Below are 72089 nucleotides of genomic sequence, written 5' to 3' on the forward strand. Positions count from 1 at the left end.
CTGTCTACAAGAGACCCACTTCAGACCTAGAGACACATACAGACTGAAAGTGAGAGGATGGAAAAAAGATATTCCATGCAAATGGAAATCAAAAGAAAGCTGGAGTACCAATTCTCATATCAGACAAAACAGACTAAAAAAAAGAAGATTACAAGAGACAAAGACGAAAACTACATAATGGTCAAGGGATGGATCCAAGAAGAAGATATAACAATTGTAAATATTTATGCACCCAACATAGGAGCACCTCAATACATAAGGCAAATGCTAACAGCCATAAAAGGAGAAATCGACAGTAACACAATCATAGTAGGGGGCTTTAACACCCCATTTTCAACAATGGATAGATCATCCAAAGTGAAAATAAATAAGGAAACACAAGTTTTAAATGACACATTAAATAAGATGGATTTAATTGACAATTACAGGACATTCCATCCAAAAACAACAGAATACACTTTCTCCTCAAATGCTCATGGAACATTCTCCAGGATAGATCATATCTTGGGTCACAAATCAAGCCTTAGTGAATTTAGGAAAACTGAAATCATATGAAGTATCATTTCTGACCAGAACACTATGAGACTTGATATCAATTACAGGAAAAAAACTGTAAAAACTACAAACACATGGAGGCTAAACAAAATGCTACTAAATAACCAAGAGATCACTGAAGAAATCAAAGAGGAAATCAAAAAATACTTAGAAACAAATGACAATGAAAACATGACGACCCAAAACTTATGGGATGCAGCACAAGCAGTTCTAAGAGGGATGTTTATAGCAATACAATCCTACCTTAAGAAACAGGAAACATCTCAAATAAACAACCTAACCTACACCTAATCCAATTAAAGAAGAACAAAAACACCCCAAAGTTAGCAGAAGGAAAAATCATAAAAATCAGATCAGAAATAACTGAAAAAGAAGTGAAGGAAATCATACAAAGATCAATAAAACTAAAAGCTGATTCTTTGAGAAGATAAACAAATTGATAAACCATTAGCCAGACTAATCAAGAAAAAAAGGGAGAAGACTCCAATCAACAGAATTAGAAATGAAAAAGGAGACAGAACAACTGACACTGCAGAAATACAAACAGTCATGAGAGATTACTACAGGCAACCGTATGCCAATAAAATGGACAACCTGGAAGAAATGGACAAATTCTTAGAAAAGCACAACCTTCCGAGACTGAATCAGGAAGAAATAGAAAATATAAACAGACCAATCACAAGCACTGAAATTGAAACTGTGATTAAAAATCTTCCAACAAACAAAAGCCCAGGACCAGATGGTTTCACAGGCGAACTCTATCAAACATTTAGAGAAGAGTTAACACCTATCCTTCTCAAACTCATCCAAAATACAGCAGAGGAAGGAAAACTCCCAAATTCATTCTACGAGGTCACCATCACCCTGATACCAAAACCAGACAAATATGTGACAAGAAGAGAAAACTACAGGCCAATATCACTGATGAACATAGATGCAAAAATCCTCAACAAAATCCTAGCAAACAGAATCCCACAGCACATTAAAAGGATCATACACCACGATCAAGTGGGGTTTATCCCAGGAATGCAAGGATTCTTCAATATACGTAAATCTATCAATGTGATACACCATATTAACAAACTGAAGGATAAAAACCATAAGATTATCTCAATAGATACAGAAAAAGCTTGTGACAATATTCAACACCCATTTATGATAAAAACCCTCCAGAAAGTGGGCATAGAGGGAACTTACGTCAACCTAATAAAGGCCACATATGACATACCCACAGCCAACAACATTCTCAATGGTGAAAAACTGAAACCATTTCCACTAAGATCAGGTACAAGACTAAGTTGGCCACTCTCACAACTATTATTAAACATGGTTTCATAATTTTAGTTACAGCAATCAGAGAAGAAAAGAAATAAAAGGAATCCAAATCAGAAAACAAGAAGTAAAACTGTCACTGTTTGCAGATGACATGAAACTATACATAGAGAATCCTAAAGATGTTACCAGAAAACTACTAGAGCTAATCAATGAATTTGGTAAAGTAGCAGGATACAAAATTAATGCACAGAAATCTCTTGCATTCCTGTACACTTATGATGAAAAATCTGAAAGAGAAATTAAGGAAACACTCCCATTTACCACCGCAACAAAAACAAATAAAATACCGAGGAATAAACCTACCTAAGGAGACAAAAGACCTATATGCAGAAATCTATAAGACACTGATGAAAGTTATTAAATGTCATGTTAATATCAAACTGGTCCCTTCTTTTCTACCGTTCACTAACTTTGATTTTTTTTCCTGATCTCTTTTCCTCTTTTCACTCTTAGGCGTTGCCAGCTACACATAGGGACTTGTCATCTTGGAAGCCACGTGGCACCAGGTCAATAAGTCATTCTCTAAAATATTATGATTGACAATCATGACTGATACCTATGTAAAATCTATAATTAGTCTCATTCTTGCAAGATGACTCCTCACCATATATTTAGAATTATTGGAATATTAGTGTATTCGTAGGTATTTTATAAACTTTATATTTTCCATCCTTTTGTCAGTATCTGAGTAAGCAGGTTTAGATTTACTTCTCTGGCATGATTATGTTTGATTCATTATATTCAAAATGTGATTACTGAACGCATATTGTGCTAGATACTTTGGATACAAAGGTAAACTTTTTAAAACTGTAAAAAAATATAAAATTAAAAAAATTTTTAATAATTAAACATGAATTAAATATTGTCTTGCCCATGAGGTATTCTAATAATGGTTTTTAAAACTTTAAAAAATTCTATCCATATTATTAAGCCCACAGAGTTCTTGTCTGAAGAAAATCATTAATTCATTCACTAATTCTTTCAAGCACCCTACGTCCTTAGTGATATTCCATAATATATAAATATACCCAAAATAAGAATATGTTATTCTAGCTCTTAAATACCTTTTTTTTTTTTTTTTTTTTTTTTGCGGTACGCGGGCCTCTCACTGCTGTGGCCTCTCCCGTTGAGGAGCACAGGCTCCGGACGCGCAGGCTCAGTGGCCATGGCTCACGGGCCCAGCCGCTCCGCGGCATGTGGATCTTCCCGGACCGGGGCACGAACCTGCGTCCCCTGCATCGGCAGGCGGACTCCCAACCACTGCGCCACCAGGGAAGCCCTTAAATCCCTATTTTTAAATTTATAATTTTTGTCTACCTTATTTTATCCTTTTCAGGTAATTCTCATGGTGCTAACATTATAATTGAAATGAAACTTGACATGAATGACAAACAAAAAATGTTACCTCATATCCATAAACACTTAAGTTATTGCCATAACACTTCAAAGCATAAATGAATGTTTTTATTGAATAGACAATATTGATTTCAAGTATATATATTTACAGTGATTTCTCTGGGTCACCTAGAAAATAAATGGCAGGTTTTTAAATCACACAAGCCGTCAAAGAAATCTGCACATTCCCCAACAGTTTGGTTGCTTCACATGTAACAACATATGCTTATAACTTATTGCACATTTAAAAAAAATTTGTGAATAAATTTACTATTTTAAGTCTTTTAGAAAATCGATGCTTGTAAAAGTTTGGTAGGTAATATAAGTGCTGGCATCCTAGGCATTTTGGACATAATAAAAATTTTGGTCAAGGATTTAATTAGTGAGATGTGAATCAAATTTACTTTTGTAGAAGTAAGATTATCAGCTCTATGGTGTACACATTTCAACACTCATAGGAGTTGGCAAATTTCTCTGCAAAATGTTGCCAGTCATATTACCAGAAATATATTTTTCCTTTTCTTGTATCTATACTAAAAATCTTATTGAATATCAGTGTTTTTCTAATTGTGGAATATGGAATTATATCATGTTGCTTTAATTTTCAGTAGTTTTTACTAGTGAGGATGGACAACTTTCCCTATATTTATTAAGAATACTGATTTCTTCCCCTTGAATTGTCTTTAAAAATATTATAAAATATTTTCCCCTGGATTTGCTTTCCTGTTAGTATTTTTTTCTTTTCATTATCAATTTACAGGAGTTTTATATATATTCTCTCCACTAATTCCTTATTTGTTATATGGGTTGCAAATATATTTTCCTAGATTGTGGACTGCATATTTTCTTTATATATTCTGTATTTAAGTGGAATTTTTACTGAGATAATTGCAGCTTTACACGCACTTTTAAGAAATACCTAGAAGTTCTGTGTACACATTACTCAGTTTGTAATAATGGTAATATTATGCAAAACTATAGTATAATATCACAACCAAATACTGACATTGATACAATTCACAACTCTTACTCAATATTCTCCAGTTTTACTTGCTTATACACATGTGTGTGTGTTTATTTAGTTTTGCACAATTTTGCCATACGCGCTTGTTCTTTTATCCACAACCACCGTCAAAATACTGAAAAGTGCCATCACAACAATAATCTTTCCTGTTGCCTTTCTATAACTATATCCATCTACCTCTTGCCATTCTTCCCCCACCTCACCCCCTCCAATCTGCTTCGAACACTAACATGTGGAAAGCACTAATCTCTTCTCTGTTTCTAAAATTTTGTCATTTCCAAATGTTTAAATGGAATCCTACAACTGGTCACCTTTTAGATGTGGCTTTTTCATATAGCATAATTTCTTGAAGATTCATCCAAATCATTTTATGTACAGACAGTTTGCTCCCTTTTATTCTATTATTCCATTATACGTACGTATCAGTTTGTTTAACCGTACATCTGTTGGATGCTTTGAAAGTGTATTATCAAACCTGAGACTGAATGAATTTTGTACAGGAGAAAAACATACCACCAAAAATTCATTCTTTATCCAAAACAAGAATAAAATTTCCACCATGAATTATCTTCAAAAGCACAAAGAAGAGAATTAGAATTCCCAAGACTGATAAAAGAACCATAATTAAGACTATAGAAAATATTTTATAAATAAACAAGTTGTAAAATAACAAATCAAAGCTAACAATTTTTAAGTATTATAAGGAAATTTAAAAAGGCATATTAAAAATAATTTACAGATAAAGCTACAGTTTAGCACGGCATGAAAAGATAATTAGTGAACTACATAGTTATGAAAAAGCATAGAGGGATAAAAAATGAAAAATCAAAATGAGTGGTTAAAACGCATGGAAACTAGAATGAGAAGGCCTGACAAAATAGGAATTAGAAAAAATGGGGCAAGGTAATTTTAATGCAGGTAACAACTGTGGATATGCCAGAATTGATAAAATTCTTGCCTAGTTAAGAAACACAACAGCTCCTGAGTAGAATATATCTACAGCTAGACACATGATAGGAAAAGGCAAAATTCAAACAAATAAAAAGTCTTAAAGTTTCCGAAGAGAAAAAAAATGCTATATCCAAAACAGCAGAACATATTGGATTTTCAGAAATCATATTAAATGCTAGAACAAAAATTCAAACTAGATGAAATAATTATTTTAAGGAGTTGAATGAAGCTAAAACCCATTCTAGAATTTGAAACCTAAGTTATCATTGAAGAAAATGAGAAAAATATGACTAAAAGAAAATATTAGTAAAACACAGATCTGATTAAGGACCTGAATCTATAATATATAATGAGCTCTTGCAATACAATAATGATAACATCAATCCAAACAACACTCTTAAAAATGAAAAAAATATTTGAACAGACACCACACCAAAATAATTATATGAATGGCAAATAAGCATATGAATAAATGCTCACTGAGAAAATGCAAATTAACACCACACTTGGATCCAACTACACACCCACTAGAAAAGCTGAAACTAAAACATCTGAAAATAGTGTTGGCAAGAATGTGTTGGAACTGTAAAGTCACACACTGCAGGTGTGAATGCAAAATGATATGACTTTGGAAAACAGCAAACTAAGATTTACATGGTTATTATCTTTTTCTAAACAGATGAGGAAATACATATGTATTTCAGACTTACTACAAGTCATCCAGGTAGAAGAGCTACACAAAAGACCTCAAATATTTATTAACTCAAGGTATCAATAATATGTATTATTACCAACAGCAACTCCTATTTAAAGGAGAAAATAAAAAATTACAGCTAAAATAACACCCAAGTCCTTATGTCAAGTAAGTGGTACAGACATGATATGACCTTTCGGTTTTTTTTTTTTTTTCCCTGTGACTTGGCATACAGTTCTATATTTAATCAAATTTTCAACAGTTGCACAACTTTCTCAGCTTTCAAAGAACCCAAATACGTAAAATTCACTACACTACAGATTATACATAATTTATTCTCTATAAATATATAATACTAAAATTTCTTAAACTGTCCAATGCAAAATACTAGTTTCTTAGGCTGTCAATAGGTAGTGTATGAAAAAAGTGTACTGTGCTCAAATATATTTAGGAAAAGCCAAGGTAAACAGCATAAAAGATATTTCTTTATTGTAAAATTTCTAAACTTTTCCTCGTGCCAATTAATGCACACTATTAAAACAACATATAGTAAGCATCAAATCCTATTTGTATTTTACTACAAAGAATACTTTTTTTTTTTTTTTTTGGAGAACCACATTACAAGGACTAACTTAGAGCTAATTTAGAATATTTTCATAGAACATTAAATAGAGCTCCACCATGTTTGGTTCAATGAATAAAAATATGGAAAGCATCCAATGGTGGAGTATCCTCAATTACATTAGAGCTCTATAGGAGATTAGAAACAAGAAGCAAATCTCAGCCTATATGGGAAGTCTTTAAGCCATGTATCCTCTTTGGTAAATCTTAAATGAAGTTAAATATAAACAAATAAGGCCTTCACTGGTGGCGCCGTGGCTGAGAGTCCGCCTGCTGATGCAAGGGACACGGGTTCGTGCTCTGGTCTGGGAAGATCCCACACGCCGCGGAGCGGCTGGGCCCGTGAGCCATGGCCGCTGAGCCTGCACGTCCGGAGCCTGTGCTCCGCAACGGGAGAGGCCACAACAGTGAGAGCCCCGCGTACGGCAAAAAAAATAAATAAATAAAATATATATATAAACAAATAAGGCATTCAAGAAAAAATATAATTAACTTAGTCATTAAAAATGAGTAAATATGCAATACATGAAAAGAAATTTTAAATGGTTGGGAAAATCCCAACAGAATATCAGCCCTCAAAGAGTTTGGACTTCGTTCTTCTACAATGATGTAGCTTCAGCCAGTATAAAAGTGCCTGACGAGGCACTTTGTAAATGTATATGGGCTGGGCTGATGAATGAATAAGGAATGGGTTAATCACTGAAGATGAAATAAACTATCACTTTAAAATGCAGTAGGGAAGATTTTAGTATAGGTTCAGGCTATCTTCCTGTTTACAGTAGTTGTAGAAAACTGCAATGCGAGTGAGTGTTTAGAGTCACTGGGCATTTAGCCTAGTGGCTAATTTAGCCCTTAGTGCCTAATAAATATTTGAGGTAAGTTAAAAAGAAGCATTGAAAAACAGTTTTAAATTGCTGGCTTTGATTTTAAAATATAATGAAGAAGGCAACTGATACATTCTGTCATTATATCATTTACTCATTTCTCACTCATTTCAGCTGTCATGTATAAACATAAAGAGCAAAATGGAATATATTATACATAGATAAGAGAGGCAAATAGAATTACATGCTAGTGAGGAAATCCTCATTATTTTTGATAATGCGTGTGGAGAAAAGCAATCAGGAAAATGAAAATGGCTTTGAAATCTACAAACCTGATTGAATTATCTATATATTATTTTTCACCATGGGACCGCTGGCTCAGTCAATGCTATTTTTAAGTCTCAGAAAATTTCAGTGATGATGCTCAAGGTCCTGGGAAGATAAGACATTTGTGGTAGGATCAAATTAAGCTGCAAAGAGAGGGCAAGGTGTTAGCCTGGATATTTGGTGCTACAAGAAAAGACAGACCTCTGCCTGGGTATTAATTATATAGTGCTGCTAACAGAATCAGCTGCAAGATAAATAAAGCTCCAGATCATCAAAATCTATCTCCCTCCACTGTTCTCACACCTTGTCTGTTCCCTCCTACTCACACTGCCTGATGCTCTTCTTATAGTAGACATAAAAATATATTTGTTGAATAAGTATTTATTAAAATAATGTGTGGAGTAGTTTGTGTGTAAACTCACATTTTGCCAAGCAGACAGAGCTTGTATTTCCCGGAATTTCCCATACATACTCCTTGAGAATGATACTGAACGCTGTGGTATTTTCTTCTCTATAAAGCTTTTCTCATATGGTCTCATTTAAAGTTTCTTAAAACAAAGAGCACTACAATTTGATATAAGTGACTTTATAGGAAAAAGAAACTTTAATTATAGTTTATGAATTATTTTAGGAGATAAAGAAAAAAGGAAAGTTTTGAAAAAAGATCTGACTAGATCAAGCATTGAACAGGAATATAAACTGATACAACTTTGGGGGAAATAGTGATTTGAAAACACGTATTCCCTATGTTCACAATTGTAATTCTAAGTATCCTCAGAAAAACATTTCTGGAAACTAAGACATGTCAAAATGTTAAAAGGAACTTTAGTAAAACATTGTTTATAATAGTGAAAAACAGGACACACCCTAAATGTGCATAAATAGAGCAAGGAGTAATAAATAATGGAACATCTATTGACTGAAATACTCTATCGAAATTAAAGGAACTAAATCTATGTGTAATAATTTAGAAGACTCTCTGGGAAAATAAGAAATGGAAAACAAAGAAATATAATATAGTTCATGTCTCATAATATTATTTAAGTAAAGCTAAAAAAATTAAAACACACAAAGTAATACCAAACAAGATCTACTGTCACTCTTATACGAATATGAATGTTTAAAAATGGAGTAGAAGTCTACACCTCAAACCTATAAAAGTCATTATATCTGCAAATGGGGTAGAGAATCTGACTTCTTTATGCACATGGGCCAATTAAGCTTCTTAATATTGTACCTTTTAAAGGGAAATACACTCATATTCCACTGATGCAATATAAATGCATATGAAGGAAAAAGACAGGAAATAAATGTCAAAATATTAACTGTGGATAAATCTGGGAAATTGGAATATGAGTACTTCTTTTTATTTTTACTATTTTTGTATTTTTCAAAATCTGCAAAAGTAAAAGAGAAAAAAGGGATAGTTACTAATTACTTATAACCTCCCTCATTGCCATTCAAGGATTCAATGAGGATTTAACTTGTGAAAGACTGACTTCCATCTTAAGTTAAATAAAGGGGATTTCAAAAAGGAAGAATGGGAAGTTAGAGAACTAAAAGGCAGCAGAAAGAAAAGTAGACACCCTTAGAATCTATAAGAATGGGCGACCCTTTTGAGCAAATTAGTATGAATTAGAATGCTCTTGATAATATTAAACTAATATTATGCCAAATGTTCTTTGTACTGCAGATGCGGAGTGGGAAGGTAGAGTAAAATAAGTCAACAAGTTACACTTAAAATGAAAAAGATTACTATTATAGAAGATGGGGGCCCCTGATGTTTGCTGCACATGGAGGAATTCCCTAACTCAGTCTTGCATATGGAGCGAGGCAGGAACGTCAAGAAACACTTTAAACCAAAGGTGGTGCTGGAGCTGAGACTGGAAGAGAATTAGAAATTACCCAGGTCATCCTGAGGTGCAGCAGAAGGTACAAAGGGACTAGAGAAAAGAAGAACATTTTTAGACTGAGTTTCTTAAGAAGAGAAAATAGGTCTTGTCGATTTCTCATGCCACAGTTCCAAATCTAGCAGAACAGGAAAAAAGTTTTTTTATTAATGAATCAAAGAACTAGATGACCATCTATTATATATTGTTTTCAATTTGCAAATTGAGGATAGTACTGTTTGTGTGAAACAAATAAAAAGCTTCTAAGTATCACAAAATTAGATATTTCTTAGTGTACAAGGAATACCCTATTTAAAATTTAACTTATTGTATATAAAGTTTTAATAATGTATCTCAACTCACAGAAATGTCAATGCTCTGAACACAGCCACATTTCAAATTTATATTTGCCTTAAATGTTCTTTGATAAAAAATCGATCCAAGTTGCTTCGTAACATTTACCACGAAGTGAATTTCAAAGCATTTTAATATTAGTTATTTTAACACTAATGAAATAATTTTTAAAATGCTAGTAAATTACAATATACAATGATATATTAGCTACTAATCTATTAATGATATACTCATTTGCATGAAGTTTCACAACTGCAAAATGATGTGTAAGATTATAAAATAGACATGATATTCTTATTTATGAATACATGAAAATCAAATTACTTACAATAAAAAATTAGAATTTGAGGTTTTAATTCTTTAAATATTGAGTACTTTAGGTCATTTTGGCAAGATTAATTCCTATTCTGGTAGTGTTGGTAATAAAATTCTATTTTTATAGAATCATGATCATAATTATTTTTCATATATAATTAATAGATATTAATTAAAATCCTAAAATAAAGGTTTTCTTTACTGAATTTATATGCAATAATCAGCAAAGATTTTTAAATTCTTTCAAGTTCTGTTTTTAGTACTAGAATGGATGTTAGGTAATATGTGTCTTCTTAAAGGATCCATTATTCCTATACATTTTTAGTAACTGTTTCAGATTTGCAAAATGACTAAAACCTGAACAATGTAAGCACAACAAAAGAAAAATTTTTAAAAATCAGAAACTACACCACACAGAGGAGCTAAACTCTATTATTCCATTTCACATAAAAGGCAGCTCACATTCATTCTGTGATCTTTTACCTCCAACTAAAAGCAAAATTATTGCTTTTCAATTAATATAGGCTTATAGTATTACATTCAATGACTGAATATTATTTGAGCTAATGTTAAGTATGTAATTTACTTAACTTCCATTATGCTAATGAACACTTAGGTTGATTCCAAAGTTTTTGTTAATATAGCAAGGAAGCTACTTGGACATATATCTTTCCATATTTCTGTGATATCTCCTCAGGATAAAATTTTAGAAGTGGAGTTGCTATTTCAAAGGAAGCTGGCCTAAGCTCAGGCATCATTTACAAAAGAAGGGTTTCCGTAATTCACCTTCTCCCAGGCTGAGTTATTTGTCCCTACTATGTGCTCCGATTGTGCCTATGCTAATTTATATTTCTGAACTACTATCTAGTATATTATGTGTCACTCTTCATAGGCTTCCAGAAGTGTAAGGACTATATACTATTTTGTATTCTTCTTACTTAGTCTTTAATAAATATTTGATTTGCATGATTGTTGCTGACAGAATATAAAGACATAACACAGATCCATAAGTATCAGAATCATTACAAATACACTTGGGCTACAGAATGGTTGTGGGATACTGTAGGGCTCTAAAGATTTTCCGGGCTATACTTGATATGAAGCTACCCCATACTGGGAAGATTTTTTTTTTTTTTTTTTTTTTTGCGGTACGCGGGCCTCACACTGCCGTGGCCTCTCCTGTTGCAGAGAACAGGCTCCGGACGTGCAGGCCCAGGGGCCATGGCCCACGGGCCCAGCCGCTCCGTGGCATGCGGGATCCCCCCGGACCTGGGCACGAACCCACATTCCCCACATCGGCAGGCGGATTCCCAACCACTGCACCACCAGGGAAGCCCAAGATTTTTAACTCCTTTATCAAATAGACATGAAGAAACAAATAAATAAATCATATAAGTAATAAGCAGTATGAACAATATAAATATTCATGGATCATTATAGTCAGAATTTCTCTATATATAATTTCTAGTATAGAATTCTACCCTACTTATAGAAACATAGATACAACCTAATCTCTTGTAATATATTTTCATAAAAACTTTTGATCCTTTGATTGCCTTTCTTAAAACTTGTGTGTCTGGGTGGGCCAAATCTAGGTGCTGTGTACTGAACTGTGTCTTGGCAGAATTCATATGTTGAAGCCCTAACCCCACAATGTAATGGCATTTGCAAATGGAGATTGGGAGGTAATTAGGTTTAGGGGAGGCCGTACATGTGGGACCTTCATCATGGGATTAGATACTTTATAAGAAGAGACAGCAGAGAGGAGCCAGCCACTTCCACCTTGCGTCTCCCTTCTTTCTCTTCCTCTGCCATATGAAGACACAGTGAGAAAGACACCATCTGCAAGTCAGGTAGAAAGTTCTCACCAGACCCCCAAACCATACTGACATCCTGATTTGGGGCTTTCAGGCTCCAGAACTGAGAGAAATAAATTTCTGTTGTTTAAGCCATCTAGTTTATTGTATTTTCTTATGGCAGCCCAAGCTGACTAAGACATTAAGGAAAACAGATTATTGACATAAGCATTGTCACTGATTCTGGTACCTAAGCAGATGCAACGTATGTATTTGCATATCTATTACAAATAAGAGTAGGTACCCAGGGTTCCCTTTTTTCTACATCTTTGCCAACAGTTTTTATTTGTTGTCTTTTTAATGACAGACATTCTAACAAGTGTGAGGATATATCTTATTGTGATTTTGATTTGCATTTCCCTGATGATTAGTGATGTTGAGCATCTTTTCAAGTGCCTGTTGGCCATTTGTATGTCTTCTTTGGAAAAATGTCTGTTTGGTTCCTCTGTCCTTTTTTAAACTGGATTGAAAGGGAACCCTGGTGCACTGTTGGTGGAAATGTAAATAGTTCAGTCATTATGAGAAATACTATGGAGGTTCCTTTAAAAATTAAAAATAGACCTTACCATATGATCCAGCAATCTCACTTCAGGGTATATCCACAGAAAATGAGAATAGGATATCAAAAAGATATCTGCACTCCACGTTTATTGAAGCATTATTCACAAGCCAAGATATGGAAATAGCCTAAGCATTGATCAACAGATGAATGGAGAAAGAAGATGTGAGGTATATACATATTAGATCCCCAGAACTTACTCACCTTCAACTATAAGTTTGTACCCTTTGACAAGCTTCTCCCCAATTCCCTCTGGTAACCATGATTCTACTCTCTATTTCTGTGAACTCGACTTTTTAAGATTCCACACATAAGGGATATCATGCAGTATTTGTCTTTCTCTGACTTTTCTCACTTAGTATAATGCCCTTAAGGTACATCCATGTTATCACAAATGTCAATATTTTCTTCTTTCTCATGGCTGAATAATATTCCATTGTGTGTGTGTGTGTGTGTGTGTGTGTGTGTGTGTACACACATATATAGGGATGTTGAGTTTATATATTTCAATAAAATGGAATGTAATTGTGGTAAGATGGATGGAAGAATATCTAAAAGAATGAATCTGCACAGACAAAACAACTTAATTGGAAAAAAAGTGGGATGAATTTAAAAGACAACATGCAGTTGATATGTCATTTATGTAGAAGAATAATGGAATCTTGGACAGGTTTAGAGCAGACTGTTAAAAACCTGTACATCGTGATACAGCTTTTGTAATGCAGCTTAAAAGAAGATCACTCAAAATAAATGAATAAAAGAAGCAACACTGGCACCAGAGGAAAAGAATATAATTTTGTGACAGAGAAGAATCTAACACGGCTTATTGAAGAGGTATCATTGACTTGCACTTTGAAAGATCTTTGAAGAAATGCGATTTTTCAAAAATTTGACATTCTAGGTGTATCCAGTAGTATGAGCAAAAAGGTAAAAGTTGAAAAGGGGAGGCTATATTTAAATCAGTAACTCTGATTATACAGAGAGATATACAGATATATATCAAACTGGTTAAGAGTCACAGTTCTAAATTAAATCATTCTCCATCACTTATAAGCAGTACTTAATTTCTCTTTCCCCAATTCCTTCATCTGTAAAATAAACATAATTATACTATTTAACCAACAGATGTGTTTTAAAATTGAATAAATACCTTTAACATTCTTAGAAGTGTATCGATTAAATAAATTGTTAATTATTTATTATGTCAGGAAAAAATTCTATTTTAATCAACAAAAAATATTAAGAAAAAGTCCAGTAATATTTCTTAATCCCAATACATGTACAATATATCTATAAATGTCAGATATTGTTCTAGATGTGAACATTAAACAGTAACAAGAAGAAAAAAAATTACTGTTATCATGGAACTTATACTGGAGTAAAGGAGAAAGTAAAAAATATAATAACAACCATTTTAGACTTATAGTCCAAGATGGAAGACCTTGAACTCACCTCCTCTATGGACACACAGAATCTATACCTACATATAGACCAATTCCCCCTGAAGAAGAACTGAGATCTGACTGAACAGCTTTTGTACAACAATAGAAGGACCACATAAAAATGCATAGGAGAGATGAAGCCATGATATCAGCAGAGACCCCATTCCTGACATGGAGACCTGCAGTGGGGAGACATATTACTGAGGGGGCCTATGTGCAAACTTACCTACCCTGGGGCACAACAAAAAAGCAGTGGTTTAAAGGGCACCTAAACAATATGTGAAGGAAATCCATGTGCTAACCCTAGAGCATCTGCCAAACAAGTGGGGAAGTGGTGGAACTCTCTCCACTATTTTGTGTGTAGGACATTTTGTATGTTCCCCCTCTACCTTGATGGCACAGGTAAGAAATATGGCCCAAATACTCTAGCTGGCCTGCCAGAGATCCTTGAAGCCCCTGGCCTACACTAGCTGTAGCCACTCCCCAAAAGGTGGCCCTGGCACAGCACACCCTGAAATCACCTCAGGCCACGCCCACTCCAGCGCTAGCCATCCCACAAATGCAGCCCTGACTCCGTGTGCCCCAGGATACTCCCTGACTTGCACCCACTCCAGTTCTAGCCTTTCTGCCAAAGCTGTCCAGCACACATAGTGTACACAGAGGATGCTTTTACACAAGAGAGTCAATATTTGTACAAGTGGATCCCCATTGAAAGAAATAGAAATAATGGAATAAAGCTAATATATAATGCAAAAGAGGGCTTGAAACTACATATTTAAAAGAGGGTATCATATCCCAGGGAAAAAAAATCATCCCAAATTGTCAACACTGAAGTGCACCCTAGTAAAATTACTTGACATCAAACATAAAAATGCCATAAAAAAAGGTGCTATAGGCAGTCAGGCAAAAAAAATCTCCTTTAAATTGAGATTAAGCCAGAAAAATGGCTAATCTCAGAATTGTTCTGAAGAGTCTTCATGTAAGAATAAAATGTGAAAATAAGGAAAGAAACTATGAATCAAAGAGTTTATTTGAGTCAAATAATTTTTCAAGAACAAAAGCAATAAAATATTTTTCTATGAACTATTTCTGATATAGGTACTTATCAGCCAATCAAAAGACTACCAGAAAAACCCTATGGAGTTAGCAACTGTGGAGGCATTTTACACATTTATCTATAGATGTAAGATTAAAACAAATGTGGGGTTTGGGGTGAAGAACATAAGGTATGCTCAATGAAGAAATGATATAAACACCAAAGTTGGAGGAAAGAATAAAGAAAGCAGGAGTTATGCTCATTCTTCACCTTTCTGATAATAGCTTACAACAAAAAAACGGAACTCATAAACATTTCTCAAATTATTACATTTAAATTGGCTAAACTAAATTTTTAAAGGAGAAAGATTTTCATACTAGATTTCAAAAGTATCCTAACTCTCTGCTGTATATAAACGATAAACCTGAAGCAAAATGATTCATAAAGATTTTTTTAAATGTGCAAAGACATAGGCAATTCAAACATAAAGAAGCAGAGTCCACAATATCAGTAATAAACAAGGGTGAATTCAGGCCAAAAAGCATTAACAGCACAAATCAGGGGTCTTTATAACATTAAAGGGAACAAGTAACACTGTGGATAAAATAATTATGATCATCTACATATCAAACAAGCAGTTCAAAATGCATAAACAAATATATAGGGAATACAAGGAGAAGAAAATACATTAGAGAATATTTAATTTCAACTCTCTGAACCTTTAAGATATCAAGGGGACAGAAAACACTTAAAGATAGAAATTATATATTTTTTAAATTTAATTTTATTTAATTTATTTTAATATAATTTAATTTAATTTTAATAGTTTTAATAAGTGGTGGAGCTGGGTCTCAAACACATCATCACTGGTTCCAGAGACTAAGCTGCTTACCAGCATCTTATATTGTGATACTAAAGTGTCTCTTGAAGAGGAGACAAAAAATCTCTCTTCTGATTAAAACAAGAAATGAGAAAATGAGGGTTGGAGGTTTAAGAAAAAAAAAAACTATTGAAATAATTTTCTGAAAGAGCAACAGACTGCAGTAATGAGGAGGTTAGTATGATTGGCAAGAGTGCTAAGGACCTACTTCAGGTCAATTGGAATGACACAGGGGTACCTGATGGTTCCCAGAATCCAAAAGCAGAAAGCGAGTGCAACCAGGACCCAGAAAAGCTATTCAGACTATCACTACGTCTCCTACTGTGACTATTGGGCGTCTCATCCCCACTTCCCTATGCTTCATTCTCCCATATTGCTCTCTGCAAACTGCCTTGTTCTTTCCCATTTGCACACAGCCAACGAACGCCTGACAAATTCCTGCTGTACTTGACTACCCAGTTTAGACACCAAATCAAGATTGATTAGAGTTTGTATAACCCTACTCTAGATTCTAGCAAAAGAGAATTTAGTTGCTGTAATTTAGGTCATGAGGTCATAGTTACCCTCTACTAATCTGGTAGGATGCAGGGCAGGATCAGCTAAAAAAATGGCTGCAATTCAGGAACCCCAAAAGTCCACTGTAAGTATCACCCATTTTGCACATGTGGTAATTTAAGATATTTACTCAACTGCAAGTTAAAAAGTATACCCAAAGTTTTCTTGATAGATCCATGCCTTCAATAATGTCATCACAATCATTTTTGTCTAAATGATGCCTGCAGAGTAAAACCTAACGGGCAATGTCTTTTTACCCAAAACAGTTCATTGCATTTTTCATCCATGGATACATAGGGATCATAATGAAAAGAATTCCACAGAAATAGTGTTTTGTGGGTAGTGGGCATGTGTCAGAATGGGGTAGTTTCTGTGAGAGTTTGCAGGGCTCTCCTTAGGCTAATGCATTACAACATTTCTAGTTTGTTTCTGGAAATCAGCAACTGAGTTAAATTGAAACATAGTAAGAATGGGGAATGTTCTGCTAAATCTGAAGTAAAATGTTAACTTTGTAGTTCTATAATTTTATCCAATGTTTGTTTTTTCTAAAATATAAGGTACAATAAAATTACTATTTCAGTTCAAAAAGAAAAATCCCAAAGACAGGCAAAGAAACTCCTTAGTTATCTGTTACTAATCCTCTATATTTCTATGGTAACTGAGAGAATATGGTACTTAATTTTTTTTAGAAATGCAGTTCAAATTTTAATAGATGGCAAAATTGAATAACATAATTTATAGAATTAAAACAAAAATATTTCATGGTAATAAATTAAAAGATACAAGACATTTATTTGTTTATTGGAAAACTGCTTTAGTATGAGAGCACATTCAATTGATAGTAAAGACTGGGCCATTTTAATAGCAGAAAGAGACTAAGTTGCATTTATAGCATCCATGAGAATAATGATGGAAAACAGAAATCCAAAATCTGTGTTTCTGGTGCAATCATGGACATGGTCCAAAACATTATAAAACAGGAAACTATTTGTATTCTCTTAAATAACATATGCACTATTTTTTTATAATTTATAGAATAAATATTTTACAGTGTTTTATGTAAACAGAAGTTTCTACTGGATATTCAACATTAAAGTACCATGTCAGAATCAAAGGAAAGAAGCCATGACCAGAGTTCTAATAGACTTAGATGGAGTTGAAGGTATAGCAATGGATGCAACCACCCAGACTGACCAAATATAGAACAAAGATAGGAAGGTGAACAATAAAACTTTATACTTAAAAGGTGAACAAAAGAAAAGTATCTTGGGAAAAGGTGCATTTCACACACGTAAACTAATAAAAATTGTTGCAGTAAACCATATGTTTGGTTTTCTGACTGTGAATAGCAGAAATAAAATCCATTTAAAGTCATAAATTTTGCTTCATATCCAAGTTACATATTTCAAAATAAAAGACATGAATAAAGACAGGGTTCCATGTCAATTAGTCACAAATAAATGAAGTAGAAAGATCATCATGAAGTATAAGCCTCCTAGAAAGGTTTGCGAGCTGCCTGGGACATTGGTAAATTTAGAGAATGACAGGAACCATAGAGATAATCAGGCTAGCACACAGGTGGCCTCAGTCATCCATATGATTTAGAAATTGATACCTAACCTGTTTTCATTACGTTAGCAAACTCTTAATATCAAAACTTAAACAGCTGTCACATAATTATTCATGGTAGTTGTTAAGATTAAGCACTAAAAAATTCTAGAAATAGAAAAATATGCATTTTAAATGGAAAATCTGTTACCAACAAAAGGGTTCAATAAAGCTTATTATCTGTAGACTTTATATTTCTAAAATAGTTTATTCAGTCAGAAAACATTAAAACTTTTACAAGAATTTTTTTTATCTTCAATAGGAATACAACAAGCAATATAATAAAAAAAATTAGTCTGTGTATTTGTCATTTATATTGCTGTTTTGAGATACATTTTATATAAAGCAAGTAAATAAGATTATTTATATTTAAAACAAGTACCCTAAGCTTTTCAGGTGAGAATATATAATTATGCATTACCTTAATATACTTCTACATACAAACTTTTTTTTGAATTAGTTAGCTTTGCTTCATTCATAGTTTTTAGAAAAAGAGTCCTGTAAACTTCAACATAGTGTAAATTAATTTGAACGTTAGTTTCCAAGTACACATTCATGCTATGAATAGAGAATCTATAAAATAAACACAGTCTTCACTTTTTGAGAGTGAACAACTCCAAAAAATAAACTCAGAAACAATCCATAGGCACATTACCTGGTTAATGGATAAACAAAATTTGGTATGTCCAGAGAGCGAGATGTTATTTGGTAATGAAAAGGAGCTGCAACATGGATGAACCTCAAAAACAGTATGCTAAGTGAAAGAAGCCTGACACAGAAGACTACATATTGCCTGATTCCATTTATATGAAATGTCCAGAAAAAGCAAATATAGAGAGGCGGAAAGTAGATTAGAGGTTCCCTTGGGTTGAAGTAAGAAATGAAAGTGACTCTGCGTAGAAATAAGATGTCTCTTTATGGTGATGGAAATGTTCTAAAACTGGATTGTGGTGATAGTTGCACAAACAGTAAATGTGCTAAAAGTAACTGAACTAGACACTTAAAACCTATGAATTTTACAGTATATAAATTTACCTCAATAAAGATGTTTAAAAGGAGGGTTTATCCTATAACTATGTGTGCTTTTCAGAGATTAAAATAAAAAGGAAAATACCTCCTCTCCAAAAAGAGTAAACTGATAGGAAAATACAAAGCTCAATTTTGTACATATTAATTTGTAAAAGTACCAGATGTGATGTACAATAGTAGTTTTAAAATAATATGAAAGATTGTTTAAAGTTTTGAGCTGGCTGATTATGCCCATCTACCACTAAAAATAAGGATGGTTACAAGTACCAGCAAGATACTACATGCAAAGTACTTATCTAATGTTAATAATCTAAAAAATACATTTAATTATATAGTCTATATAACCTTCCAAACCTCTAAAAGCAGCTCCTAAATAACTACTAGACTTTACCATTCTTTAAACACATTCTTAAAATTTAAAAAAACATTTTGAGGAACTGAGTAACTATTTCAAATAAATCAGCAGTAAAATATAATGCAACAATCAAAACTTTCTACAAGACTTTAAAAGTTTGATATATGTCCATTCAAGCTGTTAACATTCCATTCAATCACAGAAGCATTATATTTTCCCCTTGCTTTTCTCAATTTATTGCTGCAAAATTATCAAGTGCATTTATAACTTAGAAGTAATTTCAGTGACCCAAAGCAAACGACTGAGGTTGCAATAATTTTTTTGACATTAATAATGTTTTCATGGCACAAGTGTTTTGTTCTTTTGTTTGCTTGTTTTATAATTGTTGTCACTTCTCCTGAAGAAAGAAAACTGATCATTTTCTTGTCTGAATTCTGACTTGTCTATTACATTACAAAGCTTGAAAAGAGCTTAAGGGAACATTTCAATAGCAACCTCACAATAACTTGACTATTTTTGTTCTCTTCCCCAAAGACAGAAATAATAGATAAAGGGAATGACAAAGCATGTTGACATACATATCTATGGTTCTTTATACTGCATCTGTGTAGTGGGAAAAAATGCATAGATGAATATATTTTAAAAATGATCCTTTAATAAGCAATGAAAATGGCTTATTACTGAATTTTACCTCATGAATGTATAAGGTAACACTCTAGTGTATAGTGTATGTATACACACACATGTTGACGTTTACATCTATGCCTTTCAGTGGCCAGACCTACCTGTCCATGTTAGAGCGTGGGTCTGAGTCTCAGACTCCTTGTCTGTTCAGTATCTCTGTGTCTGTATCTGCCTGTCTGTGCTTACCTTCCTGTCTATTCATCCATATCTCTCTGTATATATTTCTGGCTGGCTGTCAGTTTGCCTGTCCCTGTGTATTGGTCTACCATCCCTGTCCCATTACCAGTTCCTATCTGTCAATCTTTCTCTACATGTCTTTTGTCTGTCCGCCTGTTACTGTTTGCATACCTGTTGGGCTGTACGAATTGGTCTGTAGGTATGTGTCTGTCTATCCATGACTCTATCTGTCTATGTGTACATATATGCAAATTAAGATTTTTCCTTTAGTGTACACTCTACCCTGTGGTCTATGTGGGTGTTTACCAAAGGTTCAGAGATAGCTATTAGGGGTCACAAAATGAAAACAAGACTTGAAGCTAATGACAAATACAACTATTCTCACTATCAAAGGAGAATACATAAAAACTTAAACTCTTCAGAGAATTCTTGTTATGTGTATATCCCAGTTCCCAACATTATTCTCAAGATCTAGCCCACCCCTACCCCCACTGACAACCTAGAAATCATTATCTTCTTTTCAATGTTAATCTTCATTCCTTCATGTAAATTCCATCAATTCTCCTAAAGATTTTCCTTTCCCTAGAATATTCCCAATTTTGACTTCATAAAGATAATCCAAAGGAGAAAAAAAAAAATCCCTGGTAGAATATTTTCTAACACGTGAATTATTTTGTGAGGAATAACACTAAGTAAAAGTATGGTGGGAGAGAGTTGCAAGATAAACCAGGGTGGGGTTTAATGCTCTAATTTCTATATATTTCAGGGTCCATTTACTAGTGAGAAGATGCTTCTCAATAGTATTCTGCCTGTGAACTAAAGATTTGTGTTTCAAGTCTTCTGTGGGTAATTCTTGAAAAAAAAACACAAATACACATGACACTCATAGACATGCACACAAATATCTTCACACATACATTCACATGCCTACTCACATACTTTTTAAAGATAAATAAAACTATTTTTAGAGAGAATAAATCTAAATTCATATTAAAAAATAATTCCAAAACAATAGAATGCCCATATTATCCACCAGTCCCAATGAAAATATACAAAGAAATTTTACTTTGGTTTTGCTCTAAATGAACAGTAACCTACCAGAGCCTAAAATAACAGGGCCCATTATAATAAATTCCTAAACAATAATAGTGTTTTATTAAGGTTCTTCATATACGCAAGCATATATTTTAATTACTAGAAATTATAATTAAAAGCTGGAACTACTAAGACTGGTTTTTTACATTGATTGACTTTGGCAGGTGATTGACAACCTTCCACTTTATGATGATATTTCTTTATTAGAAATATAAACATCTGACAAAATCACAAGGATTCAGTTATGCAAATGAGGTGACATAAGAATAATTTATAAAGTAGGTCAACTGTACTTATATCATATGGGAGTGTTGGCCTATTTTTCTTTTTAAAGATGTTCTACCAACTCAAATTTGGCTAGAAAATATGATTCAGTTCTACAAAAATACTGAAGGCATATCAGATGTATTGATGAAATTAAAAAGGACAACCTAGATATTCACACAGTACACAACATATGTTTCTTAGAATTAAAGCAGAATTGCCACCTGGCAGTTTTCACTCAAACAGGTCCTTGTACAAGCACATTCAAATCTACTACCTGTTGATACTATTAAAATGACTAGAGGGCTTCCCTGGCGGCACAGTGGTTGAGAGTCTGCCTGCCGATGCAGGGGACACGGGTTCGTGCCCCGGTCCGGGAGGATCCCACATGCCACGGAGCAGCTGGGCCCGTGAGCCATGGCCGCTGAGCCTGCGTGTCCGGAGGCTGTGCTCCACAACGGGAGAGGCCACAGTAGTGAGAGGCCCGTGTACAGCAAAAAAAAAAAAAGACTAGAAATAATGGAGTATTTATACCCAGTTGTCAGTTTGGTTTTTCATGGATTTCTCCATCTAATAGGAATTATTAAATTAAGTATTAACATGCTTACAGGTGAAATTAAATATGAAATTCCTGTGAGTTTCAAAATTATACCATTTTGTTCTTTCGGTTTTCTATGATAAAACTACCTTCTTTATCCATAGGAGAAAAAACGTCCTAAATTATATTCTATATAAGAAAAGACAAACAGAAATTACAAAATTAACTAAACTATCATACCTACTTCATTCACATAAAATGTAGGATTAAAATAAGCACTATATCATTTCTCCTCTCTTTCACCTGAATTGCTACTTGATACGTACTTTCCAACATTTTCATACCTGTTTCTACAGTAAACATGAAACTCTACCATGACCTGACAGTCATTATGGTAGATTGATTACATGCCAGACTCTGGGCCAGAGATCCTGTATCCAAACTTTTACAAGTCACCTAAGTTACTTATGGTAAATAACCATGGGCAGTTGTTTCATCTCTCTATTCTCCAATTTCCTGATCAGTAAAATGATTATAACAGCAGATACTTTGCCAGGTAGTTGGTAGGTAACATGAGAAAATGTATGTTTAGTTTTCAGAATATCTTTAGCCCACAGAATGTACTCAACAAGTGTAAGCTGCTATTATTATTATATATTTTTTCAGATTTTGTTCTAACGTTAGGACTTGAAAGGGTCATTTCAGAGTGAATGTAAAATACTCTAATCAAAATACTCTACATTAAATTGAGGTATTTGGAAGAATTTTAGCAGGAAAAAAAGGGCCAAGTTATATTTTTAGGCTAAAAATCAGTGGTGCCATCTGTAAAGTAAGACTATCTCATGTAAGAATGTGGAAGTTTAGGAATATCTTCTGGCCAAACTTTGGAAGGATTTGAAAGACCTTTCTAGAACAAGGGTTGGAAAACTATGCTTATGGACAAATATGGCCCCTAAGAATATTTGTTTTTTGTTGTTGTTTTGTTTTGTTTTACATTTTTAAAGGGTGAATAAGGAGAAGGAGGGAAGGAGGAGGAGGAAGAATATGTGACAGAAACCTCATTGGGTTCACAAAATCTAAAATGTTTAACTGTATTAATTCGCTAGGGCTGCTATAACGAAGTACCACAGCTTGAGTGGCTAAAGGAGCAGAATCTTTTTTCTCTCACGATTCTGGAGGTTAGAAGTTGAGATCAAGTGTCAGGGGGTTGCTTTCTTCTGGGGCTTCTCTCCTTGGCTTATAGATGGCCATCTTTTTCCAGGGTCTTCACATGGTTTTCCCTTTGTACGTATCTGTGTCCAAATTTCCTCTTCTTATAAGGACACCAGTTATATTGGATTAGGACTCACCCTAATGACCTCATTTTAACTTAATTACCTCTCTAAAAGATCTATCTCCATATACAGTCACATTCTGAGTTACTAGGAGTTAGGACTTCAGCATATGAATTTTAGGGAGAGACAATTCAGCTCATAACTCTTATTGGTAGGCCTTTCATAGAAGAAAGCCTCTGCTCAGAAGGCTGAGGAGGTTATATCTGCCACAAGTTAACCAGTATTTTCTTTGTGTCTCCTTTCCTATTAGTTTGTCAATACACAACAGACATAAGGAGAGAATTACTAAGCTTAAAGATATCACTTTCCCATTAAGAATTTGCTGAGAAAAAAAAACACCTCAAGGGACTGTGGCTAAGCTGTTTAAGGTTAGGTCAAAGGGGCAGGGCTCAGTAAATAAGACAATTTACTTGGAGGAAACCATAGGTAGGAGAAGTATGTAGGTGAGCACAAATCTGGGATCCCCCTCAAAAGGTGGTCTGAAGATCAAACTGAATACAGGAAACCTAATATCAGAAGTGGGCATGGAGAAGGTGATGTCATAAGAAAAACAATAATACTTATTAACATTTTTTAGCATAGTTGACCCTTGAAAAACTTGGGGGTTAGGGGCACCAACCCTCTAAGCAATCAAAAATCTGCATATAACATATAGTTAAGTCTTTCAAATACATGGAGGAAGGTTCCTCCATATCCTCAGTTCCACTTCCTTGGATTCAACAAACCATGGATCATGTAGTACTGTAGTATTTATTATTGAAAAAATTCTGCATATAAATGGGCCTGTGCAATTCAAACCCATGTTATTCAAGGATCAACTGTACTTATATGAACAAGCCCCTGTAAAGCTAATTTGCAACATTCTGTCATTTATTCCACACCACCATATGAATATTATCCCCCCCCACACACACACTTGTACAAATTAGAAAACTGAGTTGGAATTAGAATACAGATTTTAATCTCCAAAGTTGGGGATCAAAAAACAATAGAACAAGGACTTCAAGGATCTTTTGGAAAATGAAGTCAGATATCCAAACCTTCACCTTCTCCTTATTGATGAGTAGGTAAATTCATAGATTTAAAACAGGATTGGCACTGACCAAAAAAAGAAGAGCTTTTCAGCAGGTGCTTGCTTTTGTGTCCACATTTTGATCTAGTTAGAATGTGCAAGATACTTTCCTGTCATGCCTTTCAAAATAATTACTTGGTGGTTCCCTTTTATAAAAAAGACTTTTGTACATTTATTTCCAAATTCCAATACAAATACAGATATATACAGATATATAAGACCGACTCGTATTATGCTTAATTTCCCTCCCCATATAACTCACAATATTAAAGTAGGTTTTCTGTACACGCTTCACTCAATATGAAATGTATCTGAGAAATTCAGACAAAGTATTTTTCAGCAGTCTTGTCACCTAAAGAAAGCAGCTTCTAGCTTGGATTTGCGTACTCTTTTTGTAAAGATTCAAACTCACAATTAAGGTCAACATCTGGTTGGATTTAACATTCGCATTTGACAGTTTCACTTTCATTAAAAAATGTTTAGCATTTTTCAAAGCAAAACCTGTCTTTTATTTTAATAAAAGTTTTCATATATTTGCTTTGTTCCTTGAGGGGTGGATTTGTATGCTTGAACAGCCCTGTGCAGTTGGAATTTTGAGGCCATCTCACTAGACAAGTTACTGTAGCAAAATAAAACGCAAATGAAAGGGGCAAAGGGCACATTATAATGAGCAAGAGGATTTACTGTTTTGTCTTCTATTTCCATATCCTTTGGGAGAAGGGAAAAGTGGAAAAATGAGATATAGTTCTATCTTCTTTCCCTGGTAAGTTATGGTTGATAATTTTGCTATTTGAAAGCCACAGGGAATATGCCAACTAATTTCTCAAACTAATCTTAAATTCCAGTTTTATCTATGCATGGGTAATGCTTTAGTAATTCTACAGAGTACTTTAGTGCCAAGCAATAACTACATTATCAATACATTATTTTTATTACCAAAACTGTTAAACAAATATATCTGTGATATTACACAGGTATACATACACATCATTAAAGAAAGAGTCAAGGTGATTTCAAATAGAACACACTGTATGTGAAACTATGATAAAATGCGTTCAAAAACAGATACTGCTTATTGAGCATATGTTGTGCACAAACTATGTGTTTGTTACTTAATGTGCATGATCTTTACTACCCACAAGAATTATCACAATTACACCACTGACAAGATAGAGGTATGGAGGAGATGACTGACCTACGCAAACTTGATTAACAGATTTAAACCTAGTTTTTCTTACCCCCAATCCAGTGTTCTGTCTACAATGACACTTTGACATATAAAATAGTTAAGGGAGAATTTGAAAACATCTGGATGATTAGTCTGGGATCTTCAGTAAAGCTGAATGCAAATTATTGACTGAATATAGGACTGTTCATGCCTTACATGCACATTAAGTAGCTACTAAAGAGTCAGACTTAATTGCCTTCCTCTGTGGGCACCAATTAGAAATCTTGAAATATTAATAAACTGGCTGATTTGGGAGAAATATCATTGTGTATTTTCTTCCTACATATTGCTTTTAAGCACCAAACATATCATGGGCACTCAATAAATATTAAATATTTAACAGCAACTAAAAAATGAAATTATGGTAATATATTTTACAATGAACTCACCATAAGATGAAGTAAAACAAGTTTTAGCACTAGATCTGGAAGCTGAGCAGATTTAGATAGCGGCGTAAGTGAATAACCCTCTAGGAAGGTAAGAGACACTAACATGACTGTGGTAGAAAAAGTTAATAGGAGGTTAGAGCAATAAAAAATTTTATTGCCCCTCCTGGTTTTCATATTTGTTCTGTTCATCTAACATCCAAAATGTAAATTAAAGGATATATTTCTAAGCTGCTGTCATTTCTTCCCCATGCCCAAACATGAAGTGAATATTATTTCATTATCTACTGGTAGTATCTTACTCTGAAAGAACATAAAGTGTGTTCCCTGAAGTTATTCTTTTTTTCCTACTTGTGCCCTCTTTCACACATAGTCTGAGATTTTCAGAAGAGCTAATTGTGATAATAATTTTTAAAAAAGGTGTTAAATCACTTTATCCTTTGGCATTCATAACTCACTGAATTGTGAAACTGAGACTCTCAGGAGTGTATGCAGTTTCAGAAGCACACTTCTGTAGATTTAAATCAGAGCTACAAGTTATTGGGAAGAAATCAGGCTGGGAGCTAGCTCACTTTCTTCTTTCTTAAGTGAGTGGAGGGAAAAATGTTCCATAAGAGAGAGAAAAAGCTTTTAAAATGTTAGAATCCATAGGGAAACCTTAATTTAAGCCCCTGTTCCTCAATTCTTGTAAGATTCATGAAAAAAGAAGCACTTAAAAGTACTCTTTGAGGACTCTGTTCTCCTCCTTTTCCTTTTTTACAACCCCTCTGAGGATAAGAGAGAATGCACTTAAAGTTACTATTTGGGTGACTCAGTCCTTCTCCGTCTCCTTTATTCTTCTAATAGTCTCTCAAATGCTCCAAAGAAATGGGAGCACATTTAACCAGAGCTTTCATGAAGCTCAGCCACCATTTCCTCTCCCAAGCCTGTGATTAACCCATTGATGGGTCCACAAAGTCTGTGTAACAATCCAAACACGGCAGCAGAGACACCATGCTCCAGGCCACATGCACCGGCTGTTCTACCTATCCTAGTAGTTAGTTCTGACATGTAAAAATATTAATCCACGGTAGGTTTCACTGAGTGAATTCACACAATAATAAAATACTTAGAAGCATCAAAAGCCCTCATATCATATTTTAAAATATTTCTTCAGTTTTCATAAACTCACTGTGACTACTATGTGCTTGCTTTCTGTCCTACACCCCTACTTACTCTGACACAGAACAATGCCCTTCAAACGTATCTTTAACTTTTAAGAAACATGCACAGAAGTCACCCCTTCCTGTCTAATATATCACAGGTATAATAAGCTAAATTCCAGGTCAGGATAAGGCTTTCTCTATTTGTATTGGTTCAGTTAATATTCAGAAGTTTGTCAGCTTTTAACATTTTAGTGCTGAATAGTTTTGTGTTTTCTATAGAGGTATTGAGGTTTTCGCTTCACAGAACAAAGTTGAATAATACATCTTTATAGTATGTGCCTTTAACTTAAACTATAGCAATTTATTTTAGTAAGATGCTTGCAAACTCAAAAATAAAGAGCTGCAAAGCCAACAAAGCACACTGATATAATATTCTCTTGAAGACTCTACTGGAGTTTCTTTAGGTACTTTTGTCCTTCATATATTCATATATCATAAGCATCAATGACCCCAAAATTAATAACAGCATTTGAGACAAAGTTTTGTATTTGGGAACATATGGAGAAAATATCATGATTATGTAAAAAGATTAAAACATGTATAAGGTTAAGTGAGTTTCTAAAGTCTGTATTTCCCTTCATTATATATTGCAGCTACAAAAGAAAATGCTCAAGAGAATTAATATGAACTTATGATAATGCCTGCAGCACGGTTCTGTTTTTGCCTATTTTTGCTGATAATGCAATTCAAACTATACCCTACTAATCTTTAGTAAAGGAATCCGATTATTCACCTATAAACATGCAGCAATAAGGTGTCATTCTTTAGTCAATACCGACTACTTAACATCTCTCTTTTTTACAGGTTTGGATCCCCAGCTCATTAGATCATTACCTGATAAATAGGGAGAGGGTAATGAATTGAGAAAATAACTACGTACCTTCAGAGAAAACCTGCCCGATAACAACAATCCATTAGAACACTGGCAATATCCTCTGATCTATTGCCCGCAAAGCTATGACTTGATGGAGAGTTTCATTCCCTGTGCTCAGTTCTCCAGAAGAAAATCAGCACAATTTAAATATTTCTTGGAATGTGACAGCTCTCTAGATCCCTGGTTGCATTCTGTTCCCCAGGGAAGGCAATCTGGTGTTCCTGTGTGCATAGAGCAGTGAAGATGAATTGAATATGCTTGAGATAAATTAGGAATGGCTAAGTTAAAATTGTCGCTGCTCCAGACTCTCATCTGCAGTCTGTAAGCCTGTTTTTCTGTGAAAAAGCTAGATGGCAGGCTGCCTCAGTAAGTTCTTCTTAAGAGACACAGAGCATTTTCAATGAAGAAAAATTCTCCCATTATCTAAGCTAATGTGACTGCTGCTAAATCCAGTTTTTAAAGTGTCTACTGGCATGAAATTCATTTTCACTGTTGCTTTCTTTCAAACTACAGTCCAGAATCCATACTATCATGCTATATACATTTCTATCTGAGAGAAACATTTAAAGTTTTCAGTTAACATATTAAATCGTATCCCTTTTTGCAGTTTTAAGGATCATTTATGTACAGGAAATATCCTCTTTACATCCTAAAGTCATTTTATGAATTTTATAATATGTAGAGGGTTTTGTTTTAAATCACAGTAACTGAACATAAATAATTGTATTTTTATTAACAATTATTGTAATGCAGATCCACTTAGAAGTGTATCATTTTTAAACATCAGCTAAAATGCAGAAGTTATATAAAAATGAACAAGGGGAATGCAGATTCCTAATATGTGACCACAGACATAAATATTGACTCCGAATATCCTCCTAAAGAAAATAAGATGTTCCAAATAAAACCATCACATAAATTATTCCCTTCTATTAAAAATAAAAACAAGTCACTTCTGAATTCTGTTTCAGTTGAATATGTTGTTATATGACAATTTCCCCTAAATTAGAAAATTCTTTCAGAATTTTAATAATATTCTGGATTCGAGACTTAGAACACTTTATGTGGAATATTAGCAACACACAAAACACAGGAAGAAGGGTTATCAAAGTTTTCAGTTCCATTTCTTTATTTGGATCCTCTATATGAAACAGTGTTTACATTTTCAGAAAGAGCATTTAAAAAGCATCATAATCCATGAGTATATGTACGTTTTTTAAAATGCTGGCTAAAATACCCAATCTTAACTTTCTATACTTTTCTACATGGTATTTTGTAATGCTCTATGTCTGATTATTTGATGGATAAACAAATTGTTGCTTCCACAACAAAAATGGGATATATATATTGTGAGGGAGGCAATGATAATATAATCCCCTGGGAACCAACAGAAGAAGTAAATGAATATTTTTATTTTTCCTCCATTCACCCTGTAGCTATAGCTGATCACTTTACTCAAGAAGGTGGAGGTGAGAAGAAATAGGAGAAACAAAATAGAACACAGCACAGCAAATGCCTCCAGCCCTTCTCCCTCTTCAGAAGTGGCAACTCTGTAGCTGTTGTTGAGGGGAAAACATAGGGGAGCTGGAAAGAAGCAGCTTCAGCATACCAGTGGGGAACTATAGTTATCTAGCAGATTTTCAAAGACCATGAAAGAAAAACAAGGGAGAGAAGGAAGAGAGGAAGGGAGGGAGGAAGGGGAAAAGGCTATTTATGACTCTCAATTGCCATTTTAAAAAAGACTAGGGTGCTTAGCGCTGAATATACATAAAGCAAATGAAAAAAAGATAAAAGTTAATATATCCAATAACTGACAGTTGATTCGAAAATCCAACTACATTGCACATATGTGCATTGAGCATCCCAGATAATGTAATAGATAATTACAGTATTAAACTAGGCACACTTTAAGAATTTCAGATGTCTCTCTCCACTTAGAAACTGCCAATTTTACTAGCACTTATTGCAGTGATAAATTCAGGGCTATATGCAATTATGTATGAGTGATATCTAAACTATTCTTGAAGTATTAGGAATCGTCTCTTGTAGGAAGTAACATTTAGAAAAGGCCAAGTAAGCCTTGGTTAAAAGGATAAGGAATATTTCCAGGCACTGAGAACAAAGCCCCAAGGGAAATATGCATATCACATTTGGATAAATGAAATAGTTCAGTATGGCTGGAGTGTAGAGTGAGGTATGAAGGGCATGGAAGAGATGTGTCTGGAGAGATAATGAGTCCTTTATGCTATATAAAGGAGCTTGGACTTTATCTCTGAGGGTTCCTAAGTGGGAAAGATAAATAATCAGTGCATTACAGAAAGATTACTCTTCATGTCATGCTAGTCAGGTAGAAAATACTACTGCACACCTAGTTAGCCAAGCTAAACACTTAGTAGTCATACGATTCACCCCTTCTTCGTTTACTTCTAATATCCAGTTTATTATCCATTGATCCTACCTTCTTTAAATACCTTTTGCTATTTCTAGCTTTCATGGTATATTTCTAGGTTTCATCATCTCTTACCTACATAATGGCAAGAATCTTTTATTTGAACTCTCTGTTTCAAGTAATTTTCTCCATCAATACCTCTTACGCAGCTGCCAGTTCATAGAGAATAATGCTCCAAATTCTTAAAATGATCAGGAAGTGTTGGCTCACAAACTTGGGAGCTTCCCAGGTGAAATCTGAAACTGATCCACACACAGAGAGGGCAAGGAGAGATGGGAGAAAGAGGCAGACCAGTCCAGATTGGTAGGGGGCAGGTTTAATAAGCAAGGGAACTTACATACGAGACTTGTCTTGGGTGGCCGCAAGACAAGTAGATCTCTATAACCACCCGAAGTTTAAAAGTCTATACAGAAGCCTTACTCTGTTCAGTCAGGTATACTGTCCAGATGGTCTCAACAGTACATTGCTCTCTCAAGGCTGCATCCTTGAAAACAGCTCCCACTGTGGGAACAGTGGGCAGAAGGTACATTTCAAAGACGGGGAGATGTGAGGAGCCCTGATTGCCTGGGTCCAGCTCATAGGTCAATCAAGTGGTCAGGTCCTCTAGATGACCTTTTCAAATAGCAAGATCTGACTACATGGCTTTCTCAATGGACAGTTACCCTGACCAGATTGCAAACTAAAAAAACAAGACTAATAAACCACATTATTTGATTTTACCTCTAAAGCCTCTGTATATGCTGGCCCTTCTACCTAGAATTTTTCATCAGAACTATGTGGCTAGAGAACTCTCTTATATCGTGGAATATTTTTGTTAAATATTTTCTCTTTGAAATCATCCTGATTCCCTCATAGTCAGTCAATTTTGTCCTCTGAGCTAATGCTTGTCTCTTATATGATGGTTTGGTAACCATCTCAATGTAGTCAATTCGCAGGTAAAAGGCATATTCCCTTTTGGAATCCTTTCTTCCCTCCCTTCCCCTCCCCTCCCTTCTTCTCTCTCCCTTCCTTAATGATTTACTCCTGCTTTTAGCTTTCCATATGTTTGTGTATATCTATGTCTTTTGAGTTGGTTGTAGATATTATATTCTCAGTTTTTCTCCTGAAATCTATTTTTTTCCTGATACTTTCATTTATACCCTTCTACTTCTCACTTTTACTGTTTCTCTATTTTTGTTTTCCCTTCCAATTTATTCTTATATATTTTTCTTTTTTTTTTTTACTATTTGTATTCTCTTGCTTCTTTCTGTTTGCTGGTCTTGCTCCATTTCTCCTCTATCCTGTTATCTTAAAAAAAAAAAAGACCTTGAAACTATCTTATTAACTTTTTAGAAATATTCTAAAATTTTCTCCTACTGATAGACTCTACTTTTCATATTCTCTTCAATTAACATGATGCAAAACTAAACTGTGGAAAGGAGTTGCATTTGATTTGCATTGCATAGTTGTGATGTATGTCTACATAGAAATTTTTTTTTTTTTTGTACTTGTTGAATTCATGGTTCTCTGCAAACTCCATCATAAAAAACTTTTTTCCCCCAAGTTACAATTTCAATTAAAATATTAAAGAGCCTAGGGCTTCCCTGGTGGCACACTGGTTGAGAGTCCGCCTGACGATGCAGGGGACATGGGTTTGTGCCCCGGTCCGGGAAGATCCCACATGCCACGGAGCGGCTGGGCCCATGAGCCATGGCCGCTGGGACTGCGCGTCCGGAGCCTGTGCTCCTCAACGGGAGAGGCCACAACAGTGAAAGGCCCGTGTATCGCAAAAAAAAAAAAAAAATTAAAGCACCTAAATGCACAGCGAAATTAATTTTATCATTCAAAATTTAGTTTTAATAGCAATAATCAGAAAGGAGATTTACTCCTTTTGCTACTCTACATGATTTTTTAAATAATTCATTTTCAGTTAGTTTTATTTTATAATATATGTAGCAGTCCAAAAATGTGACATATTTTATAACAAAATCTGCTCCACATTTATACATTTTTAAATTTTAATAACTTATTTATCCTTAAAAATTTATTAGAGTGACTGACCTTACAACACAGGGGATGGTTGCAACATAATAAATTAAGAAATAATAAACACAGACATAGTATCTTGCTTATAAATAAAAGAAACAAATCTAGTAGATAAATATTTTAGAGATTATGAACCGCTTTTTCAACTGACATCATTGTGTGAAGAGAAATACAGATTTACATGATAAAATCTAATAAATATTTAAATTGGGAATAAATTTAACCAATGAGGTAAAAGACTTGTATACTAAAAACTACAAAGTGTTATTGAAAGAAATTAAAGAAGCAAATCAATGGAAAGACATCCAGTGTACATGGACTGGTATACAATCTCTATCAAAATCCCAATGCCATTTCCTTTCAAAAATATTAAAATCTATCCTAAAATTCACATCAAAATTCAAGGGACCGCTGATAGGCAAAACAGTCTTGAAAATAAAAATAAAAACTGGAGGTCTCATGCTTTCTGATTTCAAAGCTTACTGCAAAGCCACAGTCATCAGAATAGCATGGTACTGTCATAAAGACAGTAGAACAGCACACACAGCATAGAAATTAACCCATGTATATGGTCAAATGATTTTTTACAAGGGTACCAAAACCATTCCATAAAGAAAAGATGGTCTTTTCAACACACGGTGTGGAGAAAACTATATGTCCACATACAAAAGAATGAAGATAAACAATTACCCTATACCATACACAAAAATTAGTTAAAAATAGATAAAATATCTAAATTTAAAAGCCACAGCTGTAAAACTCTTAAAAGAAAACTTAGGGGGAATCTTGGTGAGATTGGATTAGTCAGTGGTTTCTTGTATATGACACTAAAAGCATCTGCAAGAAAATTTTAAAAATAGATAAATTGGACTACATCAAAATTTAAAACTTTGTGTGTCAAACAACACAATAAATGCAAAGAAAAGGCAACTCATGGAATTGTAGAAAATATTTGTAATTCATATATCTGATAAGGAGTTAATATCCAGAATATGTAAAATGAACTCCTACTGCTCAACAATGAAAAAGTAAACAACCCAACTAAAAAATAGGCAAAGACCTTGAATAGACATTTCTCTAAAGAAGATATATGAACAGTCAATAAACATATGAAAAGATGCTGAATATCAATATCATTAAGGAAATGTAAAGCCAAACCACAATGAAACTGCATCTCACACTCATTAGGGTGGTTACCACCAGCAAAACAGAAAATAACAAGTGTCCGTGAGGATATGGAGAAATCAAAATTCTTGTGCAATATTATTAGGAATGTAAAATGCTGCAACTGCTATGAAAAACAGTATGGCAGATCCTCAAAAAATTAAAAATAGAATTACCATATAATCTAGCAATTTCATTTCTGGTATATACCCTAAAGAACTGAAAGGGACTCAAACAGATATGTGTGTCCTCATGTTCATAGCAGCATTACTCACAACAGCCCAAAGGTGGAAGCACCCCAAGTACCCAACAAAGATGAATGTATAAACAAAATGTGGAATATACATACAATGGAATATTATTCAGACTTAAAAAGGAAGGAAATTCTAACACATGCTACAACATGAAAGAAGCTTGAATACATTATACTAAGTGAAATAAGCCAGGTACAGGGAATTCCCTGGCGGCCCAGTGGTTAGGACTCTGAAGCTTCCACTGCAGGGGGCATGGGTTTAATCTGCCCCGCGGTACGGCAAAAGAGAAAAGAAAAAGAAAAAACGATGACACAAAGAAAAGATTGATAAATATGAGAATAAAAAAATAATATATACGGGGGCTTCCCTGGTGGCGCAGTGGTTGAGAGGACGCCTGCCAATGCAGGGGACACGGGTTCATGCCCCGGTCCGGGAAGATCCCACATGCCGCGGAGCGGCTGGGCCCATGAGCTATGGCCGCTGAGCCTGCACGTCCGGAGCCTGTGCTCCGCAATGGGAGAGGCCACAGCAGTGAGAGGCCCGCATAATGCAAAAAAAAAAAATATATATATATACAAAAAAGAAGTAAGCCAGGCACAAAAGGTCAAATTCTGTATCATTCTACTTATATAAGGTACTTAAATTAGTCAAATTCATAGAGATAGAAAGTAGAATGGTGGTTGTCAGGTACTGGGGGCGGTAGGAATGAGGAGTTATTATTTAATGGGTATGGCGTTTCAGTGTGGAAAGATTATGAAGTTCTGGAGATGAACAGCAGCAATGATTGCATAATAATATGATTATACTAATACCACTGAACTGTACACTTAAAAATGGTTAAAATTATAAATTTTATGTTATGTATATTTTACTACAAAAAAAGTCCAAAAGTAAATATTGAATCATTATTCATCTCTGATAAGAAAAATCAGAGGTGAAACATTCTAAACATCTTCCTAAGTGTAAGCCAAATTATTGTTAGAATCAAAGCATTGAACATATATGCTGTTTTCTGTATGACATAGTAAATAATCTGAAGAAACATGTCTTGCTTCTGAGTTATAGGATAACTACTATTATTATTTATTACTATTTTATCTTAAAATAATGGGATAAAAACATTAAGTTTCTTGGGTTAACAATGTAGGTGTCTAAACAAACATAAATTGTATTTCTTCTTCTAACAGAAAAGAGCTGTAGAAAAATCTGAATATAAAGGTTAAGGAGAATAAAATGCATGAATCCAGCACTGTTAACACCTTAAGGATATATCTCCCCCTCCAAACTCTCTATGAGAAAAATATATGTATGAAATATGCATATACATATAAGGAATTTACATACATATATATATATATAAGTTCATTATATATATATGAGGAGCACATGCATACACACACACACACAGAATTTCAATTGTGCAAGATGAAATGAGTTCTAGAGATTGATTGCACAACAATCTGAATGTATTTAACACTACTGAAGGGTATACTAAAAGTGACTAAGATGGTAATTTTATGTTGTCACAATTTAAAATTTAAAAATCATAATAAATACATTTTAAAATATGTTTTCTGTGGAAAATGAGTTTTAAAAATCATTGCAAAAATATGTGAGAATATACTTACAAAAACAAGAGTCAATGATAGGCCTTGAATTCATATTAATATTATAAATTAAAATCTATAGGAAAGAAATTTCATTCAGTTATTTCCTAAAACTAAACACCTTTTATTGGTAAATTCAATAAAATAAATTGGTAAATTCAAATAAAAATTACCTTTTTTTATTTGTTTAATTCAAAGTAAAATATTCTTGATAATTATATTAAAATTGGCAGCATTTTATGTTATACATTATAACCTGGACTGAAGAGCATAAATTCAAGTACCTGGAGTATTCAAGAAAGCTGAAATATTAATTCTTCAAAGATTCCATCAATAGATCTAGTGATAAGGCAAAAGACATGGAAGATGTCTTAAGTTTCTTTAAACATGTGAACCCTGACTTTGAAAAAAAAATCCAATAGGATTAGCAAACTATATTTTGTTCTTCCAAAATAAATGAGTTTCTCATTTATCCTTTATATTCAAACACTAAAGATAAGAGCTTCAGCTCAGTTATCTATTCATGAATTATTACTGATTTCCATGAAAATAGAGTACTTATAAATGACTTGAGAAAAGTATAATACTAATCCTATTAGAACTGACATCTTTGATTCAAGAGAGTTTGATTTTATTATAAACAACAAACTGTTTTGTCAGAAAGTGCTATTTAAAAAAATTGTTAAACTACTTAAAAGTATTTTTAAATCAGTGTTAAGTAGTTTATGAGGTAGGTAAACACAATTTAAGAGATCATTTAAACATTTGATATATTTCTGGGTACAAATAAAGCAGTTGAAATAGTTTATATATCAATAAGGCTTGTGTTAGATGTAAGTTTTGAAGTCAGTTACGAAAGTTATTAAACAACATTTTTAACTGTAAAGTGACAATTATAGCATATGTCATCAGATTTGTTGTCAAAACACTGAACATTCTAGTGTAAATCTTAAAAATTTAATATTTTTATGATCCATGTTTGTTCATGATTCAAAAAATATTTGAGCCAATTTTCAAAGTTAAAAAAGTACAAGTGTATAAGAGAACACTATGAACTTCATGTAGACAAAAATAATACAATTTCAAATAAAACTATGCCAAGGCCATGCTCAAGGCCAAAAGACACACTTAGGATGATTTCTTGTTATTATAGAAAAGAAATTTGGGGGAATATGCAGAAGTTTATTTTACTATAGAGAGTGGAAAAAATGTTAAAATTATACACCAATAGCCAACTTTATTGGATCTTCTCCCAGACTGGTGAGAGAGTTGAGTGTTATAATCATGAAAACAATATATCCTTCCCTATTGTGAAATGACTGAATGAAGAGCTTCTACACAATTATTTCATAGTATTTTCTAATTTGGGGGCCTCTTTTTAAGGCTCCAGTGAAATCTGGGACATGTGATATCTTTTGGGGGGTGTATCTTAATATCATATAAATTTAAATTTATGGAAGAACTTTAGAGATCATGTACTTCAATCCCTTCTTATTTCCTAGTTTGTTGTCTTCCCCAAAGTCAGTGATAGAAAATTTAGAACAAATATTTTTAGTTTAGTATTCATTCCACCATACCATACTATGCCTTCATCTATGGAAAAACCTGGGAATATCAATATCTTTACATAGCATTTTCCAGCCAAAATTTTAATAATTATATTGAATCACTGTGTTAGGCACTCCAGGTAATAAAGAAAAATACTAACTATTCCTATAAGATCTTAGAAACAATTCAGTAGGAAAGCATAAAATTGATCAAATGAGAAAAAATTATATACAAGGCAAAACATGATATGACATAAGAGAGTTATAAACAGAGAACAATTAAGAATTCATAGCAGGGATTTAGTAGTCAACAAATATATTATGGAGGAGCAAATCTGATGAGAAACTAAAGTTATTTCATAACAATAGTTGGCTATATCCTACTTAAAAGAGCACGGTCAAACCTATTCTTCAGCAACGGTGGAGTGAACAATCATTGTATATTAGGGAAAGTCTCATTCAATCTCTTGAAAATAGCCATTCAAAACACACAAGGGCATGGTAACTATTCCCGATCTCCGCAACTAGAGAAAGCCCGTGCACAGCAATGAAGACCCAATGCAGCCAAAAATAAAATAATAAAAATAATAATTAAAAAAAACTTTTAAATGCTTCTAGTTCTCTAGCATATTTTCAAAATTCAACAGACTATGAACAATATAAAAAGGCCTTTAGAAAGTAATCCAAGAGTTCTCAAATGTGGAAGCTATCTTTAGAAGCCATACAAGTGGATACACCAGTGACCCTAGACAACACTTTGCAGTTTTCACAACAGTATCAACTTTGAATGAAATATGCCAAACCTGGAAATACAACGTCAATTTTAAAAGATATGAAATAAAAAGGGTTACCAAAAAAGGAGTTTATGCTCTCCAGTTAGGCTCTAAGCACCACTAATCCTTCATTTTAACTATGAATACACTACCAAGATATCATTTTAAATGGTTTAATATGATTACAGGAAGTTTTAATCATTATCCCAATAATTTCAAATTCAATTTTATTGGAAAAATATACCAAGCCTATCATTAGCTGAAATTTTCCTAAACATCCTATTTAACAATGTGCTCTCAAAGAATAAATATTTGATATTTTTTGAAAGGTAAATAAATACTGATGTAGCCATAGTAAGAAAACTGGGAAGGTAGCCCCACACTCAAAAGCCACCTTACAGATATCTAGAACATATGGATATTGCTTAATTTGTCACTAATGTATGCAAAGCATTCAAAGTATTAAAACTGCAAAATTATTTTCTAATTTTATTAAAAAATGGGAGATTCTGTATATATATATATATATAAAACATAATATAAACTTTATATTTTAGAACAATTTTAAATTTATAGAAAATTTGTGAAGATTTTACAGAGACTTCCCATATACTCTCTCAACTAATTTCACTATTACTAAAATCTTATATTAGTATGGCATACTCACCAAAATTATTAAGAAACCAATACTGATACATTAACTAAATTATATAATATATTTACATTTCTTAATTTTTACCTAATTTTCTTTTCTTGTTTTAGGATCCCATCTAGGATACCACATTTCACATGCTATTCATGTCTCTTTAGGCTGCTCTTGATTGTGACACTTTCTTAGATTTTCTTTGATTTTGATAATCTTGACAGTTTTGAGGAGTACTGGTCAAGTATTTTGAACAACATCCCTTAATTGGGATTTGTCTAATGTTTTTTCTCATGATTATCCTTGGCTTATTGGTTTCTCATGAAAGACCACAGGGGGAAAGTGCCATTTTTATCCTTTCAGATCAAGAGTGCATACGATAGACATGACTTATCACTGTTGATGTTAACCTTGATCAACTGGCAGAAGTAGTGTTAGTCAAGTTTCTTCACTATAAGGTTAATATTTTTTAATAAAGTTTCTTGTCATATTGTACTCTTTGGAATTAAGTTACTATGGGGATGGGGAATTATTCTTCCCCACCTTGAAGGTAGAGCATATAAATTATCTGGAAATTTTCTGCATAGATTTGTCTCTTCTCTGTTTATTTAGCTAATCATTTATATCAGTATGGACTCATAAATATTTATTTTAAACTTTAGGTTATAATCCAATACTACTTTATTTTGTTGTTCAAATTGTTCAGCTTTGGACACTGGGAGCATTTTAGTAGGCTCCTGTGTCTTTCTGTCATACGCCCATCATTGTGGATTTTTCTTGGAGAACTTATTTTCTGAGGCTGTAAAATGCCCTAGACTAATGTGTATATTTCCTACCCCATCCTACAATCAGCCATTTTCCCAAGGATTCCTCATTCTTTTTATTGAGAATGGTAGTAAGAAACCAGTATCTGGATGCTAGGGCTGCTCACTGTTACTGGGGTGTTCTTGTTTCTTAGCTCTCTCAAGCGGTAAAATAAGGAAATATATGTGTATCTACTAACTCATGTATAAACACATATTGATAATGTTTCTATGTGTAACAATCTGTGTCTACATTAGCTGCAGATGGCTTTATATTCCTTTCTATTACCTCACTCTACCCCTCTTTCACCTGCTCCAAGTAAGCAGATCTTTGCTTTCTCTCCAACTCCAGTCATGATAATCTTGGCACCTACAATCAGCCACCCATTAATTTAACTGTTTACGTCCATTATACACATGTTGTGGTATCAGAATTGTTAACATGCACTCCCTACAGAAACAAATTTATCATCTAAAGTACAGGCTTATATACAGATTCTAATCACCTCCAAAGTTAATTAGGTCAGCATCTTTTTCCTCCACCCCTCTTTCTGTGAGATTATTACATGTATTTGTAATAAGTTAGAGTGTTTGTCACTTTCTCATTCCATCCTGGGTGACTGACCTCCCCAACAAATTTTATGCTTGCATATATTAGGGTTCACTCTGTGCAGTAAATTTCTATGTGTTTTGGCAAATATATAGTAACATGTATTCACGATTAAATTATTATTAAAACATAGCTTAACTGTCCTAAAAATAATCCTGTGTTTCATCTATTCAACTCTCTAGTTACCCTGAAAACCAAGAAACTACTGATGTTTCTACAGTCTATAATTTTGCCTTTTCCAGAATGTCAAATAATTAGAATCATAGAGCATGTATCCTTTTATTACTAGCATCTTTTAATTAGCAATATGCATTTAAAATTCACCCATGTCTTTTCATCATTTAACAGCTCATTCCTTTCTATCACTGAATAATATTAGATTATATTGAGGCACCCATATTCTGTTTGTCCATTCAAACCTGTTAGAGGACATATTGGTTGCTTCCAGTTTGTGTTGATTATGAATAACACTTCTATAAAGATTCACCTAATAGTTTTCTTGGGATATAATTTTTCAATTCAGCTGGGTAAATACCAAGAAGTGTGATTGATGGATTATATAATAAAATTATGCTTAGCTTTGTAAAAAACTGTAGAACAGTCTTCCAAAGTGGCCACTAGCAATGAATGATGAGTTTCTGTTGTTTTCATCCTCACCAGTATTTGTAAGCTTTTTGGATTTTTGCCATCCTAATAGGTGTGTGGTAGTTTCTCATTGCTGTTTTAATTAGCAATGCCCAAATGACAAATGATATTAAGCACCTTCTGATGTGCTTGTTCACCATCTGTATATCTTCTTTGCTGACGTGTCTGTTCAGATCTTTTGCCTATTTTTAAATCTGGCTGTGTGTTTTCTTATTGTGGATTTTTAGGAGTTCTTTACATATTTTGGCTACAAATTATCAGATATGTGTTTTGAAAATACTTCCTCCCAGCATTTGCTTCGTTGTTTTATTATTTTGTGTCTTCCTCAGAGCAGGTATGTATTTAATATTAATAAAGAACAACTTGTCAATTTTTTCTTCCACAGATTATGCTTTGGTGTTATAAGCTAAAATCTCATAAATGAACCAAAGTTCATGTAGATTTTCTCCTGTATATCTTTTATCTTATAGACTATGTTTTTTCTTACCTTTTAGCATACCCTGTAATATTTTGGTAGAATACAGATATGATATATGGGGTAATAGGAACTGAGGCAACTAGGCCTTTAATATCAAGTTCTATGTTTCTCTACTCCTGCCAACGTCACAAGAGGATTTTTATGGGTTCTTCACCATGAGAAACTGGTGACATTCCTGGGAGTAAAAGCCATAAATGCTGCCTCCCAAGACTGTGGTTCCCAGGAGTTTCTCACAACTCAAGCTTGCTTACCTTCAGCCTCCAACAGCTCACCACAATTGCCATTTGCAGGTTCCTAGCACTTATAGCTCCAATGGCTTCTGGTGCAGGGAAGCCCACCTTGGCTATGATTCTCAACCTCTACTCTCTCTTCAGATTTCAGGGTAGTGGTTTCCCCTGCAACCTCATTTATCTGACGATTCAAGAAAAGTTCTTCATTTTCATTTTGTTCAGTTGTTGTTGTTGTTACAGGGACACGAGTGACAACTTTTAAGCTCTTTGCATGTTGGAGCTGAAACCAGAACTTCTTTCAGTTCTCTTTAAGTCATGTCATTAAATACATGTTTTAGATTTCAGACTTTAGAATAGTTGCTAGAACACAATGTCAGAATAAAATCTCTCTTTACTGAGATTTTTAAAATGTATGACAGAATATGAAGCAAGCTCATCATAAGAGATGAAATAATAAGAGAAAGAATGGTTACAAATTCTAAGAATGTGATTTGAATTTACAATAAACTTATATTTGCTGATAACTTTTCTATGCACTGTAAGTTATACTGTTTCAATTGTCAATCATTATTTTTGTTTTATTTTCTTATGTTAAAATAAAACATATAACCTATAGAGTAAAATAGACATTAGTCTGTTAAAGAAAATGGTTTCAAAAAGAAGTTCAGAGAGTGACATGGACTTGTATACACTACCAAATGTAAAACAGATAGCTAGTGGGAAGCAACCGCATAGCACAGGGAGATCAGCTCGGTGCTTTGTGACAACCTTAGAGGGGTGGGATAGGGAGGATGGGAGGGAGACGCAAGAGGGAGGAGATATGGGGATATTACAAAAAAAAAAAATTAGAAGTTCAGTCATTTTTTATTTTGGACTGTTTAAAAAACTGTATTAATATGTAATTCTACATATAAACTATAACTATCTGCTAAACAAATTAAATAAGATGCAAAAAGCATGGTCATTTTAAGGAAGTACACATGGAACCATCAGACATGCACATTTTACACACTTCCCTTCAAGTTATAGTCTATGCAGAGGTATAGTCATCAGTCAGCAACAGCAGGCACTAGCACAGTGTATTGTACATAGTTGGTGCATAATATTTGTTAAAATACTCTAAGATACTAGTATTATTTGCTACCATCATCACTAACAATGAGAATGTTATGCCAAAAAAAAGTCTCAGGAAATAAGTTATTGTCGCTAAAATAAAGTTCCTATCTAATATCACCTTTTATTATTTATATGTATATTGAGTGACAACTATGTTCCATGTAATAGGTTATGCACAAAGCTTACAACACTAAATAAGACAGAAATAACCCCTGCTCATGCAGAGCTTATACTCCAGTGTACACAAATTCTCTTATCTAATATTGGCCTTCTTCAAATTGCAAAAAGTTGTTTACAGCTATTGCTAGCATCCAGTCATTCTCAGGAAGAAATATGAGGGGGATGTCAACCTTGTCTCCAGTCCACCTTTCCATAAATGTGCATAGTAAAGGTTTCGGAACTAAGATGTTCAATTCTTGAATGGCTAAAGCAGAATATAACCACTATTTTTATGGCTGCAAATAATAAGGCAGTTTTGCTTTGTATTTAAAAGATAATGTTTTCACTAATAAGGACTGCCACACCCCAAATAAAAATGAAAGTTCACTAAAACCTCTAACGCAAGTGAAGAGAGATGAGTACAGTCTAAATGGTATCCCATGCATTTGTTTTTGCACTCTATACATATAAAGGAATTTTGTGCTGTGGGTTTGTGGTGACCTTCTAGGTCCTAAATGGGATGGGGAGCCTAGTGCCTTGAAATAGCCATATTTTCGGAGTTTGAAACTGAGGAGTAACTGCTAACCACAACATTTAGTGAAATAATAGATTTGTACTAAGGAAAGCAAATTCAAAGAGACCACACAAAAAGACTGGATTAAGATGGAAAGAGGAGTTTCCAAGTGCAGAGAAGATGGGCTAGTCTGTAGTACTTTCTTCTTATTCTCCTGCTTACCACCTCCAGCCCGAATGCATGGAAGTTTTAAAGGAGTAAACAGTAACTAATCCTCACTCATTTTCCACACTCATTCTGAAGCAACTGCATAATAATCTTTTTAAATCCTTGACATTACTTGATTATGCAGTTTAATTAGCACACCACTCATCACTGAGTATTAGAGGTTTTTCATCTCGTATCTCATACCACTTTTCAAATCACATCTTCTCTGAATGCCCTAATTTTTAATAACAATCCATTAAGCATAATGTTCATCATTTATGGAAAAAATCATTATTTATTTTAAAAGTATATTACTTTTCAGTTTCATCAGAATCCTCTTTCAAAATTTGATATTGTGCTGCTCAAAAATAGATTTTTATTTAAAAAATCAATGTATTGCATGTGATGTTTTTGATAATTATATGTGAATCCATCTAGGTTGCTTTAAATGATTATCATTTTAAATACATAAGGCAATTTTCACAGGTCACAAGATTATGAAATTTGTTGAAACATTTTAAGATCACATACCAGAAATAATTATATTTCTAGTAAGTACTAGATTTTACATAGAAAGAACTTGTATTATATAGAAGCATATATTACCTGTATGAGAATAACCATCAATATCATATGTGTACATGTGGGGGTGCATTTACATATACTTATGCATATATATATATATATATATATATATCAAATTCAATATATCATATATTAACTATGATTTGGCCTATAACTTCAGTATCCATCTCTAGTTAATTTAAAAAAAGGAATTCTAAAATGTTTCTCTTTTACTTAAGTAGGTAAAAAACACTTCCTATATGTAAAATTGATACCCAGATTATTTTTATCTCTTATACTCCAGGTTGTTTCTGAAAGGAACTTTCCATCAGATATAATGTTGCATTTTTGTGGTAAGTTTAATTTATATTTTAAATCATTACTCTTTTTTCAAACCAAATGTTACTGTTGTATGTTTGTCCTTGTGCATTTTGCTAAGTATACCTCTGCTGCTACAAAATAAATATTATTTCTTTTACAATCTGGTTCATTAATTTTTAAGGATATGTTAAGGGGTACCAAATACTTACATCCCATATTGTCATACTTTATAAACTATAGAGCTTTCTCCCTTAGAACTACTTTAATTAAAACCATTTAAAAAGTATGTGTTGGTGGGAAGGACGCTAATAAAAGCTCTTTTTGTGCTTGATTCTGAGCTTTGGAGACCTTTTTTTCTACTTTTTACTTATGAGAGAAGGCTGCATTGCCCTTTCTGGACTAGGTCTGTGTTGACAAACTGCAATTAGTTGCTTTTGCTAGCAGGGCTTCTAACAGCTTACAGAAACATCGAAGAGTACAAGGTGAGAAATGCGGTGTTACAAAATTAGATTCACAGAGTAACGGAAATACGCTGTGTTCAAAAGCGTTTTTAAACAAGTTACACCCCATGAAAATACTCCCTTATTAAACATAATTCATAGCAATTTTGTAAGTTTTCACAACCACAAAATATTGGCAATGATACCAAAATGAAAAATTCAATCACCCAAATCGTATAATTATACTATGCATGCTTGTTGTAAACACAATCCTGCTACTACTGTGCAAGGGAACAGCTACACAGATGGGAGCCAGCATAGTGTAAGAGCCCCAGTTTTTCTACTTAGTAAAATGGCATATAGTATATGAATCTTTTTGAATTATGGTTTCCTCAGGGTATATGCCCAGTAGTGGGATTGCTGGGTCGTATGGTAATTCTATTTGTAGTTTTTTAAGGAAACTCCATACCATTTTCCATAGCGGCTGTATCAATTTACATTCCCACCAGCAGTGCAAGAGTGTTCCCTTTTCTCCACACCCTCTCCAGCATTTATTGTTTCTAGATTTTTTGATGATGGCCATTCTGACTGGTGTGAGATGATATCTCATTGTAGTTTTGATTTGCATTTCTCTAATGATTAATGATGTTGAGCATTCTTTCATGTGTTTATTGGCAATCTGTATATCTTCTTTGGAGAAATGTCTATTTAGGTCTTCTGTCCAATTTTGGATTGGATTGTTTGTTTTTTTGTTTTTGAGCTGCATGAGCTGCTTGTAAATTTTGGAGATTAATCCTTTGTCAGTTGCTTCATTTGTTAATATTTTCTCCCATTCTGAGGGTTATCTTTTGGTCTTGTTTATGGTTTCCTTTGCTGTGCAAAAGCTTTGAAGTTTCATTAGGTCCCATTTGCTTATTTTTGTTTTTATTTCCATTTCTCTAGGAGGTGGGTCAAAAAGGATCTTGATGTGATTTATGTCATAGAGTGTTCTGCCTGTGTTTTCCTCTAAGAGTTTGATAGTTTCTGGCCTTACATTCATTGCAGCTCTATTTACAATAGCCAGGAGATGGAAGCAACCTAAGTGTCCATCATTGGATGAATGGATAAAGAAGATGTGGCACATATTTACAATGGAATATTACTCAGCCATAAAAAGAAACAAAATTGAGTTATTTGTAGTGAGGTGGATGGACCTAGAGTCTGTCATACAGAGTGAAGTAAGTCAGAAAGAGAAAAACAAATATCATATGCTAACACATATATATAGAATCTAAGGAAAAAAAAAAAGGTCATGAAGAACCTAGGGGTAAACGGGAATAAAGACACAGACCTACTAGAGAATGGACTTGAGGATATGGGTAGGGGGAAGGGTAAGCTGTGACAAAGTGAGAGAGTGGCATGGACATATATACACTACCAAACGTAAAATAGATAGCTAGTGGGAAGCAGCCTCATGGCACAGGGAGATCAGCTCAGTGCTTTGTGACCACCTAGAGGTGTGGGATAGGGAGGGTGGGAGGGAGGGAGACGCAAGAGGGAAGAGATATGGGAACATATGTATATGTATAACTGATTCACTTTGTTATAAAGCAGAAACTAACAGGCCATTGTAAAGCAATTATACTCCAATAAAGATGTTAAAATAAATAAAACTAAGATAAAATAAATATTATGAAATAAAAAAATAGCATATAGTTTTACCCTTTGAAAGTATTCTCGTTCGGCACTGCAGGCATATAGCATACATGTTTTCTAACAATTGTTGTTCTCGTATCAGTCTAAGAAAATAACACTGAAGGACCGTGTGCATGTGTGTGCGTGTTTTTTCTCATACTCAATAATTTTTAATAGGCAAATCACATTACCATATCCAGAAGGATTCTTTAGCACTTGTAGAACAATTTTACTGGTAGAACATGTAATATTTTGAAAATTGTTTCCTCTATTCTCCACCATAACTGTCACCCACAAAGCCCAGCTCACTTCTTTCATGAAAGTCAGCATAACATATTTTTTGTGCGAGTTCACATAGCAGTTTCCCCAAACAATGTGTTAGTCCATCTAATTTACCCTGCTTCCATTTCTAGTAATGTCTTTACAACCCATGTCAGATTTCTAGCCCCAAATTTATTCATTTTTATAGAGCAATTTTAGCTAAACCATTATCTTTTAGACTATTTCACTAAAGAAAAAAATATGAAAATGTTAGAGGATTTTATGCTAGATATCCACACATGAATAAGAATAATCACACATTTCCAAAGTTACAATAAAAACTTGTTTATAATAAAACTTGAATATTTCTTAAATCAAAATGACATCTTTCTATGTCTCAAGAAAAATAATGGATATATGGTTCCCTTTATTAATATGAATAAATGATAACTAGTGTTAAAAGTGCTTTTTGCTCAGATGCTCTTATAGATTCAATATATCTAATTATTTTAATTTTTAAATTTTGAGGCAAGCATTTTGTGTTTGCAACTGTATCTATGCTTAACTCTTATGTGCCTATATACCAATATATACCACTAGTCCTTGCACTTAGTACACACTCAATAGCTATAAATTAACTATAAGAGAATGTTTATATAACTTCATATGTTTTTATTTGACATATATTTTATATTTAAGTACTATTTAATACTAAGTATATTTATTTATTTTAAACTATATTTGAAATTTTATTAAAAAATTGATATGTGAATTTATAGCTAAAATGTTAGTAGATATATTAAATAAGTATAATTTATTAAATTTATATATTCATGCAATATATAAGCAAATATATATTATTGTATGAGAAATTACCAAATGTAAATAAAGTTTTAAAAAATAATATGTGGGACTTCCCTGGCGGTCCAGTGGTTAATAAGACTTCACCTTCCAAAGTAGGGGGTGTGGGTTCGATCCCTGGTTTGGGGAGTTAAGATCCCACATGCCTCACAGCCAAAAAACCAAAACATAAAATAGAGGCAATATTGTAACAAATTCAGTAAAGACTTTAAAAATGGTCCGACTCAAAAAAAATATTAAAAAAAAAAAATACGTACCAAACATACAAAGACTATATTAAAATGTTCATGTACACTGTTGAAAGTGATAAAATAAAGTCTTATGAAAGTAACATTATAGTGGTATCCAGGCCAGGAAACAGATTACTACACCTCAAAACACACTATTGTTCTTCCTAAATCTCATCTCCCTCCTATCCACCAGAGGTAAAGATATACATTAATGTTCTGCAAATTGTATTTTCTTTTCAAAATATGAGCACCATTAAACAATATACTACTTTGTTTTGCATATTTTTGTATCTTATATAAATGGAATCTGTATGTATGTTTCTATGACTTCTTTCTTTTATTCATATGTATGTAGCTGTAATTTATTTTTATTGTTAAAAAGTAGTCCATTGTATGAATTAATGACAAATTATTCATTCTACTCTAAATGGATAGTTAAATAGTTTCAAGTTTAGAACTATGACAAACCACAAATATGCTGACATTTACATTCATTATATATATATATATATATATATATATGTATACACACACACACACATATATACATACATATATCTGGTGCAGAGGTATAGGGGATTTTCTGGGTCAAATATTTAGCAGTAGAATCCCTAGGTTTTAAGATAAGTGTGTTCAGTTTTCCATAGTAATTGTACCAACTAACACTCCACCTGCAGTGACTGAAAGTGCTTGCTGTTCCACACGCACTGTTACCAATGTCTGTTTTCTAAAAGATGCTCATTTGGTGAGTAGAAAATAGTACCTTCTTTTAACACAGGTTTTACTCTACATTACCCTGATCACCCTACATTACCTATGATTACATATATATGTGTGTGCAGACATACACACACATCTTTCTCTTTCAAAGTTTATAGGTGACTTGTGCTTCTTCTTCTTTGAAATTTTTTTCATTATTTTTCTAGTGTTTGTTTTCTTTTCGTATTGATTCATAAAAATTCTTTTTATATTCTGTAAAGTAACAAATCCTTCAACAGTTAAATGTGTTCCAGAAGAGTTTATGGCATTTTTTCACTTCCCTTAGGTTTTTTTAATAAATAGAAGTTTGCAATGTCAGATGATTTATGAATATTTTTTACTTTTAGTTTTTATCCTGTACAAAGAAATCCTTGTAAACATTATGAATATGGCTTCTTGTGTTTTATTTTGAGCATTTATTACACTTACACATTTACATATTTTCTTTAAAATTTTAAATGTATTTTGTGTGAGTTAAGGATCCAATTTCATTTTTTCCCTATGCATTTACCAGACAATTGTAACAGCAACAATAAAAAAGAAATGGTGATTTTTCTCTTTTCACTTCCATCTTTGTCTTATCAAGCAACTAAAAAGGCACTCTTTTAAGTATCACTTGGTTATTTTTAAACATTTGCACTGAAATTTTTGAACTGCCGTGTCAAACACTACAAAATACATTTGTGATTTTAATTCAATTGCATTGAATCTATAGATCAATTTGGAGAGAATTATAATATGCTATATATTGTTTTTTTATTTAACTGAATAGTGTATCTCTATATTCAGAATATCCTTTCATATCTTTTATAAAATCTTAAAATTTTATCCATAAAGTTTTTGTACATTTCTGCTTATTTATTCCTTATCACTATGTATTATTTTAATATTGTATCATATGAGGTAAATAGAATTTATGCCTAAAAAGGGCATGCTGCTGCTTCTTTTTGAACAATCTTATGGGTGTTAAGTCAATAGCTAAGTTGGATTTGAGGTTTTGTGGTTGATATAGGCTCTTCAGTTCACCTTAGTCTCCAAATTTCTCTAGCAGATAGCTGATGTACTTTTGTGTTTTATATTGGGAGTGGGTTGCTAGAAGGTTTTTCTCAGCGTTTCTGCTCTATTTTCAGCAGTCCCTGTATAAAGAGGATCTCTCTTCATATTCTTGTCCCATCCCTAGTACTGGAATGCTATTGATGACAGAGGGATTTTTCAATTCTCCTATTTTAGCTTCAATCTTAGGTAGGCCCTGTACACCTGGGCCTAGATGGTTTAATTTAGGTATGATGATATTCTAGCTCATTCTCTTAATCTTTATTTAGTAGGCTGTTCATAGTAGAAACTCAGTAATTTTTTACTAACAAATATGAAACTATTAACACTAGTTTTTATAAAACTGTAAACATTTCCAGGAGAAAAGCCTTTTTTGAGACAATTATCATTTAAAAAATTATCTTCCCCAAAGAAATCTCAAAATTTATTAAAGAATCCAAATTTCAACATATTTGTGTGTGTGTATATATATATGTGTGTGTACATATATATATATATATATATATATATATAAACTTAACATTTTCAATTTCCTTTACCTAATATCATCTTCACTAGCATAGGAAATAAAGGTATAGAACTTTCCACAAAGAAGAATATGACATCCAAAACACATTCCTTTGGGTATAAAGTTATATATTCTCGTTTCAAGAGATCAGTCTCAAACACAATAAACATCAACTAGGAAAGACAACATTTAGATGAAAAAAAATGCTGTGCCTAATTTATCTATAAATGACTATTCTACATATAATAAAACTTGATTTGAATACTTAGGAATTAGAATCAAATACTCATGTTCTGTATTCATATAAGCTTTTAAAGGATAATTATCTGCACTATTGTCTAATTAGAAATTTAAAGATACTCTACTTCATAATATGGTTGAATGTAGTACAGCCAAATGAGCCCTCATTAAATCCAAGAACGATCAAAGTATTTTAAGTTCTAGACATAGTTAAGTGAATATTGAACTAATTATTCCTTCAAATAAAATCCAAAAGGATCTATAAAACACTCTAAATACCTTCTCTTTTTCCATTATCCACTTGAAGCTTGGAAAATGTTTCACATTTAGTCATATAGTAGTAAGCAATAAGCTACTCTTTAGAATTCAATGAGATAAGCAGTTGTTACTTAAAAGGATTTAATTAATTTTAATGTGATTTATTAATTGATAAGCTGTAGAACTAAGATATATGGGTTCCTAAAGTTCCAAAGAAGGTCATTTTCAAGTCTACATTTTTTTGTCCTTTAAAAACTTTAATAATAACATCACCAACAAAACCTACACTAACTGTTATAGCAAAAATTTATTGACTCCTTCCTCCATGACAGACAGTTTCAATTTTAAAACATATCACATATTATCAAAGTACCACATCTTGCTCTTTACTGATTATGATCAAATTACATGGAGTAATTTGGCCAAAGTTGCAAAGTTTGTTAGCGATAAGGCAGCATTCGAACTTCGGCAGCCTGATTCTAAAGTCTTAGACATTAATCATCGTATTCTATGGGATCTGAACCACTGTTCAGCTTTTGAAATAGGAACTCATACATGCTATATCCTTAATGTTCAAAATTAAACGTTTTTATGAAGGTTAGGACAACTTATAATTAATGAGGGCCATCAGTATGGCAATATAAGTGACTTTCACCAATCATAACCATCCACTGCCCTAGTCCCAGATAAGAAAATGCTTTCTGAGGAACTTTGTTATGAATATTTAAGATAAAAATCACTTTTTCATTTTTATAGCCTTGCACTGTAAAACCCTTATGCTCCACCATAATCTTATCACATTCTCTTTACCACAATACTGTGGGAGTCAATATATACTGTGACTTGTCCAAGGTCATAAGCTGATAAGTAAGAAATCAGAAACAAAAAATGGGACCTTATCACAAACCCCATGGTCTCTTCACTCCACCACACTGTTTCTTCCATGTGTGCAAATTTGCAACAGTATTTTTACTTCATAGTCACCATCAAAATTAGTCACATTTTTAGTGCGTTTCAGTCAAGACATTTTTTAGTCATCAGTCAAAAAGAAAAGGTGGAGAAATGTGACAAAAAACAATATGAAATTAATAGTATAATATAGCCAACTCAAGAAATATTTAAATAAAGAAAAATGACTGAGGTAGAAGGCAAAGTGTAAAATGACTTCAAGGCATTGGCTTGGAAGATAGTGACACTGTGATGATGTTGATTAAACTAATAAGAAAAATCAAATTGGTGATTCTAACCACAGCTTCATGAATAATCCAACATAATGGCTAAAATAATCTCATCTGAGTTAGGGCACACGTGGGGGAGGTTTGCATGTGTATATGTGTGTGTGTGTGAGAGTGAGAGAGAGATTAGAATGCAAGTATATATTATACTAAAGAAAAATATCCAATTATCAAACTAAGATATAGTATAGAATTTCTTTTTAAAAGACAAATAAAAATTAAACTATTGGATGTTCTTAATGCATCTAGCAATTTAACTCACAACAGTTTAATTTGTCAAATTTAGGAAGGCCTTCTGAGGCTATTTTGGTCAAGATTCAATACATGCTATAAAATGAATAATCTTCTTGGTACGTTAAACTCTGACATAAATGTGGATTTTAGCAAAAATGACATATCTGCCTTTAGTGTAAAAAGAGAATATTATCATAGCACAATAAAAGTCCCATACAATAAGAGGAGGTCAGGGTTCAAATAATTTTAAACCCAAAGCTATGCTTATTTGGGCATCCCTTGCTATCAAATGTTTTTAAAAATTCCAATAAAATTGCAGAATTAAATATAGCTTTTCCCAATCTCTCTATCAGGTAAGGGCAAATAAAGAAACATTTTCCTTTCTTCTTTTTCTGTTCTACTTCACTTTAAACTTTGATGTGTCTACATAGTTAACAAAGCTATAGGTTCTTTCTTCCCTTTTCACCTTGTTATTTTCAATTCCATTTCCATCTTATATCCTTTATGGGGTAGCTCTTACTAAAATTTTCAATTGCTACATGTAGTTCTTTATTTGATATGTTTCCCCATCTAGAAAAAAGCAAAATATGTTTGTGCCTATCTATACTAGGCATATTAATATTCAATATGCCTAGTATAGATATTCACAAACATATTTTGAAGAAATTAATAAATTCATTTTAATATTTCCATTCACCTGTAAAAGATTATGTAGGAAGGTAGTAAAGTGTTCTAAATGATCAGGTCTTGACAGAAGCTCATGGTGCTTCAGAAAAATATGAGTGACAAAAAGAACCAAACAACTGTCAGAACCCTTACATTGCCTTCACTGTAGACAGAACACAATGGAGAGCTGAGCATTCTCTCCACTCTCCATGCTAACTTAGGTAACTATTTCTTCCTATGTTAATGGAGATGTAATTAAGATATACAGGGCACCTATTACTTTGTCAGACTGAAAACTCTAGTCCCCTGGGGTTTTAGCAAGGAGCAATTCAGCTTTTAGAAACAAACTCAACTCATGCCGTTAGTTTCTTCCAATGGTTAAATTTTAAAAACAGATGACTTGTTAACTAATGGGAATATTATCTTTAAAAACAAAGTTTTAATACAGTTAATTTGCTTTCACTATTAAAACCAAGATGTTATTATTAAAATAAAGTTTCCTCTTTAAAAAAACTAATTGAATGATTCAATAAAAATCTAATCATAATTAAATTTTAAATAAAATGTTATAGTGACTTGAAAAATATATAGTGTTTAATTAGAATTCAATCAGTTCTGTGGTTGTTACCAGCCTGTCTATTCTATTCTTTCAAACAAGACTGGAAGTGGGTATATAAGTATTGAAGAACAAACATTTTCCTACAAATTCTGAGGAAATTAGGCCATTGCTTTTTGTTAAAATAATTGCAGAAAAAAGCTTGAGATGAAACTATCAATAATATTGGATGCTTTGTAAGTAACATCTGTTTTCTTCCTAGATGCTCTTAACAAAGTGTTCTGTGTTTTTTAAATAAAAGGAAAAAAGGAACTGTGATCAGATATTAATCCTGTTTTCATTTATTTTGTCTGTAAGACAGATGTACAATAACCAAATGAACGTAACTCAGGTATATAATTAAAGGACTTGTAAGAAAATTTAAGTAGTATGAAAAAGTACCACATTGGGATTTATTTTTTGATATTCTAATGATATAAAACAGCATGTGCCACCTACAGAATAAATTCCAACTAGAGGGTATTGAGGAAAAAAATTATTTGATTCTCTATTATTCAGTGATTCTTTCAGAAATGAATATCTTTTCTAAGTAGCTAAGTAGTTAAGTAGCTTTTAAGAAATATATTTATGAAATTTTTTTACACATTTCCTTTGCAAGGAAGAACTCAGGAGAGGAAAAATAAGAAATATCCTTTCTGTCCTCTTTCTCCTGATCTATATTTTATTTCCTCTTTATGAGAGAAGTTGGACATTTAAAAGAAGTACTTATTATCCAGCATAAATGTGACAAAAAGGTTATGTAAGAGAAGATCTTTCCTTTTTTTCTCTGTGTGAAGGGATGCTGTGTTATTTCTCTACTTCTCACACCCATCATTGATCCCTTTACCATAAAAATGAGATATTCTATTCTTAGCTCACAAATTTTCTGGAAGGATAATCAGAGAGTAAAATCAAATTGGGTCTTTAAAATCTAGGTACTCTTCTACTAGAAAGGCCATCTAGCATTGCTATATTTTCTATTTTAATACCTCACAAAGGAATACCTTTATAGTTTGCTGATGAACTTTTCGTTGAAGTCCAAGATCACTTACAAAATTCATTAAGGCTTAATTTAAAAGAAGAAAAAATCCACTTTGGCCATATCACACAAATAAAAATATTGATTTACTTATAGCACTATATATATCTCCTCAGCTATAAAAGTCCAGCTGTTGTGATTCATTATTTATTGATAGTAAAATTCTTGCTCTTTAGAGATGTAAATTAGAGCAAATGAGTTACAGTTCTGGAGCAAGTTTTATGCACCTGAATTATTAAAGTCAGTGAAAGTGAACATAAATATTAATCCCAAAGTTGACTTTAAAGAAATGGTGTCTTAAACAATTCTTTCTTTTTGTCCTTAGTTTGCCATAACACATAATAAAGGAATCATGATTAATTAAGGCAGTGTACTGTAGTAGAATTAGAACTGGACTAAAAACTGAGAAAACTTGGTTTCTTATTATGGTTTTATCTGCGGCTAGTATTAGTTGTATGAGCACTGTTTTCTTCTGTAAACTGCCTGGACCCCAGGATGCTGCCCTTGTCATCACACTAAACATGTTCACTCCCTCATTCATTTAAATATTTGTTCAACAAATACTGACAGATTATTATCAGGTGCTTTTCTTGGCAGTGGGAAAAAATGGAGGGGTAAGGAGGCAAGACCAGAGATCCTGTAGTGCTTGTAAGTTCTCAGAAGTGACATAGACAATTTTAAAAACATTTGAACAAATAGAGAAAAATGTAAGGTAAAATAGAAGCACAAAATAGGTAGAAATTATAATCTAAGAGCTCTGGAAGACTTTCAAGAGAAGTATTTCTAATGAACTTTAAATTCAGGAGTGGGGAAGAAGAATCTACAGAACTAAAAAGACCAAAAATGCTGAGGTCTGGAAGGGAGAAAGAGCACAGTCCATGCACGGAACTAATATAAGATTATAAAGTCTACAGTGTAGAAAACATCAACTGTGAGCTTAACTAAAAATTTAAATTTCCCCCTGATAAACCCAGGCTATTAGAGACATTAAAACACTCCTCTAAGGGACTTCCCTGGTGGTCCAGTGGTTAAGATTCCGAACTCTCAATGCAGGGGGCCCGGGTTCGATCCCTGGTCAGGGAGCTAGGTCCTGCACGCTGCAACTAAGACCCTGTGCAGCCTAAATAATTAAATTAAAAAAAAAAAACAAAAACCACTCCTCTGGGTTCATATATTTCAGAAGCATTCTGTCTTGTACTACAATGGCAGAAGTTTATCATGAACAAGTTCATATGTTTTCATTTTCTTCAGATTCAGGAGTAAATCCTAAAAAGAATGGAAGAGTAAAAAGTAATTCAAACATAGTAAATGAGGAATTCCTTGGCTTATTATCAATAATACAATATTATTGCCAATAATTGTGAAATAATAGGCATTCATGTATCCTCTGAGTATTTTTTATGAATGTCAACTATTCAAAAGCTATAATCTTATAGCAGGTTATTAAAATATACCATTTTCACAGCATTCCTTCCTATCAATGGTTTTTGAAGTCTTTCTCTGTTTCTCATAAGTGTGGCAAACTCCCAAATTTGTAACTTAACTTTCATTTTCTATGTCAGTGACATAGATTGTAAGAAGACTTTGAAGCGGTACAGTAGTTAAGAACAGAGTCAACAATTACCCAAAAAAAAGCAACCCAGTTTCAAGGTGAGCTGTTTAAGCTCAGTGAACAGAGTCAGAAATGTGCTAGCTCCACTTAGGCATATATCAAGCATGCATCTCACTGCATTTCACTGAAGACTGGGCATATAAAGAAGGGGAAATAGAAAAAGATCTGAACAGATATCTGTGTTCAGTTCATCAACACACTTGAAAATGAGAACTACAGCTAAAATAATAACTTGTCAGTAAACATGTATTATGACCTATATGATCCTGGAGTGTAAGCTGATTAAATCATCTGAACATCTTGATATGATGTAGAATCTGTTGAAAGTTAACAAGAGTAATAATAATTGTGGGACTATGGCTACCATTTAAGAACACCTAACAGATGCCAGGCATTCTACTTGGTAATTGTCATTTGAAGTACTTTTGTTACAAGAGAAAAAACAAAATTGCCTACTCAAATTTAGGCAAAATGGGGACTACCATCATTAGCTCTTACCATGGAATTGCTTAGGCCTAGGAAGACAGCTTTCTGCTTCCTGTTTCCTAGAGAATTCATACCTGAAGCTGTGCTTGTAACCAATATCTCTGCCATATAATCTCAAAGCACTGGCTTTCTACAGATTTTGTAATTTCTAGGGATAAAACAGCACGTATTTGTTCTATATCTTTTTACTGTAACCAAGAAACATCCCCCAAGTATTTTATTTCTTTCTTTGCCTCTTCCTCATTGTGCAAGAAAATATCAGTTGATTTCATGACCTTAAACATGCCTCTTAAATTAGTCTACTTAAATTGCTTGTTAAATTGGTAATGTTAGATAGATCTGAATTTCCCATTACTTTCTGACCCAGATAATTATTTTTTCTAACTTTCTCTAAAGTCAGTCTAAAAAGTGAGAGATATGAAGTCAATCAGTAATAGGTTTGCCAAAGCACTGATTATTAAAGAAAACCCTATTCCATGTCACTTTCCATTTTATCATATGATAGACAGTGGAGACCTGGCATTCTGCTGTGGAGCAGGCAGTAAAGGGGTGCATGACTGTACATAACTTACAAAACTAATTAAATTAAAATCCTATATTTTTATTATCATCATGCTCCAACAATTTTAAATAATGTCAGTAACAAAATACTTTTCCCTGTAAAAATCCTTTTTAGTTAAGTTCAAAACATGTTTGTGGTTACAGTCAAGTTTAAAAAATGTATATGTGTGTTTCCAATTTATATATTTTATTATTTGTCCTCTATTAAATAATGTACACTATATGAAGTTGCTTTGGAGAACTTCCAGTTATATAGTGTACTCAGATATAGTCATTTTCTAAATAAGTTTGTAAGGGTTTGTAATCATTTGAATTCCCTTGGGTATAGTGTGTCTCCAAAAAATGTGGTACTACATATTATTATTTTTCAAAGGTAGATTCAAAATAAAGTGATAGCAGAGATTGCTTTGTAAACAAATAATTTTGAGCCTGTCATTATATGTGACTACTGGAAGTTTTGGTTTTTATCTTAGAACATAATAGAGCAAAATAATCTGTAAACTCTGAAGTGTACAATTTTTGTTTGGTAATTCAAACTGGTTCACACATATTATATTTTATTGATTTTAATAATATTTTTAAAATTGAAATGTATTCTTCTATTTTGTTATTATTTTGTTTAAAAACAGAAAACAAATCATGAAAATAAAATGTCATACCAGTGGAACAATTCAGTAGTTACCCAAATTAAACATTTTATATTTTGGTTATAATAAAATATATTTAGTAACTTATGAAAAATAATTTAAATAAGTGATCTTTATATCAGTTGCAACCAAAGGCTCAAAGTTCATGATGTTTATTTGATATATAACTGACTACATCATTGTTTGTTTGTTTTTTATCATTTCCTACAGGAATTTGGAGAAGCCTGAATTCATTTGCAATATTATTGTGAAACCAATAACTGGTTTATAATTATTCTAAGTTTTGTAAAGAATTTTGAAGTCAGGTACCCTTATCAATTTGAAAGGACACCATTCTACTGGGTATAACAAAGGGAAAATAATAGAGGTAATTGAATCATTGTCTGAATCTATTTTGCAAAGTATAATACATGAAATACTGCATATAGTTCTTGAAAATTTGTAGGAAATTCAGGTTTACACATCCAAAGTACCCATACAAGAAACAGTATTTAAATGATACAGGTGAAAGATGACAATGAATCATATTCTCTAAACCTTGATAATGCTTAAGAGAAAAGAAGTATTATCAAGAGTCAATACTAATACTGTAGTAATGATAATAATAATAAAGAGATGCTTGCAAAGATCAAGACTAAGACTTTGATGAAGAGATATGATAAATGAAATTTTGATGTATTATGATGTCACTAATTGATTAATAATGGTTTGAGGTAATTGAGAGTTAACCTGGTTAAAAGAAGTGAACCACATCATAATAAAGACTATTAGGCAGTTGAGTGAGAATGAAAAGAACACAAGGAAAGAAGTCAGCTCCTGTCAACTTCATGGTTACTGTAGTGTTTACATACTTTCCATATGGTGGAAAATGTTAACAGTTTGTATGAATTGCTTGAAACTAAAGAACTGTTTCTTTTATCCATTTGCAGGTACTGAGACAAAAGCTGGAATGTCTACCTTAAAAAATCACTTTAACACCTGATTAAAAAGCATACCCTGGGCTTCCCTGGTGGCACAGTGGTTAAGAATCTGCCTGCCAAAGCAGGGGACATGGGTTCAAGCCCTGGTCCAGGAAGATCCCACATGCTGCGAGCAACTAAGCCCATGCGCCACAACTTCTGAGCCTGTGCGCCTAGAGCCTGCGCTCCGCAATGAGAAGCCACTGCAATGAGAAGCCCACAGACCACAACGAAGAGTAGCCCCTGCTAGCTGCAACTAGAGAAAAGTCTGCTCACAGCAACGAAGACCCAATGCAGCCAAAAAAATAAAATAAAATAAGTTTAAAAAAAAAAGCATACCCTAAAATCTCTGATCTTGAGATATCTGAATATCTATCTCCTTACAAAATAGAAGATTTTGGCAACAGAACTGAAAACTATATATAAATGGGTAAAAAAATGACTTCGTGCATCTTGTTTAGACTTAATTATGCTTTCAGCCAAACAAAATTTTTCTTTCCCTGATCACAAAAACTATGTATCATCAGCAAATAAAGGACACTGTGTTGATGTTGAAGGAATTACTCTTAAATTATGACCCAAAGTTGAAAGAACATTTTGTAAGAGTTAGTATGTTATTTTTTCTGAAGACAGATTGATCCAAATAATTACATTCATCTTCTGGGAAATTACCTCAAAGAACAGATAATTACAGATATTAAAAGTGCAAAATAGTATGAAATTCTTAACAGCATTCCTGAAGCTTTATACTTTGATCATTTATGTAAGTTGGTCAGACACATCAATCTTGAAGATGGTCAAGATGAAATAAAAGAATTAATTTTGAGCTTTCACTCTATTTCCGAGAAATTGTGTGAAACAAGTACACAGTCGTCAAGGATATGACAATGATATAACTGTGGTCAATATGCATGACAATATTGAAGCACAATGTTAAAAAATATGATCCTAAATTCTCATTTGTTCCTTGAACACATTATTCTCTAAAGCTGAACAGAATTCACTCTTTTAGGATTTCCTCAGGTGATATATTTGGAACTGTGAAAAGTAAATCTACCCTTTCCAGTTTCATCTCATCAATAGAAAATGCTGTAGAATGTAGATATAATTACTAAAGACTTTCTTAAAAGGTGGAGTGCTCATGATGGAGCTGCGTGTACAGGAAAGATAAATTTTGAAAGTTAATTCAACCTATGAAGTACTGCGTGATCCAAAGGAAAATGTGGCTCAGAAGGATCAGATCAGATGTTGCTTTCTGCTGTATGTGTCTTTTCTGAGTTATCTTTCAATTGAAGGTGAAACTTGAGATATAAATATTATAAAGACATATGTATGGCAAACAGCCAGAATAAGACTTGAGTCACTTATAGTGAAACACCAAGCTTTGAAATTAATCCTTGAAGATTGGCTCACAGAAAAATATGGAAAGGCTATTAACTTTGCAACAAGAAAATGTAAGGAAATGAATATTTTTGTGGGAAAAAAATAAAATTTAGAAGAAAAATGCCAAAAGAAATGATAAAGGATAGTAGTCTTATGTTATCAGAAAAATCAAAAAGACGGTGTTTGAATGCCTCAATTATTTTTACTAACAACTGTACAACTGTTTTAAATCAGTGGATCAAATGAAGTCAATGTACACTAACATTTAGTGATTTTTCTCTGAAGAAAAGACTTCAAACATATTTTTACCAAAGGTAATATAATTTGCATGATGAATTATATGGTGAAGATATTTTTGGACTACAGAAATAATGGAAATCTGCTGGAATCAATTCTGAAGAAATAAAGACATGGATATTGTGGGAATGTCTGGATTTTATTGTGAAAGTTTTCTTTTTATGAATCTCTGCTAAGCTAATTATTATGTTTCAGAATTTTTCTTTTGGATAACTGTCACATCAAGTGAAACTAATCAAAATTAAAAATTTATAAAAATATTTTTATCAATCATGAATTAAATTGATCTGGCTATGCTATTTACTAAACATTACTATGTAAAGAATATAGATTTTAACAAAGTCACTGGCAAGTTTGCAGAACATAAGACTCAAAACTAAAATATAAATATTTTCATTCATTACTGTGATAGACCAGTATGTAGACATAAAACTGAGTTTTTATCTTTTATAAAAACATAGATTCTTAAAGTGTTTTATTCATCACCTTTTGTTTTCCCTTTTTTGTACTGCGATATTTATTTTATATTATTAATATTTGTATTATTTTACTGGCATTATTGTAATTATAAAATTCAATAAAAGAAAAATTCACTGTGTGCTCTTTTTAGACCATTATTACTTAATTTCATGATTACTACAGAAAATAATTTCATCATAAAGGAAAAGAGTATTAAAAAGAGATTGGTTCTGGGAATCAAATACACTAGTATGCTGCTGCTTCTTGAATCATTAAAATCATTAAATCTCCTCCCAAATTGTCTTTTATTAGACATCATCTAACCCCAGTCTAGACTCAATATAGTATTATTTTTCTAATTAGCTATTCTTTATATTGGACATGACTTGTACACTATTTTAAAATCCTCTGGTTGCAATAACCAGATCCATGCAAGCCTCGAGCAGCTTTTGCAGGTGTAACTCACAGAGCCTTGACTTGAGCTGAGCATCTTGCAGTGTGAGTCCTCCCTGGAGGACTCCTCTGAGACCCATGTGTGAACTCTCATCTAGTCAGATTGCCTAGGGAGTCAGAAGTATAAGAAATCAATGTTAACATGGCCACCCTGGACCAATGGGGACAAAGAGTACTGGACAAACATTTCCGTGTTTTGTCTTTGGGTGGATAATTGTGTGGTTCGTTTTATAAGGCTCCTCAGAAGGTGCCAGTGAAAATGGGTAACAGTTGCCCAGAAAGCATCCAAGCCAAGACCACATTCTCCAATTGGCTTTTCCTCCTTTTCTGTTTCACTCTCCCGCCCTGCATTCCACCTCCTACCTGGTATCACATTCTGAAATAAACTAGCCTCACATAAGCTTTGACTCAGGTTCTGTTTTCATGGTGGACTTCAGCTAAGGAACATTTAATGTGTCATCTTGGCTGCATCTTTCCTTAGAGGATAAATTGCATTAATTTATCAGACATATTTCATGAGGATGTATAACCGAGTAGGACCCTATGGGGCCTTCCTGGGACAGAGCCCTCCCTCATATCCTCTGCTGTAGCTCCTCTCTGATATACCCAGATAACAGTATTTCATGCATATTCCCTGAGTTTTTCAGATGCTAAAAACCACCACCAAGTGGAAGAAATTAACTATTTGATGATTATGAACCCCCAGACCTCCTGGCGTCTAAGGATTGATAATGTTAACTATCCTGTTACCTGAACATCAACCAGTCAGAGAATAGTGCCTGAGCTGATCACATACCCTGGGACACCCCTCCCTCACCTTGCCTCTAAAGATGCTTTGCATAAACTCTTCGGGGAGGTCAGGGTTTTTTTGAGTGCGAGCCACCCGTTCTCCTTGCACAGCCCTGAAATAAATTGTTCTCTGCTCCACACTCCGAAGTTTCAGTTTGTTTGGCCTCACTGTGTGCGTGGCACATGAACTTGCATTCAGTAACAGAAACAAGAAAGTACCCGTGCCTCTACTTAGAATAAATGTTCATCTTGAGACATATTATACTTTTTAAAGTTTTTACATTGATATGTTCAGTCATCCACTCTAAAGTCTGCCCAGACTTTCTGTGACAATGCAACACAGCTGTCACAATATTTAAATAGTTGCACCTCAACTTCTGTTGTTACTGGCTCTCAATCTGATGCATTAAGAATTTACATCTCAATTTTCCACTGGTTCTCAGCTCCCTCTGAAGGAGTCATTCCAGTTAGCTCTTTCACCTCTTGTGTCCTCCTTTGTTAGATGTTGCATTTCTTACTATGTCAAAATTCAGAAACAAGTCTGATAGACAAGAGAGTCAGAATGATGGAGATGAAACACCTTTATTACAGATATTGGTGAGTTTGAAGGGTACAGCTTTGGTGTGTTTTAATAATGGGTTTCCCAGTAATATACCAGAGCAAATCATCAATAGTGAAACTGAGATATGAACCAGAATGTAAGAAGAAGCAGCCCACCAAACTGTATGAACAGATACCAATTTTCTGTTTGGGAAAAGTTATATGTATTAAATTTATACCTATTTTTGCTGCCTTATTTTCTCATTTTAATAATTATCTCTGGAAAATGGAAGCCTATTGGTTATACAGCTCTAAGTTTGTCATATGGAACAAAAAGTATTTTTCATATCTGAAAGTTTATTTTTAAGAAAAGGTTTTATTTTCTAGACAGCCTGCTTTGAAAATGATAGGCTTGGGGAATTGTCATTGGAACATAAAATGACTTTTGTTTTCTCAACTGGTTTCTTTCCTATTGTTTCTCTTGAACGCTATCCTAATCTTGATGCCCCTCTTTGCTTATAAATCACCCTTTGTCTACAGGGATTTATGCAACTTTTGATTTTGGAAAAAATCAGATCTATACTAAAAGAAAAAATAAGAAAAGAAATAAAAATAAGAATACATAGAGAGAGAGGAGTTAATTCTCAGCTGGCTAAAACTATGAATCAATGTAATCACCTTTAAAATACTATGCAATCAGGAATTTTCTATAATAATATTAAATATCTATATATACTTAGATCAGGTATTATGATTGGAATTGATTTTCCCCATTGTCCTGAATGCGAGAAAGATTCTTTTTTGTGTGTTAAGGTGACTCCATCCTTATATTCATCCTTATAGCAGATCCCAATGTTCTGCTAACATTTTTTTCTGTTTAATATTTCTTCCCTATTTATTTTCCCTACATTTTTAATCTTAAATCAGTCATTTCTTGACACTATGGTCAATTTTTTTTATTTCCTTACTTGGTGTATTCTGTTTTACCACTTTTCCCACCACAGTCTTCAAGATGTAAAACTAATCTACTAAAAATTACTAGACCCCTCTCTGCCACCGGTCCGATTTCATATACAAGCAATGGCAGGCTTTGGTTGCAGGTTGTTTGGCTTTGGAGAACCAAAATCATCTATACACTCACAGCTTAATCTTCACATTGTCATGACTACACTAATCTTACACTTACTCTTCTATTCTAGAAAACTCTTGCTCAGAAAGATAAAATATGCAAATAACATTACTGTTCCTTTCAGGATGAAAGGAATAAAAAAACTCATTAAGATGAACATCAGATAGCTAACTTTTAATAAATACACTCACATTGGGACCTTTTTCTCAAAACCTTAGATTTACCCTATCCACAAATCCATAACTATTATATCATGAGCTAACCTTAATCAGCCCCTCACATTGAAATACATATCTTGAACTATACCCCCCAAACCTCATAAATATCCCAGTTTTTTATGTCCCCCCTCTGAAACACTATTATGACATTTACAAGTAATTGATCTACCATGACTTTCAACACATTTTTTGGTAGAATTTATAACTTTGAATACTTTAAAACAACTATGTATTAAAATTGTGCTTATGAAACTTTTTCCTGACTTTTATACTAGAAGGGCAAAGTTTCCATTATTCTGTTGTAGGGAGACAAATCTCTATAAATTTCTTGTCTCTGTCTCTTTTCTGAGCAGAGGCATTAACAGTTTTAGTTTCGCATTATCTTTCAAGATTGTTTATAAAGCAAATAGCCTTGGAAGTTAGAGAGAATCTTCCAGAACAGAGGGATATTGGTTTGCTGTTCACATTAATAATGACAGTGTCTCTTTCTAGGGCAAAGTTTGGATAGGTTTGCTAGAAGTCTCCTTGTAAATTATTGGTGTTTCCTAAACTCAGTTTTTTCCTCTAACACAATCCACTGTATAGACAGGCATCACCAGGACCTTGTCATGTCAGTATGTGGGAATTAGGGTTTGGGGAACTAGTGGTAAATGATATAAAGCTGACTACTGCTGTTGCTGTGAGTCATAAACGGCCCTTTGTCTCATGCAGGAGTCTTGCATCTTTGCTGGTATACATGAACTTTTGGCAGAGTAACTTATTAGCTTACACATAGGGTAAAATCTCAGACCCTTCACAGATCTTGATGTCGGTATGAAATATGGCAGATTTAAAAGTAAAATCTTTGCTCTAGTGAGCTTAAAAGTAAAATCTATTTTAGAAATTACATTTAATATTAGTAATGAACTACTCCACCTGAGCATGTAGAACATTATGTTGATAGATTACCTAATTGCAATTACAATGTAATAATAAGTATGGATAAAGCACTTTAAAATGTACTTTAGATATGTAAGGTGACTTTATTTTCACAACAAATTGGTATGGTATGTTTAGTTACCCCAGATATAAAGATATGGAAACTCATATTGAAAATTAAGTAACATGTTCAAACTCATACAGGTGGTGATTAATAGAGTCAGATTAGCCCTCAGATCTAAAACTAAAAACCAAGTTCTTTCCAATAGTCCACACTATAAATTCAGGGTCTCAGTTGAAATTGACCACCAATATTGCCTAAGTGACAAAGACTAGCTGACATTACCCTTTCTTATATGAATAACATGTTGAACTTGCTATTATTCAATAAAAAAAGGAGTTGAAAACCAACTTGATAACAATGGATTGGAAAGAAAAAGTCTGTATTAGAGGGAGAAAGAAACAAATACCATCTTCTTTTCTGCTAATCATAACTTTCCTTCCTTTTTGTTTCTGAAATGTCATTACCCTGACATCAGAATTATAGCTACAGAAGACAAAGCTATGTGAAGAATTTTGAAATCCAATGAATGACAATAAAACATATTTAGAATTGTGGCAGTGCTAAAGAATGTCCTTAGAATTACAGCCAGATAAGATCATGGGAATTCAATTAGGTAGTAAATAGAAGTGGGAAATTCCATCTACCAAATCAGGCAGCTTTAAAAATGGTCCCACCTGTCTAATCAGTGCCCTGGGAGGAACCCAGGCATATAACCAGTTCTTGTAAAGTGATTTCAAATTTATGAATGATAAACAAATATATCAATAATTACAGCAAACCAGCTATTGCAAATAGTACAGTGGTTTTTAATTTTCCACCAAGGAACCTCAGCATGTCCATTAGTAAGTTAAGAGATAAGATAGAAGGAAGACAGCCAAGTCTAAATCGCTAATACTCCATTATTAAGTTTAGAATAATTTTTTTTTATGAAAGTTCTTGTGATATTTAGGGGAATGTTGTATATTTGATACTTTATTTTTAGCTAAAATGTCTAAGATAATTTGGGTTTCTGGTTAACAGTATTAGAGTGTTAAGAGAATTTAATTTACCAATTAAAAGTTTGGATTTATGAAAATTCTTTAAGTGGTTTTGGGAGAGATTTTCCTGTTAAGTTGTGAGTTTTCTCTGTCATGCTTGTGAGATGCCTAAAAATAAAACTAAACATATCTAATTTATAAATGCAAGTAACATAGTTTAAAGAAACTTTGTTACTTAAAATTATAAGTAGAATTTTTTAGAGTATTCCATTCTGTTCAATTAGAATTAATTTATATTATTCAAAGGCCTTGCTGGAAGTACTTGTTATTTGCTACATAAAAAAACTGTAAAACAAATTTTGTAAGTTGAACTCAAAGATTCTTACAACACTGTATTTATAAATTAATAACTTGAATAAAAATTTAATATACAAATTATAGTTTCCTAGAAACATTCAAATAATACCATTAAGTAAATTTTTTAAAATTATATACAGGATTAATTTTATGCATTTACTTTTTCACTGAAATATTTGAATATGCAAAACTGTCCATGTTATTCAGTGCATACAATTTTAGCATTAGAGTATCTTTCTAGAGACCTTTTCCTTTCATCAGTAAGCAGCAGTTCTCTCGCTGATAATCCTATGCCTCAAAATCTTTAAAGCAGTCTGAAAATGTAATAAAAACCTTTACAAAGTATCTTTAAATTGCCTTTATTATTTTACATCTATTAATTACTGATGTATTTATTTCTAATACTTTATTTTCTGCTTTTAATTTATCCTGCTTTTTTATACTGTTTTCTTCTCTCTTTTGTTTTTGGCCTTATATTGGCTTGATTGACATTTCTAGGTACCTTCAGTTCCTTCTGTTTTTTTTACAATAGTGATTTGGATATATTCTACAATTTAATCATTATCCTTAACATTTTTAAGTGAATGAGTAACATACAAGACTTCTATCCATACACATGAGAAATAGAAGAAATTTAGAATCCTAATGGATCTTTTCAGTCTGCAGGTTTTATTTCCGTAGATTACAAATTAATACTTTTTGTTTTATACTTTGAGCCTCTGCTTACAACTGACTTACACAGCTACTTGTTTCTCTGCATACATGCATACAAATTTCTTTTTTCATTTCACTCAATTTTAATTATTTTCTTTATTAAATATATTATTACAATTATTTTAATTTGAGCAGTTATTGTCTGAGAATGCACTTATTTCAATCCTGAATGATAGTTTATGTAGAATACATTTTAGACTGATTTTATTTTCTCTCAACCTTTCAAAGTATATTATATTCTCACTGTTACTGTTAGAAGCCTGCTATCAATTTTATTGTTTTTGCTTTCTATATGGAGGCTTTTACAATCTTCAAGGATGACTTTATTCTTCTTCAATCTCACTATCTCGTGTCTAGGTATGGATTTATACACAACCTTACCAATACTTGACATTTTCAGGCTTTATCATATCGTACAATTTTTTTTTTAGGTAAGTAGTGGTATCTTATGGCTTTATTTTCATTTCCCTGATAATTAATGAACTTCAGCAATTTTTCATATGGTCACTTGGTTATCCTCTCTAATTAACTGCACATGTTTCTTTGTCCATTTTATTACTGAATCTGTCATTTGTTGAAACGGTTATTCTTGTACTTCATCTTTGTCATAAGTCTAGCAAATATATAAGTATGGGCCTATTTCTGGACTCTACCTTCCAGTGCTTTTCAGATTGTAGTGCCCATCGTGAAAATGGGACCTCCTCCTCCAGTTCTACTGAATCACCTTTTAGGTGATTCTGATGTACAATAAAGTTTGGAAACCCCTGTTCTATTCTCTTTCATTGGTCTACATGGCTACACTTGAATTAAACCAACTGCATTAAACACTGTAACTCTGTATCAGTCTTTCATTTTTTCATTTCACAGGCACACATTTGTTGGGATATAAACTTGCTTCAATGTTTCTCAGTGTTTCATGGGTTTCTGTTTAGAGGTCTTGCCCATAATTTAAGATGTATATATTCCAAAAGAGTTAACAGAGTTGGTATTTTTCAAAATAGTAGTGTTCAAATTCAATTTGTTAGTGGCTTATAGGAAAAAATTGATTTTTATATATGCTCTTATATCCTGTGACCTTTAATTTTCTTATTAATTTAATCATTTAAATATGGAATCTATGATTGCATACCATAGATATGCAATCTTGCTCATATTGCTTATGAGTCTTATTTTGCTTGTAAGACTAATCAGGTAGTCTTATAACAATGACAGTTTTACTTCTGTTTTAATCATTATTCTTTTTTTCTTGCCTTATTCTGGGGATTTCAATATAATTTTTAATGGAAATAGTTTTAGCTAGCACACTCATATTTTTTCAATCTCAGGAGCAAAGCTTTCAATATTTTACCATTAACCATACATTGCTGTTTAATTTAAGACCTGGAGGTATTTTCTAGTACTTTACTCCCTTTGAAAATTCCGAACGCATTTTATTTTTTTCAGCTCCATGAAACTGCTAAAAAATAAATGCCTCTGCTCTAAGGGGCTCTCTTTGTGCTTTCTGGGCTAGTGCACTGGTCAATTTAATCAATTAAATGAGTATATAGTTATGAGGGTCATGATCATTTCTCTGAGCTTCTTTTTTTCCTATATATTGACCTCTCAAGTCCTACTTCCTTTGAAGATCACAATTCTAAATTCTGTATCCCGAGTTCTGTGAAATTTACAGTATCTATACCAGTTCTTCTGCAACTAAAAAGATGCTCTTTCCATGAGCATGGAGATGGCCTCCCTAACCCAGAAAGGTAGAGTTTGACCTCAATAACTCTCCCTCTCTGCAGGTTTCGACCTTTAAGTCCTGATTGCCAAAGCAGCTCTCCAATGTCTTAAAAAACATTGCTTTAGATTTTTTTTTAATCTAAATAATCTCATCAGGAACAATGGTCTCCAACAATCAAGTTATTGTAAAATATTTTGTTTTTATAACCAAAGAAAAATGTTTACTTTTCTATTATGTTTACTTATAACAATGTTATTATTACCTAATTTTTATTATGATTATATTATAGTTTCTATTTGATAATTTTATTAGTTGAAGTACATGAAGGTCAGATACTCCTTTCTATATTTTTGCTGCTATTATCTCATTAGTTGCTGAATCTTCAATCATGTGGTTTTAAAAACTGGATCATGAGCAAATTCTATTGATACTTCAGTTTATGTTTAATCTCTGGAAATGCTGTGTAATGTTGGATTAGGGTTCAAATATCCAACTAGCCTTTAATTTTTTTTTCTTCTGGCACTCAGTAGATCACTGGCTAGGGAATACTCATATTATTTTAGCTTGCATTTTTAAACACTCAATATATTATGTAATTCAAGTAGTTAAACCCACTTGACAGTGGATTATTGTTATGAGGGGGTTCGTTTATTTATTTATTTATTTTTAGTCAAAGGCTAGGCCAATTTATAAAAGTTTTCTGGACATCTACTTGCTTTGGTGATTGAATTTTATTTCTAATCCACACTTTCTTTGAGGTTATAGCCTTTAGAAGAACATGGCTATGTGGAGGATCCCTTTTCTAATTCTCTCATAATATGCAGGCTCTTTGTCAAGGCTTTTTTCTTTTTATATATGGTCAATAAAACACAAATCTTACTTTCATCCATCCATTAAGATGCACATTCCTGGGACTTCTGGGACTTCTGCAGAATTGTTTCCTTTGATTATGTTCTTTATTTTTTTATTTGATATGGCTCAATAATTTACTAAGATGTTGCTCTTTATTTCTGTTACCTGTACTTTTGATAATTTAACATTTTAATGTACATCTTAACTCAGAGTATTATCTTTATTCTATCCTTCATTTCTAGGTGTTCAAAGCAGGGCAGTGCCTACAAAATACCAGAAAAGGATGTTCCAAGGTGATACCTATACACATATTAAATAAATGGTTGATAGTACAACCAATGCATTCTTCCTCATGCTGAAAGGATTTGCAGTGATATATAGCATTATGCCATCTCATAGACTGAAATAATCACTGTAGATTTTGTAGAATTTGAAATGAATAGACCAACATATCACAAATCAGATTACCTCCACAGTAGCTTGGAAAATCTATAAATCCCCACATTTAAGTGATATGTGCTGGGTTAAATCAAGTATATAAATTGTGGTTTATTCCTCATAAAGTTTACTTTCAGCAGTAAACATTTCCTTGCTGTTCAACTTAGAATTAAATATCTAGTTCATACTAAACAGGTAAAGTTAGTTAAAATATTAAAGAAAGGACCATTACAATTGCAAGTACAGTTTCAGAAGAAATTCAAGCATCAGAAGAGAGTTTTCAAATGGAATAGTGTAGCAAGAGAGTTCTTTCTGCAGCAGAGTAGAGTAAGCAAGGCTGCCCATAACTGTACTTTATCACAGAACACAGACTTGCATGGCTGAAAAAGATAGTGCTTCAATGCCAGATGGGAGCTGCGTGGTGAGCTTGGCAGCACAGGCAAGCACTTTCAGCAAGAAAGCAGACAAGGAGTGTAGCAGTCCATTCATTTCCATGGGGAATGGATAAATAGCAGGTGACTAAAAATAGACAACGCCATGTTTTCTATTAATTGAAAATAAAATGATGCCTCTCTTCCCACTTCCTTTTGATGAATATTAATCACTTCATGCTATTTTAAAATTGGGAGCTGCACTAAAATATCTATGGTACATTGGAAAGGAAAGCTGTAATTTTCTACATTTGTATTATTTAAACATAAGTTGCAAAACATTTTCATGTTTTTATACACTTTGTGTCATTCTAAATCAACTGTCCAAGTACATACACACATATGTACCCAAGAATAAATATTTTGTGTCTAGCTCAATTGTAAAAATAAGTTTATTAGGATAATTATTCAGACACATAAACCACATGAGAAAATTCTAAATCATAATGTCCTTTCCCAAGGAGAAATGGATTTTTAAGAAGAAATTCTATTTGGAACACTGTTCATTGTTTGCTTTTCATTACTAATTTACACACATCTTCTAATGAAATAGGAAAGGAAAAATCACAATTACTATTAGCGACAATATTAAACAGATACAACTTATTTCAGTGTTATGTTAAAGATATATACTCAAGAATAATATGTTTTAATGAAAATGGTTTTAAAAAGAATTATTTTAATATCTTTAATATGTTTGTGGTTATTTCAATAGTATTTGCATACCTGTAAAGCACAGAGTGAAAGAGTAGTGTCTAAAATAAATGAGAACACATCTATTATAATGCTAGAAATTTTAAGTACATCATTAAATGATGATATGAACTGAAATGATTATCTTTTCACAGTGAAAATCTTGCCAATGTATTTTTAAAACACTAATTTAAAGGACTGTAAAACAAAATCTCAAGACAAGGAATATGAGAGTTTGTCTTATCATTATTGAAAAATGCACTTTAACATTTAGCTCTCCATTTGTCAGTATTAAGTTTTCTATTCAAGGACACATGATTGTAGGCTAAAAAATGAAAATATGAGCACAGGTTATGTACTGTATTACTGTATGTAATGTACTGACTGTCCCTGCAGAAAAAAGATACACATCTAGAATCTGATTCATATTAAAAAAAAAAAAGACTGATCATAATTAAGACATAGGTTGTCTGTTGTAAAACTCCTTAGCCATTTCATTAAATTGCATTTCTTGAAAGTTCTTACTCTCTGGCTAGAGACAGCTCATATTACAATGGTTTGCCCAGTCTCTCCAAATAAAATCACTTGATTTCATTGTGGCTTTGTTGAAGAGAAGCATTACTTCAATATTCAACAGTCTGAGTGCCAAATCTACCTGATTTTCATCCCTGCTCTGAATTTGTGTACTTGTAACCCTAACTGACTATATGCCTGAGCTAGAACTGCATGGAATCAAATGGCCATGACTTAGGAGGAAAAACACAGAGAA

Source organism: Delphinus delphis, chromosome 11 (assembly GCF_949987515.2).
Source record: "Delphinus delphis chromosome 11, mDelDel1.2, whole genome shotgun sequence".
Taxonomy (NCBI): domain Eukaryota; kingdom Metazoa; phylum Chordata; class Mammalia; order Artiodactyla; family Delphinidae; genus Delphinus; species Delphinus delphis.